The sequence below is a fragment of the Ranitomeya variabilis genome, chromosome 4 (assembly GCF_051348905.1).
Source record: "Ranitomeya variabilis isolate aRanVar5 chromosome 4, aRanVar5.hap1, whole genome shotgun sequence".
In the NCBI taxonomy this organism is placed as follows: Eukaryota; Metazoa; Chordata; class Amphibia; order Anura; family Dendrobatidae; genus Ranitomeya; species Ranitomeya variabilis.
In genome coordinates this window covers 639,981,461-640,051,218 of record NC_135235.1, presented here as the reverse complement: position 1 = coordinate 640,051,218, position 69,758 = coordinate 639,981,461, and the positions used below count along the sequence as shown (strand labels likewise).

Here is a 69,758-nt window from a genome sequence, read left to right as displayed (position 1 = left end):
CTCTGGCCATGGAGATCATGACAGTTTGACCGGCCCACTAAAGGGTTAAAATCCTTGGCTGAGAAAGGAGAGAAATAAGAAGTCTGCTGAGAGTTTTTTTTTTTTTTTTTTTTTTTTTCTCTGTGCTCTTAATTGGATCACTTGCCAGTCTGTCTATGCTGCAGTCTTTCTTTTTTTTCTCTCTCCTTCTAATCTTTGAATGGCTCTATGTTCACCTGTCTATAATGGATCTACAGAGTGTAACTGCAGGTTTGAATAATCTCGCCACGAAAGTACAAAGTTTGCAAGATTTTGTTGTTCATGCTCCGGTATCAGAGCCGAGAATTCCTTTGCCGGAATTCTTCTCAGGGAATAGATCTAGCTTTCAGAATTTTAGAAATAATTGTAAGTTATTTTTGTCCCTGAAATCTCGTTCTGCTGGAGACCCTGCACAGCAGGTTGGGATTGTGATTTCCTTGCTCCGCGGCGACCCTCAAGATTGGGCTTTTGCATTGGCACCAGGGGATCCTGCGTTGCGCAATGTGGATGCGTTTTTTCTGGCCTTGGGCTTGCTGTATGAGGAACCTCATTTGGAACTTCAGGCAGAAAAAACTTTGATGTCCCTATCGCAGGGGCAAGATGAAGCTGAAATTTACTGCCAAAAATTCCGTAAATGGTCTGTGCTTACTCAGTGGAATGAGTGTGCCTTGGCGGCTACTTTCAGAGAGGGTCTTTCTGATGCCATTAAGGATGTTATGGTGGGGTTCCCTGTGCCTGCAAGTCTGAATGAGTCCATGACAATGGCCATTCAGATCGATAGGCGTCTGCGGGAGCGCAAACCAGTGCACCATCTGGCGGTGTCCACTGAGAAGACGCCAGAAAACATGCAGTGTGATAGAATTCTGTCCAGAAGCGAGCGGCAGAATTTTAGACGGAAAAATGGGTTGTGTTTCTATTGTGGGGATTCTACTCATGTTATATCAGCATGCTTTAAGCGTACTAAAAAGCTTGATAAATCCGTTCCCATTGGCACTTTACAGTCTAAATTTATTTTGTCTGTGACCCTGATTTGCTCTTTGTCATCTATTGCTACGGACGCCTATATCGACTCTGGCGCCGCTTTGAGTCTTATGGATTGGTCCTTTGCCAATCGTTGTGGGTATGATTTAGAGCCTTTGGAGACTCTTATTCCTCTGAAGGGGATTGACTCCACCCCATTGGCTAATAATAAACCACAATACTGGACACAAGTGACTATGTGTATTAATCCGGATCACCAGGAGACTATTCGTTTTCTGGTGCTGTATAATCTACATGATGATTTGGTGCTGGGATTGCCATGGCTGCAGTCTCACAACCCAGTCCTTGACTGGAGAGCTATGTCTGTGTTGAGCTGGGGATGTAAGGGGACTCATGGGGACGTACCTTTGGTGTCCATTTCATCATCTATTCCCTCTGAAATCCCTGAGTTCCTGTCTGATTATCGTGACGTCTTTGAAGAACCCAAGCTGGGTTCACTACCTCCGCACCGTGAGTGCGATTGTGCTATAGATTTAATTCCGGGTAGTAAATACCCAAAGGGTCGTTTATTTAATCTGTCTGTGCCTGAACATACTGCTATGCGAGAATATATAAAGGAGTCCTTGGAAAAGGGACATATTCGTCCATCGTCATCTCCCTTAGGAGCCGGTTTTTTCTTTGTGTCAAAAAAAGACGGCTCTTTGAGACCATGTATTGATTATCGGCTTTTGAATAAAATCACGGTTAAATATCAATACCCATTGCCGTTGCTGACTGATTTGTTTGCTCGCATAAAGGGGGCCAAGTGGTTCTCTAAGATTGATCTCCGTGGGGCGTATAATTTGGTGCGGATCAGGCAGGGGGATGAGTGGAAAACCGCATTTAATACGCCCGAGGGCCACTTTGAGTATTTGGTGATGCCTTTTGGTCTTTCTAATGCCCCTTCAGTCTTCCAGTCCTTTATGCATGATATTTTCCGCGATTTTTTGGATAAATTTATGATAGTGTATCTGGATGATATTCTGATTTTTTCGGATGATTGGGACTCTCATGTCCGGCATGTTAAGAGGGTTTTTCAGGTTTTGCGGTCTAATTCTCTGTGTGTCAAGGGTTCTAAGTGCGTTTTTGGGGTTCAGAGAATTTCCTTTTTGGGATATATTTTTTCTCCCTCTTCCATTGAGATGGATCCTGTCAAGGTTCAAGCTATTTGTGATTGGACGCAGCCCTCTTCTCTTAAAAGTCTTCAGAAATTTTTGGGCTTTGCCAACTTTTATCGTCGATTTATTTCTGGTTTTTCGGATGTCGTTAAGCCATTGACCGATTTGACTAGACAGGGTGCTGATGTTGCTAATTGGTCCCCTGATGCTGTGGAGGCCTTTCAGGAGCTTAAGCGCCGTTTTTCTTCTGCCCCTGTGTTGCGTCAGCCTGATGTGACTCTTCCTTTTCAGGTTGAGGTCGACGCTTCTGAGATCGGGGCTGGGGCAGTGTTGTCGCAGAAAAGTTCTGACTGCGCCGTGATGAGGCCTTGTGCCTTCTTTTCCCGTAAATTTTCGCCCGCTGAGCGGAATTATGATGTTGGGAATCGGGAGCTTTTGGCCATGAAGTGGGCGTTTGAGGAGTGGCGCCATTGGCTCGAGGGGGCCAGACATCAGGTGGTGGTATTGACTGACCACAAAAATTTGATCTATCTTGAGACCGCCAGGCGCCTGAATCCTAGACAGGCGCGCTGGTCATTATTTTTCTCTCGGTTTAATTTTGTGGTATCGTACCTACCGGGTTCTAAGAATGTTAAGGCGGATGCCCTTTCTAGGAGTTTTGAGCCTGATTCACCCGGCAACTCTGACCCCACAGGTATTCTTAAGGAGGGAGTTATCTTGTCAGCCGTTTCTCCAGACCTGCGGCGGGCCTTGCAGGAGTTTCAGGCGGATAGACCGGATCGTTGTCCGCCTGATAGGTTGTTTGTTCCTGATGATTGGACCAGTAGAGTCATCTCTGAGGTACATTCTTCTGCATTGGCAGGTCATCCTGGAATTTTTGGTACCAGGGATTTGGTGGCAAGATCCTTCTGGTGGCCTTCCCTGTCACGAGATGTGCGAGGCTTTGTGCAGTCTTGTGACGTTTGTGCTCGGGCCAAGCCTTGTTGTTCTCGGGCTAGTGGATTATTGTTGCCCTTGCCTATTCCTAAGAGGCCTTGGACACACATCTCGATGGATTTTATTTCAGATCTGCCTGTTTCTCAGAAGATGTCTGTCATCTGGGTGGTGTGTGACCGTTTTTCTAAGATGGTCCATTTGGTTCCCCTGCCCAAATTGCCTTCTTCTTCCGAGTTGGTGCCCCTGTTTTTTCAAAATGTTGTTCGTTTGCATGGTATTCCTGAGAATATCGTTTCTGACAGAGGAGCCCAATTTGTGTCTAGATTTTGGCGGGCATTCTGTGCTAGGATGGGCATAGATTTGTCTTTTTCGTCTGCTTTTCACCCTCAGACTAATGGCCAGACCGAGCGGACTAATCAGACCCTGGAGACATATCTGAGGTGTTTTGTGTCTGCTGACCAGGATGATTGGGTTGCTTTTTTGCCATTGGCGGAGTTCGCCCTCAATAATCGGGCCAGCTCTGCCACTTTGGTGTCCCCGTTTTTCTGTAATTCGGGGTTCCACCCTCGATTTTCCTCCGGTCAGATGGAATCCTCGGATTGTCCTGGAGTGGATGCGGTGGTGGAGAGATTGCATCATATCTGGGGGCAGGTGATGGACAATTTAAAGTTGGCCCAGGAGAAGACTCAGCTTTTTGCCAACCGTCACCGTCGTGTTGGTCCTCGGCTTTGTGTTGGAGATTTGGTGTGGTTGTCTTCTCGTTTTGTCCCTATGAGGGTCTCATCTCCTAAGTTTAAGCCTCGGTTCATCGGTCCGTATAAAATATTGGAGATTCTTAACCCTGTTTCCTTCCGTTTGGACCTCCCTGCATCCTTTTCTATTCATAACGTTTTTCATCGGTCGTTATTGCGCAGGTATGAGGCACCGGTTGTGCCTTCCGTTGAGCCTCCTGCTCCGGTGTTGGTTGAGGGTGAGTTGGAGTACGTTGTGGAAAAAATCCTAGACTCCCGTGTTTCCAGACGGAGACTCCAGTATCTGGTCAAGTGGAAGGGATACGGCCAGGAGGATAATTCTTGGGTCACTGCATCTGATGTTCATGCCTCTGATCTGGTTCGTGCCTTTCATAGGGCCCATCCTGATCGCCCTGGTGGTTCTGGTGAGGGTTCGGTGCCCCCTCCTTGAGGGGGGGGTACTGTTGTGAATTTGGATTCTGGGCTCCCCCGGTGGCTACTGGTGGAATTGAACTTGTGACATCATCTTCCCTGTTCACCTGTTCTGATTAGATCTGGGTGTCGCTATATAACCTGGCTTCTCTGTTAGATGCTTGCCGGTCAACAATGTTATCAGAAGCCTCTCTGTGCTTGTTCCTGCTCCCAGACATCTACTAGATAAGTTGGACATTCGTCCATGTTTTGTTTTTGTATTTTGGTTCCAGTTCACAGCTGCAGTTTCGTTACTGTGTCTGGAAAGCTCTTGTTGATCAGGAATTGCCACTCTGGTATTATGAGTTAATGCCAGAGTCCTAAAGTAATTTCTGGATGTGTTTTGTTAGGGTTTTCTACTGACCATGAAAGTATGCTTTCTGTCTTCTGCTATCTAGAAAGCGGACCTCAAATTTGCTTAAACTATTTTCCTGCTGCGTTTGTTGTTTCATCTCATATCACCGCCAATATATGTGGGGGGCCTCTGTCTCCTTTTTGGGCATTTCTCTAGAGGTGAGTCAGGTCTTATATTTCCCTCTGCTAGCATTATTTAGTTCTCCGGCCGGCGCTGGGCATATAGGGATAAAAAGTAGGACATGCTACCTGGCTACTTCTAGATGATGCGGTAGGTTTAGTTCATGGTCAGTATAGTTACATCTTCCAAGAGCTTGTTCCTATTGAGGCTTATGCTAGTTCTCTGGCCATGGAGATCATGACAGGGAAGCTGCCGAACTGGGATCATTGTCCTTGTGACCAGGGCACTTCAGATAGTCCAGACATGCAGATGGAACTGTAGCTTCCCCAACACCGTAGCCATCACAGGCTCTGCAGATATGGCCTCTGTACGCTATTCAGGAAGTCTAGTCCCTGGCACTTCCAACACACAGGCCATCAATCCATGGCCTCACCATGTGCTTCCAGGAATCCAGTTCACTCCAGAACATTCCAACACACAGGCCATCCAGGACTTCACACTCTGACCATTCAGGTCCATAAACTCTGAACCATGTGACCAAACCCTGGTCACATTATGTAGCTGTAACCACCCCCATAGGTGGGAGGTGTGTGTGGTTAGTCAGAGCTGCCCAGATCTCCGAATAACCCTGCAAGCCTCCCTTTTAACTATACAAATACTTGTGGGACTACAGGTCCCAGAACAAAAATACTACAGGCTTACAGCGCAGACTCCCTCTGCGACACATACCGGCCATTTTCAATCATGCCGGACATTATTTCATTATCACCATTACAGATATGCCTCCATGCGTATCCTGAGGAGCACATACAGCATCCCCTGGCTGTAACATGGGTCACTGCATCACATAATATACAGCTATGCAAAGGATAGCCGTCTGCTGGCCCTCACAACAATGCTCTGTAAGGGTTGGCTGCTGGCCCTCTAAAATTAGAGTGAGGGACCCCTGATGGCCCTCTGACAATAATGAGGGCCTCCTTCTGGCTCTAAAATAATAGTAAGCCTCCAAATGGCCCTGAAATTTTTTTTTTTACTTTTAGACTCCATCCTTCATAAATTAAACAGGATGTGTTTGATCATGTCTCACACACCACATTGACAGCTAAGGTATTAAAATGCTAAAATTAAATTTCCTGTAGAATGTTTTTTTCACCATTGAAAGCAATTCAAACATGCAAAAATGCAGCAAAAACACTACGTGTGAACGTAGCCCAAGGTGTGGAGTATTTTTTTTTCCCTTAGAGCATTTTTTTTCCTCTGTGAGATGCCTGTGCAATATGCGTGTTCTTAACATCCTTATCAGTTCTCAGGTCCCAGCGCCTGTATTCCTGAATACCAGCCGTGCCCATCAGCCTATCAGACGTGCCCGCCAGCCCGTGTACAAGCCGTGCATGCCAGCAAATTTATGCACCGACCCAGCCTGTACCTTCCAATGCATATCTTTTCATCAGCTGGTCCTGTCTGCATCTGTGGTACCTGTCACCCTACTCCACCTGCTTGCATCTATTGGACATTACCTCAGGCCGCCCCAGCTACCCGTTCCTAGAGGGTCAGCTGCCATCTACCCAAGGTCAGTCCTGGAGTAGCACCTGGACCACCTCCCTTGTCTCTCCTCAGATCTCAATGTCGTACACTGCTGGGTATCCGTGGTCCAATCGGGTGAGGCTCCTAGTCAAGCACTTCCAGTTCTATCTTGGGCTGCAGCACAGTGGTTCCACTACCCAGCCCATTACAGTTAGCACAGTCCAAGGAATTCTCAGGCATCCTCCATATCAGACCTATACCAGGAGGTTTCCCGCCAGAATGATCAGCAAACTGTTAATACTCGCCTTTATACGTTTGCAGTTCCAGTTGCATCTGCATCTTCTCAGGCGATAGTCTCTACGACGGCGACCTATCAGGCCCCCAGTTATGGTTCCAGACCATGTTTTTCAGCATCCTCATGCTATAGTGGAGATCCCACCCTGTGTCAGGAGTTCATTAACCAGTGCACGGTGCACATCGAAGTCCTGGTCACCTCGGACCAAGCCAAAATGGCCTTCAGGATGTCTCATCTATCTGATGAAGCCCTGGCATGGCTCAATCGTCTTTGAGAGAAAGGAGATCAGGTAGTCTTGAATCTCCGGTCCTTCCTAGAAGCTTTTCGTAAAGTCTTTGACGAGCCTGGCCGTGTCTTTTCTGGGGCTGCTTCTATACTCAAGTTACGCCAGGGTAATCTCTCCATGGGCCAATATGTGGTCTGTTTCTGCACCTTCTCATCTGAACTTGCTTGGAATAATGAAGCTCTCGTGGCCTCACTGGGCGAATCAAGCACAAACCCATAGGTCAGAACGTACCTACCTCATTGTATGACCTGGTGTCTTTAGAAACTTGGATAGTCATCAGATTCCAAGAGCGGACCAAGGAGGGGCCCACGAAAGGAGATCTGTGCACTTGGCCCCCACTTTCCAAAGGCCGATCTCCAAGCAAGTTCCTGCAGCAACATCACTCCCAGACACTATGCAGGCTGATCAGGTGAAACTGACTAAGCATTGCCAGGAGGTTCTGAGGGAACATGTTTCTATTGTGGCAGCTCCGTGCACTGTATCTGATCCTGTCCCTAGAGACTGGTAAATGACAATGCCTTGGGTCTGTTGGAGAGGCTACCTTGGGCAAGACTTCCCCCTCTTGATCCTTGACTCTGACTGTATCAGTTGTCTGTGTCAAAAGATATTTTATTGAGCTAGCCCATCTGGACTCCAGTTCCACAGGTAATTTTGTTCAACAGGCTGTGGTCGAGCGGTATCAAATCCCATTCCTACACCTTCTGGAGCCGATGGTGATCTCTTTGGTGGATGGAAAGCCCCTCCCTGAAATCATCCAGTTCATTACAGATCCTGTGGAGCTTCAGATGGGGGATGTTACATTCTGAAAAGATCTCTCTCTATGGGCTGTCCAGTCTATCTCACCCTCTGTTGCTAATTTTGCCGTGGCTGTGGAGAAATGAGCCTGTCTTGGATTGGAATTCTGGTGAAGTCCTCCATTGGGGACAGGGACGAGACCTCCCTGCTTCCCATCCGTCCAGCTCAACCTCTGGTTTTTCCATCTAACCTGCCAGGTTTGCTTGCACCTTATTGGTCGTACACCGACGTCTTTGCCTTCCTCTGTATCATCATGTTAGGGCATGTTAGGTTAGGCTGTGGGTTGAACAAGATAAACTTAAAGTCTTCCTTCAACCTTAATAATTATATTACTATGTAAAAAGGAGGCAGAGACCTTACCACCACATCGGTCGTACCACTATCCCATTGACCTTCTTCTGGGTTCATCACCTCCTAGAGGTCAAATTTATCCCCTGTCTCAAGCCGAAACCCGTGCAATGTCCGGATACATTGAGGAGAACTTGGCCAGGGGTTTAATCCAGAAGTCATGCACCCCGGCTGGAGCCTTTATTCTTTTTCGGAAAGAAGGACGACTCCCTCCAACCCTGTATAGATTATAGGGGATTGAATCAGATCATGGTAAAGAATAAATATCCTCTGCCTCTCATCTCTGATCTGCACGATCGGTTGAAAGGTTCCAGAGTCTTCGCTAAACGCGATCTGTGGGGAGCATACAATCTGATCCGAATCCACCGAGGAGATGAATGGAAGATGGCATTTAATACGTGTGATGGCCCCTACAAGTATCAGGTAATGCCATTTCAGGAACTAGTGAATGACATCTTCCTGGATCTTCTTTACACGTGTGTGGTGTACCTGGATGATATCTTGGTATCTTCCCAGGTATTTGCCCTTACATAGAAGAGATGTCCCCAAGTTCTGCAGAGGCTTAGGAAAAACCGACTTTATGCCAAGTTTGAGAAATGCGTTTTTGAATGGACCTCCCTGCCTTTTCTGGGGCATATAATCTCCAAGACCGGCCTGAAGATGGATCCTGAAAAAGTAATCAGAAAAAAAGGGAACAGAGTCCTGTCCAGGTGAAGAAAATAAAGATGTTTTATTCCACCATGGATACAATGTTTCGACCTGTTATAGGTCTTTATCAAGTATACAAAGTATTACAGTGGCAGACTTATATAGTGTGGAGGTACAAACACTGCCAATCAGCATGAAGGTACTGCCCACAGGTGTAAATCACATACAATACAGAAGATACAGAAGAATCACATATATATCACATATTAACAAGTAATAACCTTAATTATATACATATTATATAGATTTGAAAGAGTAATAGCTTGATTAATCAAAAATAATTTTATTTAGAACAATCCCATCGCAAATCATCGTTCATTCAGCAATATGAATTAATATAATCATGGATATCAGGGGCCAATCCACAAGCAAGACTCATAATGTTATGCTAAGTTACCAAACAGATCCAACAGGAATAATCAATGCTGAATGCACCAAACTGAAGTTGCATATAAGCCAATTGCAGGCATTCCCACAATTAGAGCATGTCTCCACTTACTGCCAAACACCGGCTGACACTCCGCTCGCAAGCGCCTAACAGCGCATTCGTCACTGCCCCGCGTCACCGAAACACGGTCACCTGACTGCTGTCATTTGACTGAAGTCCTCGCAACCTCCGGACACAGTGCGCACATGTGATCAGCACATCAGTCGAGAGACAGCTGGGGGCATGTATCCAGCCAAGTCCATGGCAACGAGATTGTCCCATGGCGAAAAGAGAAGACAGCTCCTCCGGTCACAAAATCATGACTTGGATCGGATCTTTAGCATTACACCTATGCATATACAATACATATCCCCAACAATGAATGAGAGGCACAACTGAAAGGCAACAACTGATCAAGGTGACACAAGTTTTTACAAAAAGATAAAAACCGGAACAAATTAGAAAAAAATAAAGAAAGAACAGAGGATGGAGGAGAGAAATCGATGAATAAAAACTTTATCTGCAATGCATATATAATCAATGGAATATCAAATTATCTAAAATGCATCTTCAATCGATCTCTGTGCCCATATCATCTGGTCATTCGCAAGGAACAAAGCCACTACAAAAAAAATATATAAGTGATTAAAAACAAATACCGATATGATTCAAAAGAGAAAGAGGGAATACTTTAAATTAAGCACATGTGTAAATTACATTCAACATTGAGGGCCCCTGGGTTGTAGTGTACCCAGTGTAGAGATCCATCTTAATTCTTTCCTCAGTATTTTCAATCTATCTCCCCCTCTCCTTTATATTAGAACACTATCTATAACCCTAAACCTAAGTTGATTGGCTGAATGTCTATGTAGGGAGGAGAGCCAAACTTGCGGTCTCTCCTGCGTGTCTGGGCCGGAACTGTCGGGGCTGTCACCAGTGTTTCAGGGGGAAGAGATTTTGGACCAGAGCAGTTCGGGACACCTGACTGATGGGGGCGAGTCCGACATAACAGCAGTCTGAGCAGGAAGACGGGACACTTGTCGGGGAACGAGCTTGTGAGTAGAGAGCCGGTTGACTCCCTCGATGGAACCATGCCAGCTAGCTGTGCCTGTATCCCCGGCTAGTGATACTGATGACACATACTACCCCCCGCCCAGACAGACATCCGCACTGGGTTGAGACCAGGATAGAGTGCATACCTTTGCTCCGCTCACCACCGTGGAGGCACTGCTTAGTCCCATCCTTCCGGTGTCTGCTAAGGACCGGCCTGTGCGTATGTCCGCTGGACTGTGTGCTTCAACTGCGGCCTTGTCTACTGAGCTTTCTGCTTCTTCCACTGTGCCACCGACCATTATCTCTACCCCACCTTCCGCACGGATCAGGAGATCACATGCCAAAGGACCTGGAAGATTTGTTGTCGCCAGGAGACCTTCTGCAGGACCGGATTGGAGACATCTCGCGCCGCCTGCGGCGCTGAGGGATCTTCCAGCCACCTTCCTTCATCGCACAGAGACTGATGAGTTAACCTGTCACTTTCTTCTGCATTTGACTTTTTCCTATCCTCAAGTTCACATACTTTACCCCCCTGCTTGTACCATTACTGTTTATATATATATATATATATATATATATATATATATATATAAATATAAAGAACCTGTTAACCCTTAGTCTGCCTCCTTTGTGTGACTGCATCCTACGCACCTGCTAGCATTCTACATCTATATTCAGAAAAATGTTTAGGAATTGGTAAATCTAGCAACCCAGTTGTTTTCCCAACTGGGTTCCTTGGACTGAGAGAGTGCGTCCACATCTAGTGAGTGCTGTCAGCTTTTCATCTTACGCTTGGATCCTGAAAAAGTATCCACCGTTTTAAAGTGGCCTCGGCTTGATGGTCTAAAGACCATTCAGCGGTTCCTCGGCTTTGCAAACTACTATCGTCAGTTCAAACCTCATTTCTCCGCCCAAAGGGCTCCCATTTCAGCTTGGGCCAATCCTAAGAATGCAGAGAACGCCTTTGTGTTTTTGAAACCGGCTTTCTCCTCAGCTCCTGTGCTGCATCATCTCAACAATAACAAACAGTTCTTTCTGGAGGTGGGTGCTTCGTCTTCTGGAGCCGGAGCTGTTCTCACCCAGACATCTTCCTCCGGCCGCAAGGTGACTTGCAACTCCTTCTCCAAGATTTACTCTTACGCAATTATTCTATTGGAGATTGTGAACTGTTGGCTACAAAACTAGCTTTGGACAAATGGTGCTACTTGGTTGAGGGAGCTCTACATGCGGTGGTTATATACACTGACCACAAGAACGTGGCATATCTGCAATCCGCGCAGCGACTTAATCCACGACAGGCCCAGTGTATTTTGTCTTTGCTGTCATTCTTGTGCCCAGAACAAGACCCCAAGACAACTTCCTTCCAGTCGTCTACTTCCTTTGCCTGTACCATAGGCGCCCTGGCAGCATATTGCAATGGACTTCTTCACCGATCTTACTCTGTCGACTAGTTGTACAGTTAACTGGGTGGTTGTGGATAATTTTTCCAAGATGGCCCATTTCCTTCCACTCTCTTGTCTCCCATCTACTCCAGTACTGGCAGAGAAGTTCATTCTACATGTTTTTCACCTTCATGGTTTTCCACTCCTTATCATCTCAGATAGAGGCATGCAGTTTGCTTCCCGCATCTTGAGGGCTAATTACAACCGGCTCAATGTCTCCCTGGAGTTTTCTTCGGCCAATCATTCTCAGCCCAATGTTCAATAGGAGTGAGTCAATCAAGTCCTGACCAACCTCCTGCGGCACTTCGTCAGTGCACACCACAGTGACTGGTTTGAATTGCCGCCATGGGCCAAGTTTTCGTATAACAATCATGTGAGTGAATCTTGTGCTAAAACTCCAGTTTTTGCAGTGACAAAAACCCCACCTTTCCGTTTCCTATTTCCACTACTTCGGATATATCTGCTACTGAATCGCTAGTCAAAGGTTTTTCTGAGATCTGGGAAGACACCAGGACCACATTATTAAGGTCCTCAGAGCGGATGAGGAGACACGCGGACAAGAGATGTCTGGATCCTCCTCGGTTCCATCCGGGGAACAAGGTGGGGCTGTCATATAAGTATGTTTGTGTCAAAATACCCTCCTATAAATTGGGTCCTCATTTCATCGGTCCATTTGAGGTTCTGAGACAGATCAATCCGATGGCCTACAAGCTCAAATTTCCAGGCTCCTTACGAATTCCCAATTCTTTTCATGTGTCTCTTCTCAAACCTGTTGTCCTCAGTACTTTTTTTTAGAGATCCTACGACCACTGCTGCTCCGGTCAGCACTGAGGACACTTTTGAGGTTGAGAGCATTTTGGCTTTCAAGAGGGTAAGTGGCAAAACCTTCTTTCCTTTGATTGGAAGGGGTTTGGGCACGAGGAGAGGTCCTGGCAGCCAAGGTAGAGCATCCAAGCTCCTCTTCTCCTGGAGAGGTTCCTTGCGGGCTTGAAAAGAGGGGGCATAAAGGGGGGTACTGTAACACCTGTGTCTCTCCATTCCCTTCCCCTGCAGAGACACCAATGCTTTCACCGCCCCTACCCTTGGGTGAGGCTCCAATTCACGCCACTCCAGGTTTTACTTGGGCTCCTGTACAGTGGTTCCACCAGCCATCCCATTACAACCGAAATGTACACAAAGCACGTAATACTCCATGGATCACACAATATATTAATTTTTTTCCACACAAAAAAGCTATATATTATGCAGGGACTGTAATGCTATAACAAAGATGGCTACAGTGATGCGCAGGCAATCATCGCATGTTTATAGGCTGTGTAACAGGCACCAACGATGCGGGGCAGGGATTAGAGCATGAAATCCATGCAAAGAGCACATTTGAGCACCCATATACTTGTGTGATGTCCGAGTATCACCGAACACGTTCCTTCATCCCTAATAATGTCACCACATTTGTTTTTTTCCCATGTGTTTCCAGAACAATGATAGTAATATGAAAAAATGTTAACGTGTCCCTTGAAAAATAGTCACTCATAAGACTATATCTACAGAAAAATAAAAACTTATGACTCCTGGTAAAAGGGGAGGAAAAAATGAAAGTGCAAAAGCAGAAAATCTCAGTTGGGAAGATGTTACCCAATCTCAGACCAGGACATTTATCCCCGTAAGTGGGACCCAAGTTTTATGTTATCTTCTTAATCTCTGTTTTAGTTTGTTTTATTCTGATACCGGATGACAACCAGCACAGCAGAGTCCTGCATACACTGAGGCCCCTGATCATGTGACCCCTGACTCCTCCCCTCCTGTGACCTCATCCCAGGTCCTGTGCGCACAGAACAGCCATATATGTGGTGTGCGGCTCTGCAGGTGGAGGTAGGTGCTGGAGATTCCCCATTACTGGGCGCAGGGGACAGTAACCTCCTTAGTGACGTACCTAGAGTCTGAAGGGCCCCCATCCTGATTATATATATATATGTCATCCATCCTAGTGTATGTCTCTCATCTTGGTAAATATGCCCTCCTTCCTGGTATACATATCCCCCATGATGGTATATGTCCCCTGTTCTACCGCTGTTCTTTAATGTATACAAAAAAATAAGCTATTATACTCCATAGGGGCATACATAGAAGTCATGGGGCCCCATATCAGAAGTATAATGAACTCCCTATAGTCCACCATATAGTGTAATGCACAGTCCATAGTAATCCCTATAGTATAATGCACCCCACATAGTCCTTCATATAATATAAGGTGCCCCCATAGTCCTCCATAAAGTATAATGCATCCCATTGTCCTCCATATAGTATAATGCACCCTATAGTCCTCCATATAATACAATGCACCCTCCATAGTCCTCCATATAGTATAATGGACACCCCATAGTCCTTTAAACAGTATAATGCACTACATAGTCCTCCATATAATATAATGCACCCCCATTTTCCTCCATATATAATTCACCCTCATATTCTTCCATATAGTATAATGCACCTCCATATATCATGCAAAGCCCATAGTCTTCCATATTAGTATATCACACAGCCCATAGTCATTCATGTAGTATAGTGCACAACCCATTGTGATCCATATAGTATAATGCACAGCCCATAGTCCTGCATATAGTGTAATGCACAGCCCATAGTCCTGCATATAGTATAATGCACCGCCCATAGTCCTCCATATTAGTATAATACACAACCAATAGTCGCAGATGTAGTACAATGCACAGCCCACAAAATAGCCCATTTTCATCCCACAGCCATTCATATAGTATAATTCACAGACCATATTTCTCCATATTAGTACAATACACAGCCCTTAGTCTTCCATATAGCATAAGGCACAGCCCATATCCTTCATATAAAATAATTTACAGCCCATAATCATCCAAGTAGTATAATGCACAGCCCATAGTCACCCAAGCAGTAGTATGGCTAACCGTGTATGCACCGACTTAAAAAATAAACCTTCCCTCTGTTCCCCCATGGCGCTACATCCTCTTCTGAAGCTGACAGCTGACTTCAGTGTGCAAGCGATGGGAGCGCATGATGCCACTGCCAGTCCCTACAGGTCTGTGCGCTGAATTCACTTCAGCTGAATGTATGTCTGAAGATGCACATCCAGCTAAAGTATTTTCTGGCATCACCGGGTCCCTCACCTGTCAGGCTTGGGGGCAGCGGTAGTTATGCTACCTTTGCACAAGGGAAATTGACCCCCTCAGTGTTGCGGTCCCATTCCAGGAGACAGAACGTGTTCCCGTCTGTGTCCCTATATCAGGATCTCTGTCTGTATTGGATTACATTGGGTCACTTCCCTCCTGACGTCGCTCGCTGCTCTGTTACTGTACAGTCTCCATTATGGCAGTCGCCTTCTGCGTGTTGTCACTATCAGGAGATATTAATGCTCTATCATTATCTGTTACTAATGTTCCCGGTTCTGCTGTCCTGATCCAAGGATGTTCCCTGCACTTTATAACTTTATGTCTTTTTCTTTTGAAATACTTGATAAAGATTTAGATATTTTAGATGTTTCTTTTAGAATTGTTCTGTGTTTTTGGTGCTTGATTGGAGATGTTCTGTGATAAATCTCTGGATGTGACTATAATGGGACTGTGTGTTATACCGGGGGCAGGACGGGGCCATGACTGGATGTAGTGATCATGTGACGCCGGTAACAGCTCCGGAGATTTCTTACATGGGATCTTTATGATGTTACATCGTCATCTTCTCCCCATTCAGGTCCCCACAATATTGGATCCTCTCAGTGGAGATCTTCTATATAAGATAATTCTCTGAGTGACCCTACAAGGATGGATAGGGACAGGGACAAGATGGCGGAGAGGATATTACACCTCACCCTAGAGATCCTCTTCCGGCTTACTGGAGAGGTGAGAGATTCTGTATGACGTCACATTACATCATTCTCATCTATGGGAATAACAGATGGACAGAACTGGAGAGGTGAGGACTCTGGGAATGTCTGTAGTGAGGTTTATTAATGTGTCTCTCCATAACCAGGATTACACAGTAGTGAAGAAGACCTCTAGTGAGCGCTGTCAGGACCCTGTGTCTGAGGGATGGGGAAGACCCCTGAGCCCAATCACGGGGCCTCCACCTCACCCCCTGATACATGAGGACATCAATGACCAGAAGATCCTAGAACTCACCTACAAGATGATTGAGCTGCTGACTGGAGAGGTGACATTGCTGGGAATGCTGGGACATTATACAGTAATGCTATGGAGGGATCGGGGGGATGACGGTATCATTGTGTGTGTCAGGTTCCTATAAGGTGTCAGGATGTCGCCATCTATTTCTCCATGGAGGAGTGGGAATATTTAGAAGGACACAAAGATCTGTATGAGGACATCATGATGGAGGTTCCCCGGCCCCTCACATCACCAGGTAATAGACAGGACTAAATACACACGGCCTATAATTATCTGTATGTAAAGAATTAATTCAGTCCCTGTATGTGTTTCCTCCAGTTCTATCCAGTGAGAGGACAACACCAGACAGATGTCCCCGTCCTCTTCTTCCACAGGACTGTAAACAAGAAGAACCCAATGTTCCTCAGGATCATCAGGTAGATGGAGAGAAGGTGTCATGAGATCTTTCCTATGATGTGTAATAAGGCTGTGAAGGTCTTGTGATCAGTCTTGTTTTATCCCCCAATATTATACACTGATTATTATACTTTTTTTTTACAATTATCACCATATAGTAATTCTGGACAACATCTTGTAGTAATGTCTACCATCCTGGTCCTCATCTTGTAGTTATGTCCCTATCATGTATTAATATAATCCATCCTGGGCCGCATATTGCAATAATGTCCCCATCCATGTCCCCTGTAATGCCGCGGTAGCATCGTACGCAGTGAAGAGGCAGTTACCCACAAAGTTCCAACACAAAGTCTCTTCAATGTGTTTCCTCACAGCTTTAAAGTCCAATTCACACACAAGTGCATATCATTTCAGTGCATATAACTTCAGTGTATATTATCCGTGTTCAGTTCACACCAGTTCATAGCACTACATATCATATGGCTTTTAGATTGCAGTCCCTAAACACGCCAGACCTCTCCTTGTCCAGTATCCGTGGGGTGACCGCACACCATATTACAGTCTCCATACACAGCCTCATATTTCCCTATCCTGTAGTAATGTCCTCCATCCTGATATCCATTTTGCAGTAATTTCCTAAATCCTGGTCCTTATCCTGTAGTAATGTCCCTATTCTGTAGAAATCTCCCTATCCTGTAGTAATGTCCTCCATCCTGGTCCCCATATAACAGCCATATCTCACTGGCCTGTGAATGGCCAGTATTGGTATTGCACAGTGCAGAGAGCTGGTCTCTGCATTGTGATACATTTCAAATAAATGCGAGGATGCACGTTCAATTGAAGAGCAACGCTGGCATTGGCGGCCCTCTGGACCTGGCAACATCATTACGGGAGTTCAAGTGCCGACGGGCCGCATGATTGAGACCCCTGGTCTAGTCAGATGACTCCAGATTTCTGTTGCCCCGTGCTGATTAGTGGGTCAGAATCTCATACAAGCAGCATGTATCCATGTATCCTTTCTCTCAGGTGTCGTCATTTCAGGCTGGTGGAGGTAGAGTAATGGCAGGGGATTTTTTCTTGGCTCACCCTGGGTCCTTTGACATTTGTGGATGGATGTTTAAATGCTAGTGCTTACATAAGCATTTTAGCCAACCAAGTTCATCGCTTCATGGCAGTTGTTTACCATATGGTAGAAGGACAATGCACCATGTCACAATAGTCCACTAGTAGTGATAAGCAAACCCTTGGAAGTTCGGATTTGGTATGTTCAGCCGAATTTGAGTTAAAAGTTTGGTTTGGGTCCGAACTTGACCCCAAACCCAATGGAAATCAATAGGGACCTAAACTTTGGTGCTGTAAAGTAGTCGTAGTAAGGGCTAGGGAGCTGCAAAATGGGGATAAGAGCATGTCAATTGCCCTGCAAACAAATGTTAATAGAAATATTATTTAAATCTCTTAAATTAATCAGAATGGTGTAACGCTAGACAACACACAGTCCAAAATCAATGTAAGTCATTGTTGATTACTCATCAATGTCATGAGTAAATATCCATCCATTCATTGAAACCCACTCAGAGTTAAATCACATTAGTAAGAAAAGCAGACAGCTGTGAGCTGGTGTTATTATTCTGAGAAGGGGCCAATAAAGGTTCACAGACTATTAATAACCGCTCACAGCTGTCTGCTTAGCCTTTACTGGTTATTAAAAAGGTGGGATCCCAAAAAAGTTATGTCGGGTGCCCCCTATTTTTTAATAACCAGCTGAGGGAAAGCAGACAGCTGGAGGCTTGTGTTATTATTTTGAGAAGGAGCCAATATCCATAAAGGTTCCCAGCCTATTAATACCAGCTCGCAGCTGTCTGATTAGTCTTTACTGGTTATTAAAAAGAGGGACCCCCAAAAAATGACTTGGGGTCCCTCCTATTTTTAATAAAGGCTAAACGGACAGCTGTGGCCTGATCTTAAAAGGCTATGAAGGGGCCATGGATATTGGCGCCCTCCCAGACTAATAACACCATAACATCTGGCGCTTAGCCTCGGTTCTTCCTACTTACCCTGGTGCGTTGGCAAGCAGGGTAATAGTTTAAGGGGTTGATGTCAGCTATGTAATGTCAGCTGACATAAAGCCATAGGTTAGTAATGGAGAGGCATCCATCAGACACCCCCATTACTATCCCAGTAAAAAAAACACCATATTTGAATAAAGACATCCCCACACATTCCCTGGTTTACCCATTTATTAATAAAAAAAAAAATCTTGTCAGATCCGATGCCATCCAACTACCATCCACATCGTCCACCGATTTTCTCAGTAATTTCATCGCACCATGAGCCATGACAGCGAGAATAAGACTGTAGAGGTTATTCATGGTAATTTCTCATGGGAAATGACGTTACGCCCGTGAGGAATATCTGCAGTCTCGCGGTCCTGGCTCACAATGATGACGTGACCTTCAAGAACGAGACTGCAGGGGTTACTCGTGGTCACTTAGCACGGGTGTAACGTCATCGCCCGTGAAAAATAACTTTGAATAACCTCTGCAGATGGGCCAGAACTCCTGCAGAACGACTTCTTCATATAGTTAAATCTACTGTATTATACAATGAACTGCTGATGTTCTGAAAACAAAAAGTCCCTAGATGGGTGTCTCTAATAATGTGGCCATTCAGTGTATGTTTTATATCTGGTGGAGATGACAGGGTAAGGCTGATCATAGACATTAGATGTTGTCTGGATTTTTTCACCATTTTCTGGTTATGGAGGCTGCTGGTTAGAATTAGAAGCCAGCAGGTTGCAGTTATACAGGAGACCTGCAGCTATGTGATAACTACTGCTGTCATTTTTCTCTTACGCCTCATTGGGGGGCACTGACCATGGGTGTATGCTGCTGCCACTAGGAGGCGACACTAAGTGATACAAAGACAGTTCGCTCCTCCCCTGCAGTATACACCCTCCAGCTGGCTCTCACCTAACCAGTTCTTGCTTAGTGTCTGTAGGAGGCACATGGGTCTGGTTCCGATCCCAACATTTTTATTTTATTTTTTACTTTTCTGTAAATTTTTATTTTTAAATTAACGGAGTGAAGGGGGCGACGGATCCTTTCAAGGTTCCAATCTCCCCCGAATCATCAACAGGCGAGCACGCAGAGTGTCGCCTCCCCGAACCCTCTGCTGCGACGCCTGAGCTCACTTCAGGGGCGACGGTTCCTTCGAGTCCCGATCTCCCCACACCAGCAGCAGGCGACCACATGGAGTGTGCCTCCATGTATCCTCTCCTGGAGCCAGGCCTATAGACAACTGGCCCTGTCCACCCGGGGCTGAACTTCGTGGATGTACAGAGGTCCCTCTCTATGGTGTCCGAGCAGCCCCCACTGTCCCACCACTGTGAAAGCGGATGGCACAAGGAGGCGGACGGTTCCTCTCCACCTCCCCTAACAAAGGGATGGTGGATTGAGGTTTATCCCTCTATCCCTGCAGCAAAACAATAGAGTGTGCGCGCTTTCCTCGGCGCTGAAACCCAGTCATCGCGGTGACTCCATGCCGGGACGCGCACTGATAGTGAGTGTATCCAGTCAGCGATGGGCCTCTGCAGTGGGATATTCACATGCTGACAGGCAGCCTCAGTTTCCCTGTGGCCTACCTCCCTGAGGTAACGCTCCGGCCGGCTGCAAAAATTTAGCCCCCCGGAAGCTGCGCCCGCACTATGGCGCACTAAGGCGGCTCTGCCCACCTTTTCTGGCGCTTCTTCCCACCTATTCTGGCGCTTCTTCCCTGGCACGCTTCCCTCGGCAACGCTGGTATTGCTCACGCCGGCTGCAGAAATTAAGGCCCCGGCTTGGGCCTAATCATGGAAGTCACGAAGCTCCGCCCACATAGTGTCTGTGGCTCCGCCCCCCAAATTGTCGCCTCTCGCTCTCTGCGAGATTTTACCACCTCTGCAACTCCCGGTGGCCATCTTGGTCCACCCTGCCAGCACACACACACACACACAAGGGCTATAGTTTAGCATTAACCCCTTCACGACATGCGCCGTACTAGTACAGCGCATGTCGTGTCTCCCCCTTTGATGTGGGCTCAGGCGGTGAGCTCACATCAAAGTCGCGACATGTCAGCCATTTTGTACAGCTGACATGTGCGCGCAATAGCGGCGGGTGAAATTGCGATTCACCTGCCGCTATTAACCTGTTAAATGCCGCTGACAGCGGCATTTAACTACATCTTCCGACTGCACGGCCGGAAATGAGCGCATCGCCGACCCCCATGAGATGATCGGGGGTCGGCGATGCATCAGGATGGTAACCATAGAAGTCCTTGAGACCTCTATGGTTACTGATGCAGGCCTGTTGTCGGCGCTCATAGCAAGCCTGCATTTCAGCTACATAGCAGCGATCTGATGATCGCTGCTATGTAGCTGAGCCAGCTTCTAGCCTCCCATGAAGGCTATTGAAGCATGGCAAAAGTAAAAAATTAAAAAAAAAAAATATGAAAAAAAATAAAAAAAAATACAGTCATATGAAAAAGTTTGGGCACCCCTATTAATCTTAAGCTTAATGTTTTATAAAAATTGTTTTTTTTGCAACAGCTATTTCAGTTTCATATATCTAATAACTGTTGGACACAGTAATGTTTCTGCCTTGAAATGAGGTTTATTGTACTAACAGAAAATGTGCAATCTGCATTCACACAAAATTTGACAGGTGCATAAGTATGGGCACCCTTATCATTTTCTTGTTTTAAATACTCCTACCTACTTTTTACTGACTTACTAAAGCACTTTTTTTGGTTTTGTAACCTCATTGAGCTTTGAATTTCATAGCTAGGTGTATGCAATCATGAGAAAAGCTACTTAAAGTGGCCACTTGCAAGTTGTTCTCCTGTTTGAATCTCCTCTGAAGAGTGGCATCATGGGCTCCTCAAAACAACTGTCAAATGATCTGAAAACAAAGATTATTCAACATAGTTGTTCAGGGGAAGGATACAAAAAGCTGTCTCAGAGGTTTAACCTGTCAATTTCCACTGTGAGGAACATTGTAAGGAAATGGAAGAACACAGGTACAGTTCTTGTTAAGGCCAGAAGTGGCAGGCCAAGAAAAACATCAGAAAGGCAGAGAAGAAGAATGGTGAGATTAGTCAAGGACAATCCTCAGGCCACCTCCAGAGATCTGCAGCATCAACTTGCTGCAGATGGTGTCACTGTGCATCGGTCAACTATACAACGCACTTTGCACAAGGAGAAGCTGTATGGGAGAGTGATGCGAAAGAAGCCGTTTCTGCAAGCACGCCACAAACAGAGTCGGCTGAGGTATGCAAAAGCACATTTGGAGAAGCCAATTTCTTTTTGGAAGAAGGTCCTGTGGACTGATGAAACCAAGATTGAGTTGTTTGGTAATACAAAAAGGTGTTATGCATGGCGGCAAAAAAACACAGTGCGTTGTATAGTTGACCGATGCACAGTGACACCATCTGCAGCAAGTTGATGCTGCAGCTCTCTGGAGATGGTCTGAGGATTGTCCTTGACTGATCTCACCATTCTTCTTCTCTGCCTTTCTGATGTTTTTCTTGGCCTGCCACTTCTGGCCTTAACAAGAACTGTACCTGTATTCTTCCATTTCCTTACTATGTTCCTCACAGTGGAAATTGACAGGTTAAATCTCTGAGACAGCTTTTTGTATCCTTCCCCTGAACAACTATGTTGAATAATCTTTGTTTTCAGATCATTTGACAGTTGTTTTGAGGAGCCCATGATGCCACTCTTCAGAGGAGATTCAAACAGGAGAACAACTTGCAAGTGGCCACTTTAAGTAGCTTTTCTCATGATTGCATACACCTAGCTATGAAGTTCAAAGCTCAATGAGGTTACAAAACCAAAAAAGTGCTTTAGTAAGTCAGTAAAAAGTAGGTAGGAGTATTTAAAACAAGAAAATGATAAGGGTGCCCATACTTATGCACCTGTCAAATTTTGTTTGAATGCAGATTGCACATTTTCTGTTAGTACAATAAACCTCATTTCAAGGCAGAAACATTACTGTGTCCAACAGTTATTAGATATATGAAACTGAAATAGCTGTTGCAAAAAAAACAATTTTTATAAAACATTAAGCTTAAGATTAATAGGGGTGCCCAAACTTTTTCATATGACTGTATAAAAGTTTAAATCACCCCCCTTTCGCTCCATCCAAAATAAAAAAAAAAAAATCAAACCTACACATATTTGGTATCGGCGCGTTCAGAATCGCCCGATCTAGCAATAAAAAAAAGCATTAACCTGATCGCTAAATGGCGTAGCGAGAAAAAAATTTGAAACGCCAGAATTACATTTTTTTGGTCGCCACAACATTGCAATAAAATGCAATAATGGGCGATCAAAAGAACGCATCTGCACAAAAGTGCATTAAAAACATCATCTTGGCACACAAAAAATAAGCCCTCACCCGACCCCAGATCACGAAAAATGGAGATGCTACGGATATCAGAAAAAGGTCCGATATTCCGTGGTCTTAAGGGCACATGACCAATATTCCCTGGTCTTAAAGGCCCATGACCAGTCCGAAGCCGGTCACTCTAAATGAGCTCAGGAGCCCTCTGCCGCCGATCCCAGCTTATCCCAGAGTACCTAGTTCCCTGAGTGGGTTTCGTCACTGCTGCAACCCATGGATTCTCTGACAAGAGATTGAATCCCTCCGTGAACCCCCTGTGGCTCGGAGTGCTCGCAGGACCAATATAGATGTCCCTTTCCTTCATGCGAGACGTCGGCTAGCAGGAGCCGCAAGTTTTCTAGAAACGTACAGGCGTCTAGAAACGTACACGTGCCTAGAAAACGGAAGTTTCATTTCCTGATCCCTCACCAATGATTTGCTGAGAACAAGTCTCTGAATATGGATCGGATATTGCCTTGGTTCTGGACTCACCAGACCTTCAGTAAAGGATGGATTTGCCTATTTATATCATCAACCAATCTCTGTAGATTGACGAGGACTTCGGTTCTATTCTAGATCACGCAGCGTCCCTCATGGGGAACTAAACTCCCTCGCAGAGCATTTGCCATTCACCCTGACAGGTAACGTTCGGATAAGCGATCCACTGGACAGAAACCTCTGCAAGTGCTTTATCCTTTTATCAGCCAATATACAAACACGCGGGGTGTCCACACCACGTATACCCACCTAAGACGTGAGATGTCATGCTTGGTCTGATTGTTAAGAGTGACGGGTCCTTTTAAAGGGCACTGATCTCCCCACACCATTGATAGACGAGCACATGGAGTGTCGCCTCCATGTATCCTCTTCTACAGCCAGGCCTATCGCCGGACAACCAGCCCTGTCCACCCAGGGACCCACACTCTGCATCTCCACTATTTAGCAGATGATGTGATAAGGCGGATAGTCCCTCTCCACTTCCCTGTTAAGAGGATGGTGGATCGAGGGTTCATCATTTTATCTCCCCACCGTGAAAAGAGAGCGGCGATAGTAAGAGACTTTTTTTGCGAACCTTCTGCATGCAGCCGCGCATTCTGCCACTTGGCATATTAACCAGGTAAGTATCTCCTGTGGTATACCTACCAGTATCCCTACCCGATACGTCATCAATTAAAAATACAATGGACTGTCACATAGCAAATCTAGTTCGTTCCATCTTGCTGCCTCCAGTTCAGCGCTCTACCCTTCCTTAGGTGCCGCATGTGTTGCTAGAGCAATAGTCTCTTGGTCAGAGACCTTAACTATTTTGTTTTCCTATAGACTCAACCAGCAGTGTATCAGTTGTCCAGGACGGTCTAGATCTAAGGGATCTTGGTTCCAAAATGGGGACCGAAAAGTAAGACCGACCCTGAACCTCAAGCTTCTTCCCCCTTCCTCGGATGGAGTTCCTCCGCTCAGCCATTACTTCAACGGAAAAAGGTGGAGTTTCTGGTATCCACCGATATTCGGTATGCTTTCCTTCACATGCCTATGTTTTCCCCTCTTCAAAAATTCCTTTGCTTTCCCTTTCGTGAACAGCATTTTCAAATCACAACCTTGTCCTTCAGGCCTTGCTACCGCACCCAGAGTCTTCACAGGGGTTATGGCGGCTGTCACGTTCCTCTTGCACCCTTGAGGCGTGGTCGTCCTGCCCTATCTGGTCGACTTTCTAGCCACTCTTCCAGCCCTGCGCTGAGTCGTCTATATCTCTTGCTATACCCTCTCTCTCCTGAGCTGGCAGCTAAACTTACACAAGTTTTTTCCTCATTTCCAGCCCAGCAGATATCCTTTTTTGAGGATGATCCTGGAATCTTCCAGAAGGTTGGTGATTCTCCCTTGAGACAAATCCGTGGCCCTTTAACAGGGAGCTTGCGCACTTGTTCACTGATCCCCTCATTCCGTTCGATTTGCTAGGAGGATTCTGAGGAAAATTGGTGACGACAATGGAAGCGTTTTCCTTCGCTCCTCTCATTTTTCTGCAGGTCAATCAGGCTTTCAGAGGGTAGTCTCTGAGCTCCTTTCTCCCGGTTCAATGGTTATTAGTGACTACCGATGCCAGTCCTCTTCTCCTGATCATTGTTCTGGGGATCTGAACGGTGCGACTAGTTCTACGGCAGGTTCACTGCCTTCTGGCGGGTCACCCCATCCGTTTCAATCGGACAATCCCACGTCTTTTCCATACGTCAATCATCTAGCAGGTACCCACGATCAGGCATCATGACCGAGGTACCTCATATTCTCTGTTGGGCCACGATCTATCATTTGGTGATTTCGGCACTACAGATCTCAGGAGTAGAACTCTGGGCAGCGGACGCTATCAGGGTCCCGCCTCATGTGAGTGGGAACTTCACCCGGAAGTCTTCCATCACATCTGTCTTCTCTGGAGCACTCCAGATGTAGGTCGGATGGTGTCCACACTGAACGGCAATGCACTCTAAGTTCATGGTTCGGCCTCCAAGTCCAAAAGCCATCGAAGTGCATGCTCTGGTCCTTCCATGGTACCAGTTTCCGTAACCCCTGGTCCACTATTTCCGACATTTTTTCGGAAGCAGGAAGGGCCCCAGTGATCCTGGGAGATCCGCACTGACCATGTCAGATTTTTTCTCGTTTGCGGAACTAGTGATTTTTCGTCTTATTGCAACAAAACTGCAAATATGGACTTCCTCGCAGGGAGTCTTCACATGTGGTTCTTCCCTATCGCATACCGTTAGATCTTTGGGACCTTAATGGTCATGGGAGTCTTACAGTAGACTCCTTTTGATCCCAACAGACTTTACTATGAGGGAAGGTCACACCCCTTTTTCTCTACAATCTCCGCATCCTGACGAGTCTTCGGAGCTAGCCGCTCTGTTCTTTCAGACCTTTTTCCCTTATTACCATCAAGGCAAGGTTGCCCTCAGGCCATTCGCATCCCTTGTTACCAAGGTGGTATTGTATTCCCATAGTTATGAGGGCATCGTTCTTCCCTCATCTCTTTCTGCACCTGTCCACATAACGAACTCTTTTGCACCGAACTGGTTAGCTGAGAGCCAGCAGGAGGGTGTATACTGCAGGGGAGGAGCTAACTTTCTCTGTATCACTTAGTGTCAGCCTCCTAGTGGCAGCAGCATACACCCCTGGTCTGTGTCCCCCAATGAATGGCTGGGAGAAAAGGATTTTATGGTGAGTACACAAAAATCCCTATTTTGATCGGCGTGATAATTTATGGTCATTTTTCTTTTTCTGAATTATTTCTTACAACTTCTCCTTCTGTTTCAGGGTGAAGATCTGCCCCACATTAATACTACAGAGACATATATGAGAGGTGATGAGTGGTGTAAAGAGGAGATTCCCACAGATAACCCCACAAGTGAGTATAACCTAAAAAAAATGCGTGCCAGGAGCGCACGCTGTGGTTGGCTCCATCCCAGAGGGAACGCAAATCCTTTATGGGTATTTATTCTTTATGCTCCATGATTGTGCAATTAATAATAATATAAGATTATTCTCGTGACATGTTCGGACATTTCATCTCTTGCACATATCTGGTCAGTTTACATTATCTGTCTTGCAGCACATGATAATTATTATTATATTACATTATATGGTGATCTGCTCCAGACTTCTGCAATGTCCGGTATTATCCTGTTTTTTGCAAACCCACTACCAACCACTCTGATCATTACATAGTATATTTTTGCACTCATTAAACACATTGATTATGTGTCTGTTGTTTTCAAATCGATTTTGGAGAAATACATATTGGCCGGGCACACCACCATAAAGACACAGATAATATGTTGAGGTGCTGCATCCAGTAGTTAATCACAATGTACAATGGGGGAAAAAAAGAGAAAAAAACTACGTAGTGATGCATGTCGTGATTCTCAATGGCGAGAGAACATAGCCCAGCATATATGAGAACTAGCTCTTGGAAGATGGAAACTATACTGACCATGAACTAAACCTGCCGCACAACTAGAAGTGGCCGGGTAGCATGCCTACGTTTTTTTATCCCTAGATGCCCAGCGCCAGCCGGAGAACTACCTAATCCTAGCAGAGGAAAAGACAGTCCTGGCTCACCTCTACAGAAATTTTCCCAAAAGGCAGACAGAGGCCCCCACATATATTGGCGGTGATTTTAGATGAAATGACAAACGTAGTATGAAAATAGGTTTAGCAAAATCGAGGTCCGCTTACTAGATAGCATGAAGACAGAAAGGGCACTTTCATGGTCAGCAGAAAACCCTATCAAAACACCATCCAGAAATTACTTTAAGACTCTAGCATTAACTCATAACACCAGAGTGGCAATTTCCGCTCACAAGAGCTTTCCAGACACAGTAACGAAACAGCAGCTGTGAACAGGAACAAAATGCAAAAACACACAAGGACAAAAGTCCAACTTAGCTGGGAGTTGTCTAGTAGCAGGAACATGCACAGAAAGGCTACTGATTACATTGTTGACCGGCAAGAAACTGACAGAGGAGCAAGGTTATATAGCGACTCCCACATCCTGATAGGAGCAGGTGAACAGAGGGGATGATGCACACAAGTTAAATTCCACAAGTGGCCACCGGGGGAGCCCAGAATCCAATTTCACAACAGTACCCCCTCCCCTCAAGGAGGGGGCACCGAACCCTCACCAGAACCACCAGGGCGATCAGGATGAGCCCTATGAAAGGCACGGACAAGATCGGAGGCATGAACATCAGAGGCAGTGACCCAAGAATTATCCTCCTGACCGTATCCCTTCCATTTGACCAGATACTGGAGTTTCCGTCTGGAAACACGAGAGTCCAAGATCTTTTCCACAACGTACTCCAACTCACCCTCAACCAACACCGGAGCAGGAGGCTCAACGGAAGGCACAGCTGGTACCTCATACCTGCGCAACAATGACCGATGAAAAACATTATGAATCGAAAAGGATGCAGGGAGGTCCAAACGGAAGGACACAGGGTTAAGAATCTCCAATATCTTGTACGGGCCGATGAACCGAGGCTTAAACTTAGGAGAAGAAACCCTCATAGGGACAAAACGAGAAGACAACCACACCAAGTCCCCAACACAAAGCCGAGGACCAACACGACGACGGCGGTTGGCAAAAAGCTGAGTCTTCTCCTGGGACAACTTCAAATTGTCCACCACCTGCCCCCAAATCTGATGCAACCTCTCCACCACAGCATCCACTCCAGGACAATCCGAAGATTCCACTTGACCGGAGGAAAATCGAGGATGAAACCCCGAATTACAGAAAAACGGGGACACCAAGGTGGCAGAGCTGGCCCGATTATTGAGGGCGAACTCCGCCAAAGGCAAAAAAGCAACCCAATCATCCTGATCCGCAGACACAAAACACCTCAAATATGTCTCCAAGGTCTGATTAGTCCGCTCGGTCTGGCCATTAGTCTGAGGATGGAAAGCAGACGAAAAAGACAAATCTATGCCCATCCTAGCACAGAATGCCCGCCAAAATCTAGACACGAATTGGGTCCCTCTGTCAGAAACGATATTCTCCGGAATACCATGCAAACGAACAACATTTTGAAAAAACAGAGGAACCAACTCGGAAGAAGAAGGCAACTTAGGCAAGGGAACCAGATGGACCATCTTAGAGAAACGGTCACACACCACCCAGATGACAGACATCTTCTGAGAAACAGGCAGATCCGAAATAAAATCCATCGAGATGTGCGTCCAAGGCCTCTTCGGGATAGGCAAGGGTAACAACAATCCACTAGCCCGAGAACAACAAGGCTTGGCCCGAGCACAAACGTCACAAGACTGCACAAAGCCTCGCACATCTCGTGACAGGGAAGGCCACCAGAAGGACCTTGCCACCAAATCCCTGGTACCAAAGATTCCAGGATGACCTGCCAACGCAGAAGAATGAACCTCAGAGATGACTCTACTGGTCCAATCATCAGGAACAAACAGTCTACCAGGTGGGCAACGATCAGGTCTATCCGCCTGAAACTCCTGCAAGGCCCGCCGCAGGTCTGGAGAAACGGCAGACAATATCACTCCATCTTTAAGGATACCTGTGGGCTCAGAATTACCAGGGGAGTCAGGCTCAAAACTCCTAGAAAGGGCATCCGCCTTAACATTCTTAGAACCCGGTAGGTAAGACACCACAAAATTAAACCGAGAGAAAAACAACGACCAGCGCGCTTGTCTAGGATTCAGGCGCCTGGCAGACTCAAGGTAAATTAAATTTTTGTGGTCAGTCAATACCACCACCTGATGTCTGGCCCCCTCAAGCCAGTGACGCCACTCCTCAAAAGCCCACTTCATGGCCAAAAGCTCCCGATTCCCAATATCATAATTCCGCTCGGCGGGCGAAAATTTACGGGAAAAAAAAGCACAAGGTCTCATCACGGAGCAGTCGGAACTTCTCTGCGACAACACCGCCCCAGCTCCGATTTCAGAAGCGTCGACCTCAACCTGAAAAGGAAGAGCAACATCAGGCTGACGCAACACTGGGGCGGAAGAAAAGCGGCGCTTGAGCTCCCGAAAGGCCTCCACAGCATCAGGGGACCAATCAGCAACATCAGCACCCTTCTTAGTCAAATCAGTCAATGGTTTTACAACATCAGAAAAACCAGCAATAAATCGACGATAAAAGTTAGCAAAGCCCAAAAATTTCTGAAGACTCTTAAGAGAAGAGGGTTGCGTCCAATCACCAATAGCCTGAACCTTGACAGGATCCATCTCGATGGAAGAGGGGGAAAAAATGTATCCCAAGAAGGAAATCTTCTGAACCCCAAAAACACACTTAGAACCCTTCACACACAAGGAATTAGACCGCAAAACCTGAAAAACCCTCCTGACCTGCTGGACATGAGAGTCCCAGTCATCCGAAAAAATCAGAATATCATCCAGATACACAATCATAAATTTATCCAAATAATCGCGGAAAATGTCATGCATAAAGGACTGGAAGACTGAAGGGGCATTTGAAAGACCAAAAGGCATCACCAAATACTCAAAATGGCCCTCGGGCGTATTAAATGCGGTTTTCCACTCATCCCCCTGCTTGATTCGCACCAAATTATACGCCCCACGGAGATCAATCTTAGAGAACCACTTGGCCCCCTTTATACGAGCAAACAAATCAGTAAGCAGTGGTAACGGATATTGATATTTAACCGTGATTTTATTCAAAAGTCGATAATCAATACACGGCCTCAAAGAGCCGTCTTTCTTAGACACAAAGAAAAAACCGGCTCCTAAGGGAGATGACGAAGGACGAATATGTCCCTTTTCCAAGGACTCCTTTATATATTCTCGCATAGCAGCGTGTTCAGGCACAGACAGATTAAATAAACGACCCTTAGGGTATTTACTACCCGGGATCAAGTCTATGGCACAATCGCACTCCCGGTGCGGAGGTAGTGAACCAACCTTGGGTTCTTCAAAAACGTCACGAAAGTCAGACAAGAATTCAGGAATCTCAGAGGGAATAGATGATGAAATGGAAACCAAAGGTACGTCCCCATGAGTTCCTTTACATCCCCAGCTTAACACAGACATAGCTCTCCAGTCGAGGACTGGGTTATGAGATTGCAGCCATGGCAATCCCAGCACCAAAACATCATGTAGATTATACAGCACCAGAAAGCGAATAACCTCCTGGTGATCCGGATTAACACGCATAGTCACTTGTGTCCAGTATTGTGGTTTATTACTAGCCAATGGGGTGGAGTCAATCCCTTTCAGAGGTATCGGAGCCTCCAATGGCTCCAAATCATACCCACAGCGTTTGGCAAAGGACCAATCCATAAGACTCAAAGCAGCGCCAGAGTCGACATAGGCGTCCGCGGTAATAGATGACAAAGAACAAATCAGGGTCACAGATAGAATAAACTTAGACTGTAAAGTGCTAATTGAAACAGACTTGTCAGGCTTCTTAGTACGCTTAAAGCATGCTGATATAACATGAGTTGAATCACCACAATAGAAGCACAACCCATTTTTTCGTCTAAAATTCTGCCGCTCGCTTCTGGACAGAATTCTATCACATTGCATATTTTCTGGCGTTTTCTCAGTAGACACCGCCAAATGGTGCACAGGTTTGCGCTCCCGCAGACGCCTATCGATCTGAATAGCCATCGTCATGGACTCATTCAGACTCGCAGGCACAGGGAACCCCACCATAACATCCTTAATGGCATCAGAGAGACCTTCTCTGAAAATCGCCGCCAGGGCGCACTCATTCCACTGAGTAAGCACAGACCATTTGCGGAATTTTTGGCAGTATATTTCAGCTTCATCTTGCCCCTGAGACAAGGACATCAAGGCCTTTTCCGCCTGAAGCTCTAAATGAGGTTCCTCATAAAGCAACCCCAAGGCCAGAAAAAACGCATCCACATTGAGCAACGCAGGATCCCCTGGTGCCAATGCAAAAGCCCAGTCTTGAGGGTCGCCCCGGAGCAAGGAAATTACAATCCTGACCTGCTGTGCAGGGTCTCCGGCAGAGCGAGCCTTCAGGGACAAAAACAATTTGCAATTATTTTTAAAATTTTGAAAGTGAGATCTATTCCCCGAGAAGAATTCAGGCAAAGGAATTCTAGGCTCAGACATAGGTGCATGAACAACAAAATCTTGCAAATTTTGTACCTTTGTGGCGAGATTATTCAAACCTGTAGCTACACTCTGAAGATCCATTTGAAACAGGTGAACACAGAGCCATTCAAGGATTAGAAGGAGAGGAAGAGAGGAAGGCTGCAGCATAGGCAGACTAGCAAGTGATTCAATTAAGAGCACACTCAGAACTAGAGGGAAAAAAAAAAAAAAAAAAAAATTGTAGCAGACTTCTTTTTTCTCTCCTTTCTCAGCCAGTAATTTAACCCTTTTTTGGGCCGGTCAAACTGTCGTGATTCTCAATGGCGAGAGAACATAGCCCAGCATATATGAGAACTAGCTCTTGGAAGATGGAAACTATACTGACCATGAACTAAACCTGCCGCACAACTAGAAGTGGCCGGGTAGCATGCCTACGTTTTTTTATCCCTAGATGCCCAGCGCCAGCCGGAGAACTACCTAATCCTAGCAGAGGAAAAGACAGTCCTGGCTCACCTCTAGAGAAATTTTCCCAAAAGGCAGACAGAGGCCCCCACATATATTGGCGGTGATTTTAGATGAAATGACAAACGTAGTATGAAAATAGGTTTAGCAAAATCGAGGTCCGCTTACTAGATAGCATGAAGACAGAAAGGGCACTTTCATGGTCAGCAGAAAACCCTATCAAAACACCATCCAGAAATTACTTTAAGACTCTAGCATTAACTCATAACACCAGAGTGGCAATTTCCGCTCACAAGAGCTTTCCAGACACAGTAACGAAACAGCAGCTGTGAACAGGAACAAAATGCAAAAACACACAAGGACAAAAGTCCAACTTAGCTGGGAGTTGTCTAGTAGCAGGAACATGCACAGAAAGGCTACTGATTACATTGTTGACCGGCAAGAAACTGACAGAGGAGCAAGGTTATATAGCGACTCCCACATCCTGATAGGAGCAGGTGAACAGAGGGGATGATGCACACAAGTTAAATTCCACAAGTGGCCACCGGGGGAGCCCAGAATCCAATTTCACAACAGATGCAGAGCAGTCATCAAAGCAAAAGGTGGCTACTTTGAAGAACCTAGAATATAAGACATATTTTCAGTTGTTTCACACTTTTTTGTTAAGTATATAATTCCACATGTGTTAATTCATAGTTTTGATGCCTTCAGTGTGAATGTACAATTTTCATAGTCATGAAAATACAGAAAAATCTTTAAATGAGAAGATGTGTCCAAATTTTTGGTCTGTACTGTAAATTCTGTTTTCCTGAAATAGAACAGACAAAACTCAGAAACACAGGTGTGAACACACTCCAAAGCTGTCCAACAAAAAATGGAGACAGGTCTGTGTTTGATTAGATTGCGGATTGAACTCGCCCATTCAAGGGAATGGGTCTGCATTTCCAGATAGCACTGGAATGCCATCCAAAAAATCCTGGTCCATTAACTGAATCAGAATGGTGTTTGTTACAATTTGTTTCCTTGTGGACCACCAGACACCAATATTTTTACAGTGCAGAACTTCATAGTGTGAATATGTCCCATGGAGAGAGGAAGAATGACAGACAGATTATATACCTGCCTGGCAGTGTGTGTGCTTGGTTGTGGTAAACATCCATAGAAATTGAAGAAGGTGGGGGGGGTAGCTGAACTTTTGCTGTGCTAGGTACGTGGATGCAACAGCTCAGACAGTGGCACTTGAATCAACAATTGTTTATTTGATTAATACAATTAAAGGGGTGCCTTTGGCACAATATCAGGGGATAGCGCAAACAGTGAAAATGAAACAAGTTAAGTTAAAAGAAGAATACAGTAATTCAGATGATATTGACACAATGCTTTTTACACACTGTCGTACTATTATTACAACTGAATAACTGCTGTCATCAGTGATGTTTTAGTACTAATACCACAATCCAAAGGGCATCACTCACTACTGGGCTCATTAATGTTGTCACTATCTAGGCAATGTATTATATCACACAGGCCCTATCGGGAGTCAACGTCACCACCCGCTAGGTCGCAAGTCCTAGGTTGGTGAGTAACTCGGCCCACTCATCACACTGGCCACCTTCATTCCCTGAAGCTTGGCCCTGCCCCCACTTTGTACAGTATGTGTACATTGGAAGTGATGGCTTACAGGAACGTCCCTCTGCTGCGGCCTAGTCATCTCTTTTTCGGCTCTGACTCTGCTCACTCAGCTTTCTCGACTCTGGTCTCTCTCAGGTCTTCAGGCAGGTCTGGTTGTTCTTGCGTTTTCACTCAGGTCTGGCCTTTCTTGGGTCTTCACTCGGGTCTGGCCTCTTTACTACTTTACTACGATCTGATCTCTCGACTCCTTTACTCAGATATTGTCCCTGATAATGGCATCTATAAGCCAGCTCGATATAGGGCACATCCGTTCTGCTACAGGTTCGAGCACCAACTCCTCCCATTCGTTGCCCTCCTGGGCCTTTTATAAATACTAACTGCGCCCCAGCTATCACCTGACCTGCACAATCTGTTTCGAGAGTGAACATACACTTCTTTCTTGGGTTCCTAATAATGCAATTATTTCTGTTTTCACTTTCTCTTCTCGCATTTGAGCAGCAGAAAGCAGTCTTCACTTGCAGCCACTCTGCTGGCATTAAATGTGTGTGTCTTCTTATTTGTCTCCTTACATTCCTCCTCTCTTAAAATTTGCCAGTCCTCACGTGAGAAAGACCACTTTATCTCTAGATCTTCCTCTGGGGCGGTCTCAGAGTGGCTAGTATCCAAGCATTTTTTGTGTCTCCTACATTATGTACTGATAAATGAAGTCATCTTCCATGTACCGTGGACACCAGCAATGGCACGCCCAGTTCTGCAAGGCCCCTCTTGGTTTATCTCTCCAGGAACACTCAGGCCTTCTGGTACTTCTTTTTCATGTTCAGCCTCTGACCTATTCTCTGGATCAGCTTAGAGTGGTAGTGTTGCTTCCCTTGGCACTGCAGGTACCTCCCCTCCACCACCATTCATCCTCATTTTCCTCAACTATCCTTAATGCTGAGTTACTCTTCTCTTTTGGGGCTTCAGGCAGTCTCTTCCCTTTAGACACACAAGGATGAAGCATGTTATGGTGTAGCACTCTTTCTGGTACCCCTTCTTCTCCGTCTGGTTGAACCTCTTACACTGCATTATCGGGGTATACCCTGTTATGATCCTTAGTGGTTGAGGATCACAAGTTACTCAGCAAGGTGACTAAACATAGGACAAGCTCTAGGGAGGTGGAAAACTGGACTGACCGCAAATCTGAACCTATCCAAACACACTAGAGGTAGCCGGTGAACGTGCCTAAAATCCTAGACGTCTCGAGCCAGCCTGAGGAACTAACTACCCCTAGAGAGAAAGAAAGACCTCTCTTGCCTCCAGAGAAATAATCCCCAAAGATATAGAAGCCCCCAACAGATAATAACGGTGAGGTAAGAGGAAGGCACATACATAGGGGTGAAAGCAGATTCAGCAAATGAGGCCCACTAATACTAGATAGCAGAAAATAGAAAAGTGATCTATGCGGTCAGTAAAAAACCCTTACAAAATATCCACACTGAGATTTCAAGAACCCCCGCACCAACTAACGGTGTGGGGGGAGAACCTCAGTCCCCTAGAGCAACCAGCAAGCAAGGAAATGACATTTTAGCAAGCTGGACAAAAAACATGATGAATGCTGATAATCAGAAAGTAAACAAACAAGAACTTAGCTTGTCTTGGAGAGACTGGGAGCAAGGTAGTCACAAGGAATCTGAAGAGCACTGAATACATTGATAGCAGGCAAGGAACTGAGTATCCAGGTGAGCTAAATAGGAAACCAACCAAGGATAACGAACCAGCTGATGCAGCCAACCTGCAGAAAGACAACACTACACAGTACCGCTTGTGACCACTAGAGGGAGCCCAAAAATAGAGTTCACAACAGTACCCCCCCTTGAGGAGGGGTCACCGAACCCTCATCAAGACCCCCAGGGCGATCAGGATGAGCCGCGTGGAAGGCACGAACCAAATCGGCCGCATGAACATCAGAGGCGACAACCCAGGAATTATCCTCCTGACCATAGCCCTTCCACTTAACCAGATACTGAAGTCGCCGTCTAGAGATACGAGAATCCAAAATCTTCTCCACCATGTACTCCAATTCGCCCTCGACCAGCACCGGAGCCGGAGGCTCAACAGAAGGAACCACAGGTACCACATACCTCCGCAACAAAGACCTATGGAACACATTTTGGATGGCAAACGATGCTGGGAGATCCAAACGAAAAGACACCGGGTTAAGGATTTCCAAGATCTTATAAGGACCGATGAAGCGAGGCTTGAACTTAGGAGATGAGACCTTCATAGGAACATACCGAGAAGACAGCCACACCAAATCCCCAACACGAAGTCGGGGACCCACACCGCGGCGGCGGTTGGCAAAACGCTGAGCCTTCTCCTGTGACAATTTCAGATTGTCCACCACATGGTTCCAAATCTGCTGCAACCTATCCACCACAGAATCCACCCCAGGACAGTCAGAAGACTCAACCTGACCCGAGGAAAAAGGAGGATGGAAACCAGAATTGCAGAAAAAAGGCGAAACCAAGGTAGCAGAACTAGCCCGATTATTAAGGGCAAACTCGGCCAATGGCAAAAAAGTCACCCAATCATCCTGATCAGCAGAAACAAAACATCTCAAATAAGTTTCCAACGTCTGATTAGTTCGCTCGGTTTGGCCATTAGTCTGAGGATGGAAGGCCGATGAAAAAGACAAATCAATGCCCATCTTAGCACAAAAAGTTCGCCAATACCTGGACACAAACTGGGATCCTCTATCAGACACAATATTTTCAGGAATGCCGTGCAAGCGAACCACATTCTGAAAAAATAGAGGAACCAAATCGGAGGAGGAAGGCAACTTAGGCAAGGGCACCAAATGGACCATCTTGGAAAAACGATCACACACCACCCAGATGACAGACATTTTCTGAGACACTGGAAGATCCGAAATAAAATCCATGGAAATGTGCGTTCAAGGCCTTTTCGGGACAGGCAAAGGCAAAAGCAAACCGCTGGCACGAGAACAGCAAGGCTTAGCCCGAGCACAAATCCCACGAGACTGCACAAAGGAACGCACATCCCGTGACAAGGAAGGCCACCAGAAGGACCTAGCCACCAAATCTCTGGTACCAAAAATCCCAGGATGACCCGCCAACACCGAAGAATGAACCTCGGAAATAACTCTGCTGGTCCATCTATCCGGGACAAACAGTCTCTCTGGTGGGCAACGGTCAGGTCTATCCGCCTGAAATTTCTGCAGCACTCGTCGCAAATCTGGAGAAATGGCAGACAAAATCACTCCCTCTCTGAGAATACCAGCCGGCTCAGAAACTCCCGGAGAGTCAGGCACAAAGCTCCTAGAAAGTGCATCAGCTTTCACGTTCTTCGAACCAGGCAGGTATGAGACCACGAAGTTGAAACGGGAGAAAAACAACGACCAACGAGCCTGTCTAGGATTCAGGCGCTTGGCAGATTCGAGGTAAATCAGATTTTTGTGATCAGTCAGGACCACCACACGATGTTTAGCTCCTTCGAGCCAATGTCGCCACTCCTCAAATGCCCACTTCATAGCCAACAACTCTCGATTACCAACATCATAGTTTCGCTCGGCAGGCGAAAACTTTCTTGAAAAGAAAGCACACGGCTTCATCACAGAGCCATCAGAGCTTCTCTGCGACAAAACAGCCCCTGCTCCAATCTCAGAAGCATCAACCTCGACCTGGAAGGGGAGAGAGACATCTGGCTGACATAAGACTGGAGCTGAAGAAAACCAGTGCTTCAGCTCCCGAAAGGCCTCCACGGCCGCAGGAGACCAATTAGTCACATCAGAACCCTTCTTGGTCAAATCCGTCAAAGGTTTAACTACGCTAGAAAAATTAGCGATGAAACGACGGTAAAAATTAGCAAAACCCAAGAACTTCTGAAGACTCTTAACAGACGTGGGCTGAGTCCAGTCATGAATAGCCTGGACCTTGACTGGGTCCATCTCCACAGTAGAAGGAGAAAAAATAAAACCCAAAAAGGAGACCTTCTGTACTCCGAAGAGGCATTTTGAGCCCTTCACAAATAAAGCATTAGCACGCAGGACCTGAAACACCATCCTGACCTGCTTCACATGGGACTCCCAATCATCAGAAAAGACTAAAATGTCATCCAGATAAACAATCATAAATTTATCCAGATATTCTCGGAAAATGTCATGCATGAAGGACTGAAACACAGAAGGAGCATTAGAGAGTCCAAAAGGCATCACCAAGTACTCAAAATGGCCTTCGGGCGTATTAAATGCTGTTTTCCATTCATCTCCCTGCTTAATGCGCACAAGGTTATACGCACCACGGAGATCTATCTTGGTGAACCAACTGGCACCCTTAATCCGAGCAAACAAATCAGACAATAGTGGCAAAGGATACTGAAATTTGTCTGTGATTTTATTCAGAAGACGATAATCTATACAAGGTCTCAAAGAACCGTCCTTCTTGGCCACAAAAAAGAATCCTGCACCAAGAGGGGAAGAGGATGGGCGAATATGTCCCTTCTCCTAAGACTCCTTTATATAACTCCGCATTGCGGCATGCTCTGGTATAGACAAATTAAAAAGTCGTCCCTTAGGGAATTTACTACCAGGAATTAAATTTATAGCACAGTCACAATCCCTATGAGGGGGCAGGGCACTGGACCTGGGCTCATCAAATACATCCTGGTAGTCAGACAAAAACTCAGGGACCTCAGAAGGAGTGGAAGAAGCAATAGACACCAACGGAGTATCGCCATGAATTCCCTGACAACCCCAACTTGACACAGACATAGCTTTCCAATCTAAAACTGGATTATGAGCCTGCAGCCATGGCAGACCCAAAACGACAACATCATGCAAATTATGCAGAACAAGAAAGCGAATCTCCTCCTGATGAACGGGAGTCATGCACATGGTCATTTGCGTCCAATACTGAGGCTTATTCTCAGCCAATGGCGTAGCATCAATTCCCCTCAGAGGAATAGGAAATTACAAAGGCTCCAGGACAAAACCACAGCGCCTGGCAAACGACAAATCCATCAGATTCAGGGCAGCACCTGAATCCACAAAAGCCATAACCGAGTAGGACGACAAAGAACAAATCAAAGTAACAGACAAAATAAATTTAGGCTGTATAGTACCAATGGTGACAGGTTTAGCGATCTTTTTTAAGCGTTTAGAGCATGCTGAGATAACATGAGTAGAATCACCACAGTAAAAGCACAACCCATTTTGACGTCTATGACTTTGTCGCTCAATTCTGGTCAGAGTTCGGTCACATTGCATAGACTCAGGTCTCTGTTCAGAACATACCGCCAAAGGATGAGCAGATTTGCGCTCCCGCAAACGCCGATCAACCTGAATGGCTAAAGCCATAGAATCACTCAGACTTGTAGGGGTGGGAAACCCCACCATAACATTCTTAATGGCTTCAGAAAGACCTTCTCTGAAATTTGCAGCCAGGGCACACTCATTCCATTGAGTAAGCACTGACCATTTCCAAAATTTTTGACAATACACCTCTGCTTCATCCTGACCTTGAGAGAGGGCCAACAATGCTTTTTCTGCCTGATTCTCAAGATTAGGCTCCTCATAAAGCAGTCCAAGAGCCAGAAAAAATGCATCTACATTAAGCAATGCAGGATCTTCTGGCGCCAGAGAGAAAGCCCAATCCTGAGGGTCGCCACGCAACAAGGAGATAACAATTTTAACTTGCTGAGCGGAATCACCAAAGGAACGAGGTCTCAGAGATAGAAATAACTTACAATTATTCTTAAAATTTAGAAACCTAGATCTATCTCCAGAAAACAACTCAGGAATGGGTATCTTAGGTTCTGACATAGGGCTATGAATAACAAAATCCTGAATACTTTGCACCCATGCAGTAAGATGATCCACACTAGAAGTCAGTCTGAATATTCATGTCTGCAGCTGAGCTCAAAACCACCCAGAGTTCAAGGGGATGAAAGAAGCTAAACAGACTGCAGCAAAGGGAAAGCGTGATGAAAAAAAAAATGTACTCAGGTCTTCTTTTTATCCCACTTCTGCGATGCATAAAACACTTTAGGGCCTGCTATACTGTTATGATCCTTAGTGGTTGAGGATCACAAGTTACTCAGCAAGGTGACTAAACATAGGACAAGCTCTAGGGAGGTGGAAAACTGGACTGACCGCAAATCTGAACCTATCCAAACACACTAGAGGTAGCCGGTGAACGTGCCTAAAATCCTAGACGTCTCGAGCCAGCCTGAGGAACTAACTACCCCTAGAGAGAAAGAAAGACCTCTCTTGCCTCCAGAGAAATAATCCCCAAAGATATAGAAGCCCCCAACAGATAATAACGGTGAGGTAAGAGGAAGGCACATACATAGGGGTGAAAGCAGATTCAGCAAATGAGGCCCAGTAATACTAGATAGCAGAAAATAGAAAAGTGATCTATGCGGTCAGTAAAAAACCCTTACAAAATATCCACACTGAGATTTCAAGAACCCCCGCACCAACTAATGGTGTGGGGAGAGAACCTCAGTCCCCTAGAGCAACCAGCAAGCAAGGAAATCACATTTTAGCAAGCTGGACAAAAAACATGATGAATGCTGATAATCAGAAAGTAAACAAACAAGAACTTAGCTTGTCTTGGAGAGACTGGGAGCAAGGTAGTCACAAGGAATCTGAAGAGCACTGAATACATTGATAGCAGGCAAGGAACTGAGTATCCAGGTGAGCTAAATAGGAAACCAACCAAGGATAACGAACCAGCTGATGCAGCCAACCTGCAGAAAGACAACACTACACAGTACCGCTTGTGACCACTAGAGGGAGCCCAAAAATAGAGTTCACAACAATACCCTTATTGTAACCCAGTGGGGAGTTGTCTCCCATCTGTAATGCAACTTGTCCCTAGGGCGCTTTGCTCATATCAGCATTCGATCTCCATGTTGTAGTGGTGTCTACTGCACCAGGGTCACGTCTGGATTGCACATCTCCTGGAATTTCTGTTTAATGAGCCATCTCAGCAGAAGTCCTTTTCACGTCTGTGGGTGCCTCTATTCTGGGGGCTTAGCTAATTAACAATGCCGGCACTTCCAAAAAACATCTTCCATCACCCAACGTAGTTGCGGGCAATACAAGACCTGCCATTGGAAAGTCCTCTCCGTTCTGAAGTGCACACCCCTCTCATGGGCTTTCCTTGCCACACTCAGCACTATCACTTCTGGATACACTGCTTGTCGCATAGTGACATAGTGCAGTCACATATTTTTTAAATGAGTCCAATTTATTATCAGATGAACAAATTTCTTTTATATCTGAATGCATGCCATGTATTTTAACTCACAACTTTTTTCGCTTTGAGGCGCACTACTACTCCCAGCGATGGGGTACTGCCATGGGGACCAGGTTCGTGCCCAGCTACACTAACCTGTCTGTGGGCAGATGGGAATCTACTACCATCCTCCACGATGGTGAGCTGCGCTCGAACCTGGTCCTCTGGCGTTGCTTCATTGATATTATTCTTTTTATTTGGTCAGGAGGTCCTGAAACACTAGCACAATATTTAAAGGAAATTAATAAAAATGAGCATTTTTAAAAATTTACCGCAGTGACTAGTATGGAATCTATACATTTTCCGGATCTCAATATTTTTATAGACAATGGCACAATTCAAACCCGTACCTACCATAAACCAACAGATGAAAATAATTATATCTCTATAAACAGCTGTCACTTATCGAGCTGGCTGATTAATGTCCCTAAGAGTCAGTTCATAAGAACACGCCGGACCTGCTCCAGAAGACAGGACTTCATGTAAGAGACCAATGTGTTGATGAATAAATTCACAAATAAAGATTATGATGCCCGATTCCACATGGATGAGAAACAGAAAATACTGGATTTACCGAGGGAAAACCTAAATAAGGTATACAACAAGCTGGTATTGAGTGTTTACCAATTATAACCCAATTCAATGATAATACCCACATTCTGAGGAATATTGTAAAAGATATGTGGGCAGCACTGGAGTCCTGGGTTCAAATCCCAACAAGGACAGCATCTGCAAGGAGTTTTGTATGTTCTCCCCATGTTTGCGTGGGTTTCCTCCGGGTACTCCAGTTTCCTCCCACAATTCCAAAGACATACTGATAGGGAATTTAGATTGTGAGCCTTATTGGGGACAGCGATGATAATGTGTGCAAACTGTAAAGCGCTATATAAAAATATAGATTATTATTAAAAGAAGATAAAACGATTGGTGAATTGTTACCAGTGGAACCTAAATTTATATTTAGAAAGGCAAAAAATTTGGGGAATCTTATAGCACCATCTCTCCCTTATTATAGCTCAACTAATCCCATGGGGGCCTTTGGTGACAAATCTGGATTCTACCCATGTCGTAAATGCCAAAACTGTAAGATCCTAAAAACAGTTAAGCAACTCACAATTTCTAATGGCAATATGACATATACCATTCACGACTTTTATCACATGTACTACAACAGGGGTCATTTATTCTTTGAGATGCCCCTTTGATAAAGTATATGTGGGGCGCACAAATTATCCTTTGAATGTCCGTATTAACGAACATCTTAGAAACATCAAAATAAAATTTGTAGGGCAACCCCTACCAAAGTACCATGCAGACCATCATGGGGGATTAATTTCAGGTACAGTGGCAACAGGAATTCGAATCATAAGAAAGAGCTGGAGAAAAGGACATTTTATAACACAGATGTCCCGCAGTGAGAGTCAATGGATCTTTTTTTCTGGATTCCCTAGCACCAAAGGGGTTAAAGTGTGAAGTTGAACTGTTCGCATTCAATTAAAACTGGGGTTAAGGGTTAAAATTGTGATATAAGAAGAGACCAATTCCCTGACGAAGGAAACCGTGTTCTTTCCTAAACTAGTTGGAAGGTATTGGTCCGATATACGCCCCAGGTATACCACGTGACCACTGAAAGTCCTGCAACTTTTACAGACTGAGCGGGTTTGCACCACGCAACTGCACGTTAGCGCAACGTGGGAACCAGGAGCGGTGGAGCGTCTGGTACCGGCCAGGACAGCACTCCGGTAGATTTACTCACACGAGCCCGAGGACTGTAACCAGACGGCTTTTTCCCCCATTACAACCAATACACCACACAAGTGTGTTACTTTGGAGCTACGGAGGTTTATTCACCAGTGAGATAATTACCTGATGCTCCCTCACTGTTAAGGCATATCTTTTGGCATGATCTATACGTACTATTTTGAGTAGCTATTATTTTGAGAGGTTTGAATTTTCGCTGCTATAGGGATACTTTTGCGCAAATAAATATACATTTATATAACCTTATAATTTATGATAATGGTATGTTTAGGTCAATATGTTTTGTGTTTATTTTCAAAAAAAGTATCCGAAATTTTTGAAAAATTAAAAAAAAAATTAGCAATTTTGAAACTTTGAATGATTATCTCTTTAATGCAGATAATCATACCATAGAAAAACATATAAATAAAATTTCCCACATGTCTGCTTTAAATCAGTACCGTTTGTAAAATGTTTTTTTATTTTGTTAGCATTTTAAGAGATTTAAAAATGTAGCAGCAAATTTTCAATTTTTTTCAAGGAAATTTACAAAAAACATTTTTTAGAGACCTATCCAGATTTTAAATTACCTTGGGGGTCCTATATATAGGGCAATCCCCAAAACTGATGCCATTTTAAAAAATAGCACCCTCTGACATATTGAAAATTGCTGTCAGGTAGTTTATTAACTCTTAGGTGATTTTCGGAAATTAATGCAAAGTGACATAATAGGAATGAAAAAGTGTATTTTTAACACCTAAATGAAGCTAACTTCTGAGCAGGTCACTATAGCCGGCAGACTCTAAGGGCGCTATTTGGCTGTGAATTGCCATGGCAAACATCAGAACCACACAATCATGATCTCAGGGTGCTGATGGGGATAAACAGGAAGCCCCCACACTCTGTTAACCATTTATATGATGTAGTCACTATTGACAGCAGCATCTAAGGGGTTAAAGGAGTATAGTCGGTGCCAACACTGATCGTGGCTGATGCACCAAATTGTCAGCTATATTATACTACTGACAGCTACTGGATTGTCAATTGTATGGGGATGCTATTCTCTTATATCTCTGGTCATTAAAAAGACGTATTGGCGGTCATTAAAGGGTTAACTTGCCGGGCACAGGATGCTGTCAGGTTGCTTCGTCCTCAGGACTGCCTGGACAAAAAAAGGACACCATATTGGCCCTTTTTTAGCTATCACTTCCAATAGATATCGCACTAAGTTCTGGACTTTGTCTCGCCCAGGTGGCCTCCTATGTAGAATTTGGCAATCAACTCTGATAGCACTGCATCCACTGGCCAGGCTGCCCATTGCAATGCTCCCTCTGGAACGTGATCATGCTCGAACAACTTATGGAGAATATGTCCCCAAAGGGTGGGTAGCCGAATGGAAGCCTGACACCCCAAAGCAAGAAGACCGATTTGGCAATGAGTTTACAGCTATTTGATCCCTTGGAGTTCCGATTTGCCCACCGATCCCCGGAAACCCCTCAACCAAGGATTCGAGTGGCAACCAGCCATTCAAATAGGACTATCCCACCCAGCATAAACCCCACCAAGACAAATGTTTACAAACAGAACCTGTGATTTGCCCAACCTAGAGTGCTGTTATAAATGCAGGTGCCTTTTTACACATGGCCAAAGATTGTCTGCAGGGCTGTGGTCCCATGCCTGGAACCCATCTGCCTGCCCAGCTGGTCAATGTCTGCCAAGACAAGTCATCAGGGACTGACCCTGACTAGTGGAGAAGGATGATCAGAAGCCTATCCCATCAGTAGGTGAAGGGATGTGAGCCATTGTTCATATGAGCACGTACTCTTGTTCTATGTTTACTTGTTGCATGGAAATATTACCACACTGTGTTACCATCACCCTGTGCTGACTGAGTAGTGTTCTACCCATGGGGAAGGAGTGTGAGCATTCCATGGGATGCGCTCTGGTCCATGCGTTCTTTCTAGAGACAGCCAGGCCAGGGGACAAGAGCACCCACTGACCTTCATATCTCCACACTCCTCAAATGTGGTGGAGTATATTATAATGTCATTGTGAGAGAAGGGATTTCCAACCTACTCAGGTATTCTGTCTTTTAGGTACCTACGCAATGAAGCAATAATCAGAGAGACACACGCTCGTTGTCTGTCCAAATAGTCTCTGGTCTTTATTTTTAGGGCTGGGCTTTTAAAGGCCCAAGATCAAAAGGAAATGTAGAGTTACATAATAAATTGGCACAGATGAATGTCTTATACAATAAGTTGTCAAAAACATCCTGGGATACAAGATGGATGAGGTGAAAGAATGTGGGGAGTTGTTGTGCATGTCTGCGGTTTTATGGGATGCTGGCTGAAAACTAAGCATTTTTGGGTGTTTCCTGGACAAATACAGATGTCCTTGATATTTCTGGGAATTGTTGACCAATGGTATGTATAAATCCGGGAAATGGTACTAAATTCGACTCAGATGATAACATTGTGCAAGACTTGTTTTTTTTGCTATTTTTTAGATATTAACATAATGAAGATTAACCATTTCTTCTACAAATGCAACAACTATAATTTCTTTAACAATTCCCCTCTTTTTATCATCTGATCTACCTTGCCCTAGCTGAACCCTTCCTGTTACTCAGGTCTGCAAGATAACCCTACTTCACGAAATACATGGCTTATCCAGTGTATATCATGGGATACCGACATGTTGTGTATCCATTCAAATTATACTTGTGGGTCAGACCTTCTGTTCCTTCTAACCCTATTTCTATCGAGGGGTTATTATAAGGGGATGATATAAATACATTTTTATGACATAGAAGTACAGACATTTATATTAATATATTAAAATATATGTTAGAAAATAAAATATAGTTTTTGTTTGTTAGTATAATTCATAGAGTCCATATTGTCAATGAGTCTTTGTAAGTTCTCTGTGGGCTCTTTGTCTTTTATCAGACCTTTGGTCTTCTGAAATACAATCCGCCAAGTCTACTGAAGGTTGCTTGTTGCAGAATATGCATTCAGGTTGGAGTGCAGTTATTGAGGTAGTCATCACTTGGGTTTGCTTTATTATCAAGGTAGTGATCAATTTTAGCTTTACGTTACCTGGAAAACATTTACAATTAGAACTGAGAATTTTCTTTATTGAATAACAAATAACTTTATCATCACTGCAATGACTAGTATCACTAAAGCTGCTTGAATTAGGACATGAATTACACCCGATATCCATCCACCTATTCCTTTGAACAGATTCATGGGGTTTAACCATAAGAGCCATTCAGGGAGGGGTAAATCATCCAGTGAATTAGCTTTTCGCACCCCTTCCCTTTATCATTTCAAGTTATTCTATATCAGGAGTAACTCTCATTAGTCCGGAAGGATCTATATAGCGGCAACAGGCAGGTCCTACCACCTGACAGAAGCCTCTTTGAGAGGCTGTGAGATAATCATGTACTATAGAATGATGATTAATAATAGCCATAAGCTGTTTCATGTAGGTTGATTCAACATTTAGAGCATCAAATAAATAATCAGTTATACTATCAAAAAAATGTCACCTAGTCGATATATACCAACACATATTCATAGATGCCTACCTCTAGAAGCTGTATGAAATTAATTTCAGGTAGCTGGAGCAGGTACAATGGTCAGGCGGTGCACTTTTCCACATTTAGGCATACACAGACTACGCATCCCTATACGAATCTAGCAGCAGCACAATGGAATTCTGGGGTCACCCAATTAGCTTTTACCTAACTTACCATTGCATCTTTGGACTGATGGGATAGTCCATGAGAGAGAGCGCACATTATGGGGAACAGTGCCCTAGGAAGGCAGTACTTACTATCCATTTTCCACAAACCATCTTCTTCCTTCACACAGGAGTGCCTTTGCCAATCTTCTTTTTCCGTTGCAGAGACCTGATCTTGCAGGCTCTGAAGTAGTTGTAGGTCCATCCCCCTGGACACCTGTACAGTGTATATTTCTGCGGGGAGAGGTAGCAGCGCAGCAGCTTTTGCTGCAAGGTCAGCTCTGCTGTTGCCTTCGGCTTCCCTAGTGCGCTCTCTAGTATGAGCCTGCACCTTGATTATTGCAACTTTCTTTGGTGGTTCTAGCGCCCTGAGGAGCTGAGCAACCAAGTCTGCATTTCTAACGAGTTTACCAGAAGAACCAATAAACTTTCTGCTCTTCCATATGGGACCGCAATCATGGAAAATACCGAATGCGTGGCACTATCAGTAAATGCTCTGCCATTATACATGCCTCAGCGAGTGCTTTCAGTTCAGCTTCCCCAGCAGACATCCTAGAAGGTAAAGCTTCACTTTTTACCACCTCATGTTGATCAACTATTGCACAACCTCTATGAGGTGCTCCCTCTTTGTAAAAAAAAACTGTGATCCATTTACATAAAGCTCTAGATTTGCATTAGAGATTGGTGTCTCTTGCATATTGCAAGTATTTGTGTTAAAATAGTACACCCATAACATGTCCCCCCCAGATTTATGACAGTACAAACAGAAAGGGAGGTCATAACTTGGGATTCCTAGTGATGGATTCCTTAAACCCCTCTTTTGCTTCTGGGGTCAGTTGGTATGGCTGACCCTTGTTTCACATTGACAACACATCAAATAGAGGGAGCATGATCTGTGATGCAGAGGGAATCCATTCTCTACCGTAGCCCATCAGCCCTAGGGATGTTCTCAGTGTACTTATGGACGTGGGCACAATTGCTTAGCTTATGGCCTTGTACCCTTTCTGGTGTTTTGTGTTTCAGCTGAGGTGAAATGCAGCGACCTAAGAAAACAACTTTTTCCTCTCTTTTTTTTTTTTTTTTATCCCGCTGTTTATCTCTTGAAACCTTACATCCTTCGTGGTACAGAAAGATTAGCAAAGAATCTGTTTCAATTAGACATACCTGGTTGCTCTCTGCTCAGGGGATATTGTCTAATACACACCAGTACAGTACCTGGCTTCAATTTGATGGATACTTGTGTGATCCCTAAGAAACCAACATCTCTCTTATCCTTTACCCATACTGCAGCTGATATTTGCTCGATCATTTGCTGAATGTCCTCATCTTTGTCCATTTGCAGTTTTTCATCATCCAGCTGAATTAGTGACATCATAGTGGAGAGGGTTGCTCCAGACAATGGGCCTGTAACAGTAATACTTTTCTTTCAAATAATTAATAACTGCGTTCATTGCACTCAGAATATCAGCACCTATCAAGCTTAGGACATTGATCTGAGACTAGCAATTGGGCACACAAGTCTGTGGTACGTGCTATTCACACATTCTTGGGTTCTACATTCTTGGGTTCTGTTTCATGCAAGGGATGGACTGCCCCATCTGTCCCTACACCCTGGACTGTTTTCCCTGTCATGAATCGCTGTGGCATATCCATTTTCTTATATCAGTATGACTCGCCCATATATCAATCAGGCGTTTTAATTGTGTGAAAGTGATAGTCTTCCTGTGGGGGGGGGCACTATTTTTGTTTATTCTTCTCTGGTGAGCTATCCTATCTTTCCTTTTCTTCTCTCCACCTGTTCCCCTGTGATATATACCTGCCACCTGCACCGCAGTTTTCACAGCATTATTAAATACATCCGGAGGTATATTCACCATCACAGGAGTTGGCTTTAACTTCCCTAGGATTTTTCAGGCCATAATCATGATCTGTGGACACTGCTGTACATCTAGCATAAAATCTGTCAATAGGCTCCTCTGAACCCTGAAATACTTCTGGTAATTCTGAAGCTAAGTCCTCTGTCTGCTTTCTGGCAACCACAAGTATCCTGGCTAGAAATTGCTGTCCCGACTCCCTAGTTTTCTTGTCTGCTGGTATCTCCTGTATTATGGCATTCACCTGAACTGCTTTATTGTCACCTGGAGGAGGTGTAGGGGTAGTCTGTAAGTGAAACCTGTCCTCACTTTTTTTTTTTTTTGTAAGGGCTTCTTCTGCTGTCGGGGACTGTTTATTGGAGTGGAAAAACTATCCGGGGACCCTTTTGGTAGTCCAGGGTATTGGTTTGTAGCTGAATACCCCGGAGGGGAAACCTCTCAAGCTGGATATGCTAACTATACCTGCCCTGGCATCTGCATCCACCCTCCTCCCATCTCGGACATCCATGGTGTCCCTTGCTGGAGAAGCAGCTGCTGACAAATTACCGGGGTCTGCACCCCAATGGGAGATGGGAATGAAGGGGTGGATATGAAACCAGGCAAATAAGTTATTGTACTAGCCACAGAGGTTGAAACTGGGGACTCAGAGAAGCTAGAACTGGAGATTGCTCCTTTTTTTTTTTCCACACTCATTCTTTGCTGAGCTGATGTTAGAGGGGACAGGGCTCTCCCTCCCGCTGCAGGGGCGGAGGGAGATATCTGTTCTGTCTGACTCAATAAAGGAGGGGCTGCTTGTGCCTGCGCTGGCTTGGTCTGTAAAGGAGGGGCTGCCTGTTCCAGGGGAGGACGAAGCTGCAGATTTCTTTACATACATCCTGCTCCTCAAATGTGCTTCATCACTATCATCCTCATCATCCTTCTCAGTATTAAAATATGGGTCATGTCATTCAGAGGTTCTGATCCACACTGCAACTTGCATCCCATAGTCATTTTTATCAATCCATGCGTCATGCTTCTTACTTAAATGCTTCCATCTCTCAGCATCCAAAACTCCATTCCTTGGCACTCCTGCCTTTTCTAGAATTAGCGGTATCCTTATCTGCTTTAATTCCCACCAGGTCCTTTATCTTATATCTCGGATCCGTAATCTATCCTGACCTGGTTAATCTATCACCCATAACAGCTGTCAAAGGTAGCGACCCCTATCTTCAGCCCTGTTATGTATAAGCAGGATCCCACTGGTCTACTATGATAGCCAGCAATCCTGCTTTCAAAGCAATAAGCTGAACCGCAACTCTGTTCTCTTCTAATGCTGATACATATTCTCCTGAATAAGTAGATGTATATCACTATAGACACCACAGAGTTCCAAAGGCAAGCGCTATATATTCCTCATACATCGATATCCGAGTCTCACTACTCACTAGATATCCAAGTCTTCACTTGACCCTGAATATGCCAAATCTATTCCAGAATCTATTCCTGAGATTCCAAAGTAATAATCATGCGTGACAATATCCTGCCACTGTGGCATATACCATCTAGTATCAACGATGTATGTCCAACTTTTCAACAGCGCATGAGGGTGTGGTACTACGTGACAAGAGAACACTCTATATAGCCTATTCCCCCGCCTATATTGGTGCGGAGCTACAGGCGTCAAATGTACTTTTTTAAAAAAAAACAGTCCACCACCCCTGCCACTCGTTTCTCAACTATAGTGACTGAACACAAACAGTTTTCACACAGCATGAAGCATGACAATGAGGAGCATTTCCAATTCAAAACAAACAAAGAACTTTCTATCAATTATTGACTCTGGTTCTTATCACATTCAGCAATTCAACAATTCCACATACACATCCATACACACAGTACTTCTGTACTTTCTCGCTCCTCACATTTTATCAAAATGCTCTAGTGCCAATGGACAAAAACATAAATCACATCTATCTGTGGAATCTCTTACTTGGTTCACTGTATCCTCTAATTCATTTCCTATCTGAGTACGGGATTGTATACAAAAATGATCATTTATGTTCACATAGATTGTCTTCACGTGATCTTTCCCACTTCACTACAAACTCCCACCCGGGACCTTCCTGTAGGTCTTTTCAAGTAGCAACTAACCGGAGAGTTTTATCTTACTCACTGCTTTTAATGGGAAGGCTATTTATACACTGAGCACACATCATTTAGTCTCCATACATCATGAGTGCTGCTCTTTACCCCACAACACAGATTCAGCAATATATCAGAAACCCAGTGTAATCAGAACAGTTCAGCACAGCTCTATCAGTACTACTTATCAATTATCAACTGACAAGGCACCAATTAACTCAACTAATATAATTAACTAACCAAAAGCGCAATAACAGTGGTAAAGGAAAGAAACAATAGAACAAACATAGGACAAGTATAGCAAAGCATAGCAGAGCAGGATTAAGACAATGTAATTACAATATTTACAGTATCTCAACAAACCTTGACATTGTTACAAACTGTCTTATTATAGATACAGACAAAACAAATGATGGAAAATCATCGTACTTCATAATGAAACAAAAAACAATTGTTAACAGCACTTAAACAAACATATAAAACAGACAAACAAGAGACAACAAAACAAATAACAGATACTTTCTTTTACCTGAGGGCTTTTCCCGTTAGAAATCCCCAAAGACTGACTCTAGAAAGCCTCCTTTCCCGGAGAGAAAACTGTGTGAGTAATAAATCTACTCACTTACCCGGGATTTGGTTTTCTGTTCAGGACGGAGGCAGTCAATTGTTCAGTCTAAGATGAATGTCGAAGGAGAAAGTATATCTCGCTGGGGCCTCCAAGTTGTGAGAGAAGGGATTTCCAACCTACTCAGGTATTCTGTCTTTTAGGTACCTACGCAATGAAGCAATAATCAGAGAGACACACGCTCGTTGTCTGTCCAAATAGTCTCTGGTCTTTATTTTTAGGGCTGGGCTTTTAAAGGCCCAAGATCAAAAGGAAATGTAGAGTTACATAATAAATTGGCACAGATGAATGTCTTATACAATAAGTTGTCAAAAACATCCTGGGATACAAGATGGATGAGGTGAAAGAATGCGGGGAGTTGTTGTGCATGTCTGCGGTTTTATGGGATGCTGGCTGAAAACTAAGCATTTTTGGGTGTTTCCTGGACAAATACAGATGTCCTTGATATTTCTGGGAATTGTTGACCAATGGTATGTATAAATCCGGGAAATGGTACTAAATTCGACTCAGATGATAACATTGTGCAAGACTTGTTTTTTTTGCTATTTTTTAGATATTAACATAATGAAGATTAACCATTTCTTCTACAAATGCAACAACTATAATTTCTTTAACATCATCAACGTTGCATCAAAGTTCAAGTATCCAGGACATCTTTCCATTAATTGCTGAAATATCCCCGGGCCATTAGGTAGCCCAATCGGCATCCAATAAAACTCGAACAATTCCATAGGGAGGATGAAAGCTGTCGTCTGCCGATCACACTCGGCCATGGGTTCTTGCCAGCAGTCACTGGCCTAATCAAAAGAGGAAAAGTATCTCGCTTTCCCTAGTGCTGAGAGGGATCCTTCTATCCTTGGCAGAGGGTATGGATCTCCCCAACACGATGGAAGCAGCCCAGGGGCTCTGGTTTTCTCATATCACCCCGTTTCGTAGCATGTGGGCCAGCACATCTGACAATATCTTTCTCATATGGGGGCTGTATTTTCCATAGAGATTTAATGCTGGATGGCCTCCGTGCAACCAAAGTCATCATTTTTTCGGGTGAACACATCCTGATATTGCCCCAACAAATATTCCACTTGTCCCACTTCTTTGGAGGAAAACTCAGTTAGATCTGCTTCCATCTGCTCCAGTATGTCATAGCCATCCTTTGTTTTATACTCTCTGTTCTTCCAGTCTATGGACACCGACAATGTCCACGGGTCCCCATCAACAGGGGTCAAGCTGAGAGCATCGGATTTTGCAAGGTCTTCCTGCTTCACATGGACTTGTGTCAATTCTTTCCTGAGTGCCAGCCGTATGCCTGTTCTGCTCTACTCATCCTTAGCCCTCTGTCCTCAGAGTGCAGGTGACCTGTACTCCAGGCATCACTTCTCCTGCCCCATGTGCTTAACCTGTACTTCCAAGGACATCCGTGCCCATTCCGGTTGTAGCGAGTAACACCATTTTTTCCAAGGCCTGGGAAGTGCCTGGCGACTTCTGGATTTGACTATTCGGATTAGGTGTTGGAATATTCCTCTACTAGGGTGGTGTCATGTTGTAAGCCTCCAGTCGCTTCCTCACTGACCGCCCACCAGGAACTGTTCTAAACCTTCTGGATATTGGACATGAATGTCACGATGGGTCCACACTTGATGGGGTCTTTCACTAGCATGATTCCCTTCTTTCCTAGGTTTTGTCTGCAGACTCGTATCTCCATCCTTATCAACTATGTTGCTGAAATGAGTAAATGATTGGCAGCCATCAGCCGAATGATCAGACCCCCTCTTGATCAGGCAACGTTTGGAAACATACATCTGGCACTGTGGTCACATGGGACTCTGTATCCATTGGGCAACAAATCCTTTGCCCATTCAGCTCAGCCTATGTAGTGAGACTCTAGGAAATAACATCTACGGAGAGTTCAGTCCTTACAGAGAGACCTAGCCCCGTGGTATGCTCCCTGACCGTGGTGCGCTTTAGTCTAACGGTCGCACCTGTTGTTGGCTGTCTCACACTGGGCAACTCCTCGACATGTGTCCTATTCCTCCACAAGTGCAGCACTCATGTCTGTGCTTGTCAGGTGGGTGACTAGATCTGTATAACTGTTCTCTGGCAGGGGGACACCTTATCTCTAGTCATTCTTCATACTGGGGTACAGGATCTGGTCCCGAGGTAGCTGCATGGGTTTTTATTATGCTCCGTAGCTATCCCCTGATCTCCCGCATTTCTTTCTGTAACTTATGCGTAAACTTCAGTGAATATGCTCAGAGTTGGTCGCCGAATCTGAAATTGCCATATTTTTGCCATATTAGTACCCTATTCATGCCGAATTTATGTTTGACGATCAATTCCGAACATATTCAGTCATTTCTACTTCCATTGACTCCAATGTCATTCGGCTGTGTTCAGCAAATGTTGCAAATACAATATTCACCACTGATCATAATCGGAACCAAATTTAGAAAAATTCGCTCAACTCTACATATGGGTACAGTATAGTTTGACATTTGGCACCCCCGAAGCAGTTACTTCAGTCAGGTCTCTTGTTCTCAGCCTCTAGCTTCTGCCCTGACCTCAAGGAAGCTCATGTTCGGGTTTATAGTGAAACCTTTCTTTCAGGGCCTGTCTCAAGTAAGTGTTTCTTAGGCCCACAATCTTCTAGTCTCTTCATACTTCATCCAGAAAGCCACAACACCCTATATTGATCTTCAGTTTTCTTAGTAATGTGAGCCATTACGTCCTTCAGAGCGTTCACATATTAGGTCACCGTCTCTCCCTCTCTCTGGACCTATGACTCTTGATCACCTTATCTACAGTATCACTATCTTGTGGCTACCTGAACATGAGCATCTGTCGTGCCTCTCCATCTAAGATCAGCAAAGGTGTCTCTGCCTGTAACGCAGGTGTCATAGGGTGCATTCATAGTATGCTCTTTAGACATTCAACCCAGTCCTACATCAGTAAATTGTCACCTATAAACTTTGATATGTTGCTGAGCACAGTTCCGAAGGGGAGGCTTCCCTCGCTGTTCTTACCAACTGATCCACCATTTTTGTGTTTGAATGGTGCATCCTGCTGACTATGCGAAGTGTTAAAAGGAATGTGATGCTGATGCAACAGTGCAGACAATGAGGAGACAGTAGTACCTGAAACAACAACTATATATTTGATTAATACAATTAAAGAGCTGCCTTTGACACAATATCAGGGGATAGTGCAAACGGTGAAAATGAAAGAAGCTATAGTGCAAGAAAAATGCAGTAATTGAGATGAACAGAATATGGACACAATGCTTTTTACACACTGTCATGCTATTATTACCACTAAATAATTGCAATTGCCAGTGATGTCTTAGTTCTAATACCCCAAACCCAAGGGCGTCACTTTCACAACTGGACCCATTTTATCACTCTCTAGGTAACGCACAACATCACACAGGCCATAATGGGAGAGGCCCACTAGGCCGCAAGTTCCAGGGTGCTGAGCTACTTGGCCATGCATCACACTGTCCACTTTCATTCCCTGAAGTAAGGTCCTGGTTCCCACTTTGAACCATATGTCTCAAACAAACGTCCCTCTGCTGCTGGCTAGTTGTCTCTCTCTGTTGGCTTTGACTCTGCTCACTCGGCTCAGCTCTCCCTGCTCTGGTCTCACTCAGGTCTTCATACAGGCATGGTCTTCACTCGGGTCTGGGCTCTCTCAAACCTACACTCTGGTCTGTTCTTTCGACTCCTATACTTGGATCTAGTCTCTCTTAATGGTATCTATTAGCCAGCTCAATGTACCACACATCTGTCTTGCTACAGGTTTGGGCACCAACTCCTCCTCTTTGCTGCCATCCTGGGCCTTTTATAATTACTAACTGCTCCATATCTATCACCTGATCTGGTGTCTTCGCCAATCTCTTCCCCGAGGGAACATGAAGTTCACTCTTGGGTTCTTACTAATGCAATTCTTTCTGCTTTCACTTTCTCTATTGTCTTTGACCAGCAGGATAGCTTAATGCGAAAATACTTTATTAACTACAGAATCTTAGTCCCATATGTGGTTACCTATTTGTTGTGCACAAAGGTGTCTGTAGCTTTTAAGATCTTTGAAAGAACCAGCAACTGTCACCAATGGATTACAGAGGACACTGCTGCAATTCATTTATAGATCCCGCAGTGCTCCTATATTCATGAAAGAATCAAATGCTTTCTGTTGAATTCCAATACATATCAAATAGTGTAAAGAAACTATTCTCATATCTTGTAAATATTGCTTAGTTCCTTTATAAAAAAAAAAAAAATACAAAGCCTACACTTGCATCAAGGAGATGGCTACACTGACCATACCGCTGTGCTCTGTACTAGATGCATGTACTATAACTGTCTTGAAGTGTATGCAAAATGGACAACACGTAATAGCACTGACTTGAAGTTGACTGTATGAGGGTCCATTGAAAGCAGAACCTGTAGCGAAGAGGGTTTCAAAATAGAAGAGAAAATACTGAAAAAGCACAACCTGGTGGCCTAACACCACAATCTATTACCGTAGTCCTTGAATAGCAGTCTACTGTCTTAACCAGTCTAAAATTTAATTCTATTCTTCTATTTTTCAGTTTGTATGGAAATTATATAAAATATTGAATAATATAAATATTAATCTAATTTCAATGCAGTGTTATTGACAAATAATAAAAATATTTTTTATTCTTAGCAGATGACGATACCAGGAGCTCAGAGGGACATCTGATATTTTCAGATTTTGCAGCAGGTGATCATGGTATCACATCAGATAAATATGAAGAACATGTAATTATCCCAGAAACACCTCATGCCCTTCTTAGGAACAATGTATCATCTGATCCATTTAAAGAGGTTGTTTCTTCTGCTTCACTAAAGGAACATATGGAAAACAAAAACCACATAAGTATTGATGAACATGAAATAGCACACAAAGGGGAGAAACAATTTTTATGTTCAGAATCTGGGAAATGTTGCAGTATTAATTCAAGGTTTCTTTCACATCAAAGCATTCACTCAGGGAAGAAGCTATTTTTATGTTCAAAACGTGGGAAATATTTTAAAACAAAATCACAGCTTGTTTCACATCAAAAAGCTCACACAGGGGAGAAGCCATTTTCATGCTCAGAATGTGGGATGTGTTTTAATCAGAAAATACATCTTGTTAAGCATCAGACAGTTCACACAGGATATAAAGCATTTGAATGTTCAAAATGTGAAAAATGTTTTACAAAAAAAACAAATCTTGTTAAACATCAAAGAACTCATACTGAAGAGCAGCCATTTTCATGTTCAGAGTGTGAGAAATGTTTTAAAGAGAAATCAAATCTTTTTAGACATCAGAGAACTCACACAGGGGAGAAGCCATTTCCATGTTATGAATGTGGGGAACGTTTTAATCAAAAATCAAATCTTGCTAGACATCAGAGAACTCACACAGGGGAGAAGCCATTTCCATGTTCAGAATGTGGGAAATGTTTTATAGAGAAATCACAACTTATTGAGCATATGAGAAATCACACAGGAGAAAAGCCATTTTCATGTTCAGAATGTGGGAAATGTTTTAACAAGAAATCATATCTTGTTGGACATCATAGAACTCACACAGGAGTGAAACCATTTTCATGTTCAGAATGTGGGAAATGTTGTACAGATAAATCACAACTTATTAAGCATCAGAGAAGTCACACAGGTGAAAAGCCATTTTCATGTTCAGAATGTGGGAAATGTTTTACCAGGAAATTTGATCTTATAAGACATTATAAAACTCACACAAGGGCAAAGCCATTTTCATGTTCAGAATGTGGGAATTGTTTTACAGATACATCACAACTTGTTGAGCATCAGAGAAGTCACACAGGGGAAAAGCCATTTTCTTGTTCACAATGTGGGAAATGTTTTATCAAGAAATACGATCTTGTTAGACATAATAGAACTCATACAGGAGAGAAACCTTTTTCATGTTCAGAATGTGGAAAACGTTTTACCAGGAAATACCATCTTGTTAAGCATGAAAGACTTCACACAGGGGAGAAGCCACGTTTGTTTTAAATCATTACATTATCAATATGTAAAAGAAATATTACAAGTTGTAATCATGTAAAGTTAAGAGAACGGGTAATAACTTAGAGCACTCAGCAATAAATGCTTATTTTATTTATAACACGAATAATAAGACTAAAATTCCCCCAAGATAATTTCTGAAACGTTTGTCAACGGAATTTGTAAGAGCCCATAAAAGTAAGAAAGCAAAAATTTCCTCCTTCCCACGTTTCCTGAACAGATGACTAAATGAAGACACCGAGACTTCTTGTTCTGGATGTGATAATTGCAAGAAAATTATTTATAATATAAATTATTTATAATGAGCACTACTAGAAGATAAGTGATTCTTATGGCAAATGATTACTTGTTTTTTTCTAAGTATATAATTAGATGTTTAAATTTTGTTGATTACTTCAAATGTTATATTTTCGTTTAACTAAGATGTTGTACCTTAAGGTCCGTAATAAAGTAAAAATTCTTCTTTAATATATTGTTTATTTTATGACATGAAAACTGAGGTCCCATCAACCCAACTTGACTAATAGTGTAAGTATTTGGTGTGACTAACTGAAGGTTATGTGAGGCAGGGAGGGGGATCATATCCAAGGGTAGATATGTATCCTCTAGGATGTGGACGGAGTCCTATTAGACCCACTGGAGTACCTTGTGGTCACAGCAGGATGCCTGTGAGTCACAGGGCAAAATAAAAGTAAACGTGGACCTGGTCAAGCTATTTGGCTTAGGTATTGTTCAGGAAAAGCCGGTATGGGCTTTTATTTTTTAAACGGACTACAGGAGGAAAGTGAGGCCAGTCTGTTTCCTCCAGGCCGGGTCTTGCAAGTGGCCTTTGGCCACAGATTAGTTTCAGAGAGAAATCCTGCAGGAAGGGTTTTGGGTGTGTCAGTTTTGTTTGCAAGCATGCAGAGCAGACAGCTCTGCAGGGCACTACCTGTGTGAGGCAACATAGGGCCAAGCGGAGCCAAGAAGCCTGGCACCCTCAGCGTACACAGTGGTGCCATAGCCCTCGGCAACCGGTCACGGACTGTCTTTGTTTTCCCAGCTGTGATTCGGAGGATCCGTTTTACTGTCTGTTTGTGAGTATGCTGTACATTAAACAAGACTTTTTATTTTGAACTGTTGCCGGGTCACTGCCTTCTCACTACACAGCGAGGACACCGCTTGACTACAGTTAGTACAGTATAAAACTGTAAAAAAAATGCCCACCATTACCAGTTACGTATATATGTTTAGCAGTGTTGAAATTTGCAGAGAAAACTTGTCAGCTTCAGCAAGTGAATATAAAAATGGAAAAAAGTGCTGCTCAATTTATATTAAAAAAATCACATTATATTTATCTAAAAATGCTTGGTAGGGCTCAATATATTTACAGTTTTCTTTTTATTTATTTCAGCTGTATGCTCAGGAATTCTTGATTTAATTTTTTGTATAGAACTGCTATATTTAACAACATCATGACCCATGAAAATGCATGTTAGGACCAAACAAGTGAGCACAAGGGATTCTGCATTTTATAATAATGCAAACATTAAAATAGAATAGAGTGCCTCATGCCAAAAGGAGACGCAATAACTAAAATCTAATAAATAGTGTATAGGACAAACAAAGCTCATTAACAATATGGGTACAATCATACACACCCCTTGTGTATCATGGATAACAGTAATACTAAGTTATGAGTATAGATTCCCAGACTGGATCCACTATTCCAATAAGTACAAGGTAAAATTAAATTCTTTACCTAGGAAAAAATACTAATGTTATATACAATAAGAAAGGTGCCGCGTCAGGGAGTCCCGTTGCTATCAGAACCCGAATCAGCCAATTCAAACTAGAAGAATGTCATCCATGAAACGACCATACCTGACTTTGTAGACTATGCACTCAGAAAATGTTTTTTTTGGGGGGTGAAAAAATTAACAATTTTTCTCACCATGTCTCGTACATCACATTCAGCTATCGGCAAAATTTCGACCTCATTGCAGCGCCCCTGATTTGCAAATAGTAAATATTTGTAAAAATAAGATAATTATGATGGAGTAAAAACTCAACCACACTTCAAATAAACTGTTGCAATTCAAGACTGTAGGTGCTACAGATGGGGAGCTGTTGTATTTGTTGTGGTTTGCAATTTTCAATGTTTTTAACCTTTGTGCAGTGTTTGTGTTTTGATCCAATATACCGTATATACTCGAGTATAAGCCGAGATTTTCAGCCCAAATTTTTGGGCTGAAAGTGCCCCTCTCGGCTTATACTCGAGTCATGATCGGTGGTGGGGTTGGCGGGTGAGCACTGTCATATACTCACCTAGTTCGGGCGTTCCTGTCGCTCCCCCTGCCTGTCACACTGTCCACGGTGCCGCAGCCTCTTCCCCTGAGCGGTCACGTGGAACCGCTCATTAGAGAAATGAATAGGCTGCTCCACCCCCCATAGGGGCGGAGCCGCATAATTCATTTCTCTAATCAGCGGTGCCGGTGACCGCTGACAGAGGAAGAGGCTGCGGCACCGAAGACCAGCTGTCCGGGGGAAGGAGCGGGACGCTGGGAGCAGGTAAGTATCGCATATTCACCTGTCCTCGTTCCACACGCCGGGCGCCGCGCCATCTTCCCGGCGTCTCTCCGCTCTGACTGTTCAGGCAGAGGGCGCGATGACGCATATAGTGTGCGCGCCACCCTCTGCCTGATCACTCAGTGCGGAGAGACGCCGGGAAGATGGCGCCGAGGAGCTGCAAGCAAGAGAGGTGAGTATGTGTTTTATTTTTTTTTATTGCAGCAGCAGCAGCTATGGGGCAATAATGGACGGTGCAGAGCACTATATGGCACAGCTATGGGGCAAAGGTGCAGAGCACTATATGGCACAGCTATGGGGCAACGGTGCAGAGCACTATATGGCACAGCTATGGGGCAACGGTGCAGAGCACTATATGGCACAGCTATGGGGCAATGGTGCAGAGCACTATATGGCACAGCTATGGGGCAACGGTGCAGAGCACTATATGGCACAGCTATGGGGCAACGGTGCAGAGCACTATATGGCACAGCTATGGGGCAACGGTGCAGAGCACTATATGGCACAGCTATGGGGCAACGGTGCAGAGCACTATATGGCACAGCTATGGGGCAACGGTGCAGAGCACTATATGGCACAGCTATGGGGCAATGGTGCAGAGCATTATATATATGGCACAGCTATGGGGCAACGGTGCAGAGCACTATATGGCACAGCTATGGGGCAACGGTGCAGAGCATTATATATGTGGCACAGCTATGGGGCAACGGTGCAGAGCATTATATATATGGCACAGCTATGGGGCAACGGTGCAGAGCATTGTATATATGGCACAGCTTTATGTGGAGTATCTATGGGGCAATGGTGCAGAGCATTATATATATGGCACAGCTATGGGGCAACGGTGCAGAGCACTATATGGCACAGCTATGGGGCAACGGTGCAGAGCATTATATATGTGGCACAGCTATGGGGCAACGGTGCAGAGCATTATATATATGGCACAGCTATGGGGCAACGGTGCAGAGCATTGTATATATGGCACAGCTTTATGTGGAGCATCTATGGGGCCATAATGAATGGTGCAGAGCATTATATGTGGCACAGCTTTATGTGGAGCATCTATGGGGCCATAATGAACGGTATGGAGTATCTATTTTTAATTTTGAAATTCACCGGTACCTGCTGCATTTTCCACCCTAGGCTTATACTCGAGTCAATAAGTTTTCCCAGTTTTTTGTGGCAAAATTAGGGGGGTCGGCTTATACTCGGGTCGGCTTATACTCGAGTATATACGGTAATTATCTTCTTTTGATACTCCTGTGTGGTGATCCCTGTAAAATGCATGCTACCCTTTCGTCTTCTTTTTTGGTTATTATTGCCATATTTAGCATGCTGTTTGGAATCATCAATTAATGTTATTTACTTCTTATAGGATAACGATTCTGAAAGGGGATATCTACCTTTTTGTCTTTTGTGTTTTGATAGTGGCAATTTGAAATGTCCTCTTGATGTGCAATAACAAATATTGTGGTATTGTATTAGCCAGTAAAATCAATGTGAATACTTTTCTGCCCAGTGATGACAAACGTATTCTTTCAGTGATACCTCTACTTGCTAATTTAGTGCAGCACTCACTGTATATGCTGGGGGACACTCGCTTGGCAACGGGATTAAGGCACACACGAATGGTTTCTCACTTAAACAGACCCTCCGGTTTATTTAGACATAGCATAAACTGGAAAGAGTACAGCCTGCTTCATTACATCCACTCAACATAGTAAGGCACCAGTCTGTTCATGTAGCAGATACACCTCTCTGTCTTTCTTACAACCCCCTTGTCTGAGTTTACTGTTGTGAATTCTGTTTGTGGGCTCCCCCGGTGGTGTTTTATGGTATTGCCACTTATTTGCCTTCTTCTATCCTTGATCACCTGTTGACACCCATTAGGGGAGTTTCCTATTTAAGGCTGCTTGGCTGCTGGTCCGATGCCGGCCAACAATGTATCAGTAGCATTCTGTTGCATTCTCCTGCCTCAAGTTCCAGTTCAGCTAAGTTGAATTTTGTTCCTAGTTAATGTTATTTTTTGTCCAGCTATCTGCAATGTGACTCTCTGCAGCTGGAAGCTCTCGTGGACTGAAATTGCCACTCCAGTGGCATGAGTTGTCACTGGAGTTTTAAAGTAATTTCAGGATGGTGTTTTAGAGTAGTGTTTTGAAGTTGACCGTGAAGTAACTCTTTCCTGTACTTCTGCTATCTAGTAAGCGGACCTCACTGTGCTAAATCTGCTGTTCATCCTACGTATGTCTTTTCCTCTTGACTCACCGTCAATATTTGTGGGGGCCTGCTATCTCCTTTTGGGGTTCATCTCTGGAGGTAAGGCAGGCCTGTATATTCCTCTGATAGGGGTAGTTAGATCTCCGGCTGGCGCGTGGTGTCTAGGGCATCGTAGGAAACACTCCCCGGCTACTTCCAGTGTTGTGTCAGGTTCAGGTCACGGTCACTTTAGTTTCCATCACCCGAGAGCTAGTCCGTTTGTTATTTTTGATTTCCCTGCCATTGGGAAAATCATAACAGTTTGGCCGGCCATGTGTGTTAAAACTATGCACTAAAGCAGGAAAGGATATGAAAAGGTTTTTTTTTTTTCCTTCTGTGTTTGGAAAGTGCACCTTAGTGCTTATTTGTACTCCTTGCTTAAACTGCAGTCTTCAGCCTTTTTTTTTTTTTTCCTCTCCTCTTAATCTTTGAATGGCTTTGGTTACACCTGTTTGAATCATGGATCCACAGAGTTTGGTTGCAGGTCTGAATAACCTGGCTTCAAAGGTCCAGAACTTACAAGATTTTGTTATACGTGCTCCAATGTCTGAACCTGAGATCCCTATGCCTGAATTTTTTACCGGAGACAGATCCCGTTTTTTGAATTTCAGAGAGAATTGTAAATTGTTTTTGTCTCTGAAATCTCACTCTGCTGGTGATCCTGCGCAACAGGTTAAAATTGTTATTTCTCTGTTGCGGGGTGACCCACAAAGTTGGGCATTTGCATTGTCGCCAGGGGATCCTGCGTTATTAAATGTAGATGCGTTTTTTCTGGCTTTGGGGTTGCTTTATGAAGAACCTAATTTAGAGATTTTGGCTGAGAAAGCCTTGATAGCTCTTTCCCAAGGGCAAGATGAAGCTGAGATATACTGCCAGAAATTTCGTAAATGGTCGGTACTTACTAAATGGAATGAGTGCGCTCTAGCAGCTAATTTCAGAGAAGGTCTCTCTGATGCCGTGAAGGATGTCATGGTGGGGTTCCCTGTGCCTACAGGTCTGAATGATGCCATGAAATTGGCTATCCAGATTGATCGGCGTTTACGGGAGCGCAAATCTGTGCACCATATGGCGGTATCTTCTGAGCAAAAATCTGTGCACCATATGGCGGTATCTTTTGAGCAAAAACCTGTGCACCATATGGCGGTATCTTCTGAGCAAAAACCTGTGCACCATATGGCGGTATCTTCTGAGCAAAAACCTGTGCATCATTTGGCGGTGACCTCTGAAAAGGCACCAGAGCATATGCAATGCGATAGTGTATTGTCTAGAGGCGAACGACAGAATTACAGGCGCAAAAATGGGTTGTGCTTCTATTGTGGAGATCCAGCTCATGTTATATCAGCATGCTCTAAACGCATAAAGAAGGTTGATAAAAAGGTTGATAAATCTTTTTCTATGGGTACCTTGCAGTCTAAATTTCTTTTGTCCGTGACATTGATTTGTACTTTATCATCTGTTACTGTGGATGCTTATGTGGATTCTGGCGCCGCTCTGAGTCTCATGGATTGGTCCTTTGCCAAGCGTTGTGGGTTTGATTTAGAGCCTCTGGAGGTTTCTATTCCCTTAAAGGGTATTGATTCTACACCTTTGGCTAGCAATAAACCACAATATTGGACACAAGTGACTATGCATCTTTCCCCAGACCATCAGGAGATTATTCGTTTCCTTGTGTTATATAATCTACATGACGTATTAGTACTTGGATTACCATGGTTACAAATTCATAATCCAGTCTTGGACTGGAGATCAATGTCTGTGCTGAGCTGGGGATGTCGGGGGATTCATGGGGATGCACCTTTGGTTCCCATTTCTTCATCTACTCCCTCTGAGATCCCAGCATTTCTGTCAGATTTTTATGATGTCTTTCAGGAGCCTAAAACTGATTCTCTCCCCCCTCACAGAGAGTGTGACTGCGCTATTGAGTTGATTCCCGGTAGTAAATTTCCTAAGGGTCGCTTGTTTAATTTGTCTGTACCTGAACATACTGCTATGCGGGAGTATATCAGAGAATCTTTAGAAAAGGGTCATATTCGCCCCTCTTTGTCTCCATTGGGGGCAGGGTTTTTCTTTGTGGGTAAAAAGGATGGTTCATTGAGACCTTGTATCGACTATCGACTTCTGAATAAGATTACTGTTAAATACCAGTACCCGTTACCTTTACTGACTGATCTTTTTGCTCGCATAAAGGGGGCGAAGTGGTTCACTAAGATCGATCTACGTGGTGCGTATAATTTGGTGCGGATTAAGCAGGGGGATGAGTGGAAGACCGCATTTAATACGCCTGAAGGCCATTTTGAGTATTTGGTAATGCCTTTCGGTCTCGCGAATGCCCCTTCCGTTTTTCAGTCCTTTATGCACGATATTTTCCGTGAATATCTGGATAAATTTATGATTGTGTATTTGGATGATATTTTGATTTTTTCGGAGGACTGGGAATCTCATGTTCAACAGGTCAGGAGAGTTTTTCAGGTTTTACGAGCTAATTCTCTATTTGTGAAGGGCTCAAAGTGTATTTTTGGGGTTCAGAGAATTTCCTTTCTGGGATATATTTTTTCCCCTTCATCTATGGAGATGGACCCTGTTAAGGTTCAGGCTATTTGTGATTGGGTACAACCTACTTCTCTAAAGAGTCTTCAGAAATTCTTGGGATTTGCTAATTTCTATCGCCGATTCATAGCGGGTTTTTCTGCCATTGCTAAACCTTTGACTGATTTGACCAAGAAGGGTGCTGATGTTGCTAATTGGTCCTCTGCGGCTGTGGAGGCCTTTCGGGAGCTTAAGCGCCGCTTTTCTTCTGCTCCTGTGTTGCGCCAGCCTGATGTTTCGCTCCCGTTCCAGGTTGAAGTAGATGCTTCCGAGATCGGAGCAGGTGCAGTTTTGTCGCAGAAAGGTCCTGACTGCTCAGTGATGAGACCATGTGCGTTTTTCTCTCGAAAGTTTTCGCCCGCTGAGCGAAATTATGATGTTGGAAATCGGGAGCTCTTGGCCATGAAGTGGGCATTTGAGGAGTGGCGTCATTGGCTTGAGGGTGCTAGACACCAGGTGGTGGTCTTGACTGACCACAAAAATCTAATTTATCTTGAGTCAGCCAGGCGTCTGAATCCTAGACAGGCGCGCTGGTCGTTGTTTTTCTCTCGATTTAACTTTGTGGTCTCATATCTGCCTGGGTCTAAGAATGTGAGGGCGGATGCCCTCTCTAGGAGTTTTGAGCCTGACTCGCCTGGTGATTCCGAACCTACTGGCATCCTGAAGGATGGGGTGATATTGTCAGCTGTCTCCCCAGACCTGCGGCGCTCTTTGCAGGAGTTTCAGGTGGATAGGCCTGATCGCTGTCCGCCTGGTAGACTGTTTGTCCCTGATGACTGGACCAGTAGAGTTATTTCGGAGGTTCACTCTTCCGCGTTGGCAGGTCATCCTGGAATTTTTGGCACCAGGGATCTGGTGTCTAGGTCCTTCTGGTGGCCTTCCTTGTCTCGAGATGTACGTATTTTTGTGCAGTCTTGTGATGTTTGTGCTCGGGCTAAGCCCTGCTGTTCCCGGGCCAGCGGGTTGTTGTTGCCCTTGCCTATTCCTAAGAGGCCTTGGACGCACATCTCTATGGACTTTATTTCTGACCTTCCTGTTTCTCGTAGGATGTCCGTCATCTGGGTGGTGTGTGACCGTTTTTCCAAGATGGTTCACTTGGTACCTTTGCCCAAATTGCCCTCCTCCTCTGAGCTGGTCCCTCTATTTTTTCAGAATGTTGTGCGTTTGCATGGTATTCCTGAGAATATAGTGTCTGACAGGGGTACTCAGTTTGTGTCTAGATTTTGGCGGGCGTTCTGTGCCAGGATGGGCATCGACTTGTCTTTTTCGTCTGCATTCCATCCTCAGACTAATGGCCAGACTGAGCGTACTAATCAGACCTTGGAGACTTACTTGAGGTGTTTTGTGTCCGCTGATCAGGACGATTGGCTTGATTTTTTGCCATTGGCAGAGTTTGCCCTTAACAATCGGGCCAGTTCTGCCACTTTGGTTTCTCCATTTTTTTGTAATTCAGGGTTTCACCCTCGCTTTTCGTCCGGTCAATTGGAGTCTTCGGATTGTCCTGGAGTAGATGCTGTGGTTGATAGAATGCATCAGATTTGGGGACAGGTTGTGGACAATCTGAAGTTGTCCCAGGAGAAGACTCAACAGTTCACTAATCGTCATCGGCGTGTCGGTCCTCGTCTTTGTGTTGGGGACCTGGTTTGGTTGTCTTCTCGATTTGTTCCTATGAAGGTCTCGTCTCCTAAGTTTAAGCCTCGGTTTATCGGCCCTTATAGGATTCTGGAGGTTCTCAATCCTGTGTCCTTTCGTTTGGACCTCCCAGCATCTTTTACTATTCATAATGTTTTTCATCGGTCATTATTGCGGAGGTATGAGGTGCCGGTTGTTCCGTCTGCTGATCCTCCTGCTCCTGTGCTGGTTGAGGGTGAGTTGGAGTATGTGGTAGAAAAGATCTTGGACTCCCGTGTTTCCAGACGGAAACTTCAGTATCTGGTTAAGTGGAAAGGCTATGGTCAGGAGGATAATTCTTGGGTGACAGCATCTGATGTTCATGCTCCTGATTTGGTTCGTGCATTCCATAGTGCTCATCCAGATCGCCCTGGTGGTTCTGGTGAGGGTTCGGTGCCCCCTCCTTAAGGGGGGGGTACTGTTGTGAATTCTGTTTGTGGGCTCCCCCGGTGGTGTTTTATGGTATTGCCACTTATTTGCCTTCTTCTATCCTTGATCACCTGTTGACACCCATTAGGGGAGTTTCCTATTTAAGGCTGCTTGGCTGCTGGTCCGATGCCTGCCAACAATGTATCAGTAGCATTCTGTTGCATTCTCCTGCCTCAAGTTCCAGTTCAGCTAAGTTGAATTTTGTTCCTAGTTAATGTTATTTTTTGTCCAGCTATCTGCAATGTGACTCTCTGCAGCTGGAAGCTCTCGTGGACTGAAATTGCCACTCCAGTGGCATGAGTTGTCACTGGAGTTTTAAAGTAATTTCAGGATGGTGTTTTAGAGTAGTGTTTTGAAGTTGACCGTGAAGTAACTCTTTCCTGTACTTCTGCTATCTAGTAAGCGGACCTCACTGTGCTAAATCTGCTGTTCATCCTACGTATGTCTTTTCCTCTTGACTCACCGTCAATATTTGTGGGGGCCTGCTATCTCCTTTTGGGGTTCATCTCTGGAGGTAAGGCAGGCCTGTATATTCCTCTGATAGGGGTAGTTAGATCTCCGGCTGGCGTGTGGTGTCTAGGGCATCGTAGGAAACACTCCCCGGCTACTTCCAGTGTTGTGTCAGGTTCAGGTCACGGTCACTTTAGTTTCCATCACCCGAGAGCTAGTCCGTTTGTTATTTTTGATTTCCCTGCCATTGGGAAAATCATAACAGTTTACCTTCCAGGAGCTCTGCTGCACATGCTGACTCCTTGTCAGTCCTGGCTTCCAGGGAAGCTGCCTTACTAGGATCACTGTCCCGTACGATGACTTGCTCAGCAAAGTCCCACCCGACAGTTCCAGACCCTTAGAAGGTCGGTAGCTTCCCCAACACAGTTAGCTGTCACAGGCTCCTCAGGTACATGGTCTCACCATGTGCTATTCAGGAAAACCTGTCCTCTTGCAGGACCTTCCAATACAGAGACATGTGATCACACCACAGTCTTACTATATCATCTGAGACACACCGCTTTATGGGAGGTAGGTGGTTGGTGAGACCTGCCCAACTCTCTGGCCAACATTGTAAGCCCAGCCCCTTGTAAGATAAACAAAGCTCGTGGAACAACAGGTCCCAGAGCAACATTTCAGGCTTACAGTGCAGAGGACCTCCTCCGTGACACACACTGGCCATTCACCACAATGCCGGTCACTGTCTCACATGCCCCCCTCTGTTTAAACTTGTGAGGTTGAACACATGTCATAAACCAGGGGCTTCAAAGCCACGCATGTTACCTTGCCCTTTCCAGTCAAGAGGGCCTTCTCAGTCTGTTTTGAGCGTCAGTTCCTGAAACATAGTCCACCACTGTCACTAAACTCTTGTCTGTGAACAATGCGTTATCGGACTTCGTCACCTCACGTTTCAGAGTCAACAATTTGTTAGGCCTTCCCCGCCCAGCGGTCTGTATGTAGGCTTTGAGCTTCAGCCCTTGAGTCACAGTCTGTGTCCCCAGACCCTTTTTAGTCTCCACATTTCTCAAGTATGCCCCTTCCCCCGACCTTTCTCTCCATGCCCTCCTCCAATGGTTGGTGCGGTTGTGAGACTCACAGTCAAACTTACTGTCTGGGCTGAGTCTGACCCATCTAGTACGTTACAGAAGCTACTGTCCAGGTCCGTCAGCTTCGTCCTGAGAGTAGATCTGCCATTTTCAGGTTCTCAGCATCCTTGTCTCGCTGAACTACCAAGGCCTCTTCTTACTAGATGTCCTTGGCTGTCAGCAATTCCATTATTTGTAGAGCCCCTTCTGTTCCCTTTACCTTGGGTTGAAGGTGGCCCCCATCTTCCCCTGATGTGGCAAAGCGGTCCTGCAAGGTGCAATCTTTCAAGCCTTAACTGCTATATCTCCCTTAGATATGCCACACAATACTCCAACAGAGTCCGTATATCTCTGAGACTCTCCATCATACCCAGGACAAAAAATTGAAGCATACCTTTTTCTCGGGTATCTGGTCTTCATGGTCACCTAGAATTCTTAACTTCACCACTCCAGACTTATCTACCATCTCTTGCATGGTGCAATCATTTCTCCCAATGACTTTTTCCACCACAGGCCTAGGCACATGTATCACATCTTCCAGAAGACTCTGAGCTTTCCTTATATGCCCCAGCCAACCTAGCAGCATTTTCACTCAATCGAATCATCGACGTCGTACGCACACTTCTCCAGTGCATGTCACTCAGGATAGCCACTCCTCTTTGTGCCCTCATTTGTGGACAGTACCACCAACTGTTTAGGTTCCAGGGTCGAGTACATCTACACGGCTCCACAGCCTTCTTGAATTCTTCATGCACCGACTGCCTGGCACATGCCTCTCTCAGGTCCTTTGGTACCTCTTCACAATTGAAGAGTGAAGTCCCAATTTCTTCATTTACTGACGGCTCCTGTTTTGCCTTGGACATTTCCATCAAGTCATCTACCCCAACCACGTGAATGTCTTGTCCGGCTCTTAGCACCAATTCTCCCTAAACTTTACACTCTTCAGACCCCTCGCCAAGATGGGCCTTTGCAGCTCTGCCTCATTACCACTCTGGCACTGCCGTTGTAAATCTGCAACCACCAACTCTCTCTTCTCTGGTAGAAGTCTCCCTAATGCTTCTCTGGGCACCTCCATATCTTCCAATATGGTCTTGTTCACGGTTCGACACATTGACAGGTGACCTCTGAGCTCAGAGACTTCCTTCTCCAACTCATCCACTCTGTTCAGCCGCTTGTCTTAGGACCCTTTCTCGTTCGACATGCTCTTTTACTATCTCTTTAAGCATCTCTATTTTGTGATCCTGTTCTCTTTTGGCCAGCACGTGTCGCACCATAACTTCTTTAAAGGGACTCTGTCACCTGAATTTGGAGGGAACAATTTTCAGCCATAGGGGTGGGGTTTTCGGGTGTTTGATTCACCCTTTCCTTACCCGCTGGCTGCATGCTGGCTGCAATGTTGGATTGAAGTTCATTCTCTGTCCTCCATAGTACAAGCCTGCGTAAGATGCCTTACATCCTTTATAAACATTATTGGGAGCACACCGACATTACCCGTGGCCCCGACGATGATTTCACCATAATAGCCAGTAATGGTCAGCCATTGCCACAAGTGGGGTATAAAGAGGTCACCATTAAAGTGGGGCGGGTAGAATTGGAGGCCCAAGGAATTGTCATTGTTGATATTGACCAACATAAATGTAACCCCATGATGACCATTGGTACTAATGTCATAGAAAATTGTCTTGCAGAGGTTATTGTCTTGTTGCAGCAGGTAGCAGAAACAGCTGGTTACAGTGAACAACGTGCCTTGCAGAAAGAAATCAGAGCTCTGATGCAGAGACAGCAGGTGGAGCTGACGGGTGGTGAAATTGGTCGTGTCACAGTGAGTGATTCCAACCCCATTGCGATACCCCCCAGGAGTGAAATGTTAATATGATGTCGGGCAGCCATAGGCCTCAGGGGTAAAGA

At 44.7% G+C, this 69,758-nt stretch overlaps 1 protein-coding gene across 1 annotated transcript; it reads left to right on the top strand.

The window, feature by feature from the left end:
- Positions 1-13,471: 13,471 nt before the first annotated feature.
- Positions 13,472-57,232, top strand: LOC143769275 (uncharacterized). Its single transcript, XM_077257787.1, has 7 exons — positions 13,472-13,519; positions 15,386-15,534; positions 15,665-15,844; positions 15,928-16,051; positions 16,135-16,232; positions 25,926-26,016; positions 55,397-57,232. The coding sequence occupies exons 2-7, from the start codon at positions 15,457-15,459 to the stop codon at positions 56,752-56,754; spliced, it is 1,929 nt and encodes a 642-aa protein (XP_077113902.1). The 5' UTR covers positions 13,472-13,519; positions 15,386-15,456; the 3' UTR covers positions 56,755-57,232.
- Positions 57,233-69,758: the final 12,526 nt, after the last annotated feature.

Excerpts from the sequence above, each read along its gene's own strand:
- LOC143769275 (XM_077257787.1), top strand. The coding sequence starts at position 15,457 with ATGGATAGGGACAGGGACAAGATGGCGGAGAGGATATTACACCTCACC. Across the intron at positions 16,052-16,134 it reads CCGGCCCCTCACATCACCAG|TTCTATCCAGTGAGAGGACA; the intron begins GTAATAGACAGG and ends TGTTTCCTCCAG. Across the intron at positions 26,017-55,396 it reads TCCCACAGATAACCCCACAA|CAGATGACGATACCAGGAGC; the intron begins GTGAGTATAACC and ends TTTTATTCTTAG.